Below are 72089 nucleotides of genomic sequence, written 5' to 3' on the forward strand. Positions count from 1 at the left end.
ACAACATTAGCCTTACCCGGATGATATTGGATCTTACAATCGTAATCACTGAGCAATTCTACCCACCGTCTCTGCCTCAAGTTTAACTCTCTCTGACTCAAGATGTGCTGCAGGCTCTTATGATCCGTATAGATCTCACACTTTATCCCATAGAGGTAATGCCTCCACATCTTAAGTGCAAAGATAACAGCTGCCATCTCAAGATCGTGTGTCGGGTACTTCAGCTCGTGCTTCTTCAGCTGTCTAGAAGCATAAGCTATCACTCTGTCATTCTGCATTAACACACAACCTAATCCCACTCGGGATGCATCACAGAACACTGTGAAATCATCATCACTGATCGGCAGAGCTAACACCGGTGCTGAAGTCAACCGTCTCTTTAACTCTTCAAAACTCTCATCACAATCCTCTGCCCATACGAACTTCTGATTCTTCCTGGTCAGTCTGGTCATAGGAGCAGCTATCTTCGAAAAGTCCTGAACGAACCTCCGATAGTAGCCTGCCAAACCCAGAAAACTCTTGATCTCTATCACTATCGTGGGTGTAGGCCAATTGGCTACTGCCTCTACCTTCTTGGGATCTACTGTTATTCCTTCCTCTGATACTACATGTCCCAAAAAGGCAATGCTCCTTAGCCAGAACTCGCACTTGGAGAACTTGGCATACAAGCCATGCTCTCTCAAGGTTTGCAAAACTAGTCTCAGATGCTGGGCATGCTCCTCCGCATTCCTGGAGTACACCAAGATATCATCTATAAAGACGATCACAAAACGATCCAAGTACTCCCTGAAAACCCTGTTCATGAGATCCATGAATGCTGCAGGGGCATTAGTCAACCCGAACGGCATCACTAGAAACTCATAATGCCCATATCTGGTTCGGAAAGCAGTCTTGGATACATCTCCTTCTCTGATCTTCAACTGGTGGTATCCGGATCTCAGATCTATCTTAGAAAAACAACCTGCTCCTGCCAGTTGGTCGAATAGATCATCGATCCTGGGTAAAGGATACTTGTTTTTGATAGTGACTTTATTCAACTGTCTGTAGTCGACACAAAGTCTAAGAGGTCCATCCTTCTTTCTGACAAATAATACTGGAGCACCCCAAGGGGAGGTACTCGGGCGGATGAAACCCTTTGCTACCAAATCCTGTAACTGTTCTTTCAACTCTCTTAACTCTGTTGGCGCCATCCTGTAGGGAGGAATAGAGATCGGTCTGACACCGGGCATCAACTCTATCTCGAACTCTATTTCCCTATCAGGTGGTAGTCCTAGAAGCTCTTCAGGAAACACATCTGGGAATTCTCTAACAACTGGTACTGAGGATGGTTCCCTAACCCGACTGTCTAGCTCTCTCACATAAGCTAGGAACCCCTGACACCCCTTCCTCAACATCCTACGAGCCTGGAGGGCTGATATCAAACCCTTAGGTGTCCCTCTCTTGTCTCCTCTGAAGACACACTCTGACCCATCCTGGTCTCTGAGACTCACTACCTTGTCCCTGCAGTGCAAGGTAGCACTATAGGTAGATAACCAATCCATCCCTAGAATGACATCAAAATCTATCAACTCTAGAACCACAAGGTCAGCTGGAAGGCATCTATCCTCTATAAACACTGGACTGAACTGACAGACTGACTTTGCCAATGACGGGTCACATCTAGGTCCACTGACCCAGAGAGGACACTCTAACTCGGATACAATCAACCCCAATCTCTTTGCGGCTCTAGAAGAAATGAAAGAGTGAGAAGCACCGGGGTCCATCAAAGCATACACCTCTGAACACCCAATGCTGAGAGTACCTGACACCACTGTGTTCGACGTGTCTGCCTCCTGTTGCATCATGGTGAAAATCCGTGCTGGAGCTGACGGACCTGCACCTCGGGAACCCATCCTTGATGAAGAGGCTGCCCCTCTTCCTCTACCTCTGCCACTGCTTGGTGGACGGGCTGAAGCTGCTGACTGGACGACACTACCCGAGGTCATCTGCTGGGATGGTGCAACCAAAGTCGCCTGAGGACATTCCCGTGCATAATGTCCCTCCTGCCCACATCTATAGCAGGCTGTAGATCCCAACAAACAAACTCCTCTGTGCGGTCTCCCACACCGATTGCAAACTGGAAGATCTGTGCCAGAGCTGGAGCCGCTACTCATTCCTAGGCCCGTCTTAATCCTGTTCTAGAACTTGCCTCTCTTTCCTCTGAATTTCTCCCATCTCTTTTTACTCGCACTTGCCGTACTCTGTGAGGAGGAACCTGGTTTAGCACCAGAAGACTGTGCCTTTAATTGCTTGACTACACCCTGACTTATGGCACTGGCCTCCATCTTTCTAGCAGCATCCACAATGGAGTGGAAACTCTCCTTCTCCGCGTGGAGAATCAAGGAGAAATACCTGGGATGAAGCCTCGTGGCATATCTCTTTGCCTTCTTCTGATCCGTATCATACGCCTGTCCCACATATGGTAACAATTCCAGAAACTTATCTGTATACTCATCAACACTCATCTCCTCCATCTGTCTCAACTGTTCAAACTCCACAACCTTTAGCTCCTTGGAACTGTCAGGAAAAGCCCACCCAGCAAATTCATTGGCGAACTCTTCCCATGTCATACTGTCTATTCTGGGGTCCACATAGTTCTTGAACCATTCTCTGGATTTCTTACATTTTAATGTGAACCCTGCCATCTCAATGGCCCTGCTCTCATCTGCTCCCAACTCACTTGTTATCATTCTGACTGCACTGAGATACTCAAAGGGATCATCTCCCGTGTTGAATTTAGGAGCATCCAACTTTAAGTACTCCGTCATCTTCACCTTAGTTCCCCCTGAAGAACTGGGTTGTGCTTCAACAACAGGGGCTGCTGGTTCAGGTGGTGGTGGTGGAGGTACTGTTTCTCTAGCTTCAGGCGATGCTGAACTTGGATAAAAAGGTGGGGGTGGATACATGTGATATGGTGGATAAAAGGAAGGATATGGCATATATGGCATGTAGGGTGGATATGGGGCAAAGCTGGAGTAATCCGACGTGCCTCCCATCGGATACCCGGGGCCCTGTGGAAAGGGTGGATAGCAAAACCCGGAGGCCTGTACGCCTCCCTGGGACTCCCCCATACCTTCTTCTGACCTTCCTACACCCATACTTACATCTCTACTCTGATCCTCCTCCATAGCAACTCTCTCTTCTTCTGAGCTTCCCCCTCTGCCTATTCCTCTTCTGCTCTCGTCAGAAGACCTTCTCGGGTCTCTTGACGTTCCCTCCCTGCTTGACCTGTGGATCCTTGCCCTTGGCAATGCAGGAGGACGACCAGCTGTACCCTCACTTTCAGGTGGGACTCCAGTCAATCTCGCAGATCGATGAGTTCCTCGCATCTTAACTCTCTCTGGAAAACACAACACATAACAGAGCACATAAGCAACACATAGAGGAAAACAACACATGTATCACGGCATTGCACATCATCAGCAGATAGACAGGACTAACATCCTATCCTAGTGGACATGTTTTCCTACTGTGCTTGACCCACTAAACCTCTATGAGCCCAACTCTAGCTATATAGGTCCGACCATGTGAACCTAGGGCTCTGATACCAATCTGTAACAGCTCGGAAACCGAACTGCTACCGGCACTAGGATCCAGATCGACGTAAGGTCGCCGGGACCTGTAGTAAGCCTGCTATACTGTCTGTGTACCTGTGCAATCCCATACATGATCATACATTTTCTATCAAAACATTTAAACTTTTCTTTCCTTCAGGGCTTAACCTATGCATGCACTATTTCTGGTTTATCAATTCATAATGTTAATCCTGGTTTTCTCATATTCATAACAAAAAAAGAAACATACATAAACTGATCATGTGTCTACAACAAAGGATTACAACTCTTAGAAGTCAAGCACAACGCTATACACCATACATTATCTCGTTACATGTACATGTCCACACTAGCTATGACATAACTCTTCTTCTTGCAAACCCTGCTGAACTCCCTCTGGACTCTGAACCTGCAAACCTGGGGGATAGGGGAGAGGGATGAGCTATACAAGCCCAATGAGCAGAACTAGATAAACCATAAGGTGAAAACATGATCTCATGGAATGCACTACAGCACATCATCTCAGGGATAGACATGACCACCAAAAATCCCACTCAAAGGATGCCTGGCCTAGCCAGGTCTTACAACCTCAATCTACCTGGCCCGGCTAGGTCTTACCACTCTGCCTGCCTGGCCCGGCCAGGTCTTACTATCTCTGCTGCCTGATCTAGTCAGGTCTTACCTACAGATGGCTGCCTGGCCCGGCCAGGTCTTATAACAGAGTTTGGGCTATTGGAGTCGCCTTGGTCTATTCACAGCCTCATACACATCGTATTATGCAATGCGTCAACTTCGTGAAACTAATGCAAACACCCTACTATACTCTTATGATGCATGACATATGCTCAAAATAGTTTAGTTCTAAAAAGAGAAGTTCCACTCACCTCTGGCTGACTCTGTACTCACTCTGCAGGTTCTGCAACAGTGCTCACTGCTGCTCTCTGGGGTTCCTCTGGTCCGTACCTACACAGGTGGACTCAAATGAGGGACCAAACTAACTCAAGAACATCTCTAAGAAACTCCCCAAACACCCTCTACAAGATCCCCAAACAATCACATAAAACATGCAAAAGAAAGCTGGATAGGGCACTTTCGGCGGCAGGTTCGGCGGCCGAAACCCCTCTCCAGAGACGAAACTCATGCATGTTCGGCAGCTGAAGGTCTCGTCCAGAGACGAAACTCACACACTTTCGGTGGCCGAACTCCCTCTTTCGGCGGCCGAAAGTCCCTTGCTAAACCGAAGCCTAGCTTTCGGGGGCAAGCTTTGGCAGCCGAAACTGCCTCCACAAGGGGTTCGGCGGCCGAACCTTCCTTCGGCGGCCAAACCTGGTTTTGCCCGTTGGGTAGAACCCTACTCTGTTTCATGCAAACCTTTCCTCCAAACTTACCCAACATGCATATCAACTACTCCAACTAGCACATACCATAAACCATGCATAAAAGGGCCTAAAACTCACTTATCATCCCAAGAAACATACAAACAACACTTAAACATGCTTAAACACAAAATCATGCAAAACCTCAACCAAAACCCTATTCATGCATACTATCCATACAACTCCCATAAAACCTTCAAAAATCAGTAAAAGAGGTTCTGGATCTTGACTTACCTCTTCCAAACAAGAGATCAAGTGATCCTAACGTGGAGATATGAAGAAAACCTCTTCCAAAGCTCCAAACTTCCAAACTTGCTATTTTTGCTCAAAACCTTCAAAACACACCAAAACTCTTAAAACCCTTGAAAGATTTGGTGAAAAACATGAAAAACATGAAAGTCAACTTGGGAGAGGCTGGAACTCACCTCTGGCTGCAAGTGGAGGAGAAATATCCTCCTTCCACCGACCTTTGGCCCTTTTATAGGTGGCTGGCCAGACCACCTTCGGCAGCCGAACGTGAATCCGAAACCATGCAATGTTCGGCGGCCGAAAGTGACCTTCGACGGCCGAACCTTTGCATTTCTCCCTTATTGCTTTTCTTACTTTTCTTTCAAAAATCATTTCCTTTAACACTTGAAAACATTCAAAACTCTTAAACCACACATGAAAACATATTTCTTACCCTTCTCGAGGGTTCCGACACCCGAGATTCCACCAGACGACAGGAATTCCGAGGCCGGACTCGAGCCGGGTATTACAATCTTCTTGACAACATACACCTCGTCAACGGTCTCTCCTAGTCCTCGCAATTTGTTCACAACGGTGGATATTCTGCCAGTGAAATCATCTATAGATTCATTATCCTCCATGCGTAAACCTTCGAGCTCCCATCTGAGTGCCTATGCTCTGACTTCTTTCACTTGGGCTGCACCGAGATTCATGGCTTTCAGCGCATCCCAAGCTTCCTTGGCGGACTTCTTGGCTCCTAATTGCAGTAGTGTCTCCTCACTAATACCTTGGAATATAGCAGCTAGAGCCATTCGATCCATTCGTGGATCAACAGGGCCTTCGAATCCCACAGCATCCCATACACCTTGAGCCTGCATGTATATCTCCATTTTGATTGCCCACACTGAGTAATTCATCTTTGTTAACAGCGGGTACTGCAGAGAGACACCCCCTTCTCTTACGGGAGCTCTCACTACCGTTTCGGCCGTCTGTCCAGTTTCTGTCGTCTGGCCACTATTGCCGCCTATTGCCGCCGTTACCACTACGGACAGCACTGGACGATGAAGATTCGTGCTGTAATACCCGGCTAGACTCCGGTATCGGAATTCCTACCGTCCGGTGGAATCTCGGATGTCGGAGACCTCTAGAAGGGTAGAATCATGTTTTATAAAAATGTTTTCATGTTTTAATGGTTTTGAGTATGAAATTGAATGAGTTTTTGCATGAAAAAGTCTTTGGAGGAAAACCCAGGTTCGGCCGCCGAAAGCCAAGTTCGGCCGCCGAACATGCATGCGTTTTGGAGGCACGTTAGGCCCCCGAAAGCATGAGTGAGGGAAGTCCAGGTTCGGCCGCCGAAAGTCTAGTTCGGCCGCCGAACATTGCATGGATGCGGAGGCACATTCGGCCCCCGAACGTGGTCTGGCCAGCCACTATAAAAGGGTCCCTTAGCCGAAAACGGGCGAGTTTTTCCCCATTTTCGGCCAAGGTGAGCTTTCCGCCGTCTCTCACCCATTTTTGATGTTCTTCCTCTAAACCTTTCAAGATTTTCACTTGTTTTCACTTGGTTTGAAAGATTTAAGCTTTTGAAACGAGTTTTGGAGCTTTGGGAACTCAGGAGCTCATTTTCGTGGATCTCCAAGTTTAGGTCATCTCCCTCTCGATCTTCAAGAGGTAAGGACCGATCTTAAGCTCCTTATGTGCTTTAAGTAAGTTTTATGCAAAATCTATGGGTAGAAATGCATGTTAGGTTATATGTTGAGTTTATGGGTTATATTAATGATTTGAGCAATGTATGTTGTTTTTTTATGTGTTTGAAGTGCTGTAGTTGGGGTATATGACTGTTTGAGACCCCTAGGAACTTGTATGCATGTTTTGGTTGAGATTTATGCATGATTTGAAGTTTTGGGAGGCAAGGGGTTCATGTGAACCAAGTTTCTGCCCTCCTGGCAGAAACCAGGTTCGGCCGCCGAAGGGAGTTTCGGCCGCCGAACCCCCTTTGTAGAGGCAGCATTCGGCTGCCGAAGTAGCCCCCGAAAAGAGACTTTCGTCTCTGTCTGGGACTTTCGGCCGCCGAAGGTGCCGCCGAAAGTGCCTGACTTTCGGATCTGTCCAGGACTTTCGGCCGCCGAAGGTGCCGCCGAAAGTGCCCTGTTCAGCCATTTCATGCATATCTCTATGTGATATTTTCAGGATGTTTTAGGGGGTTTTTGGGGAGTAGTTTAGAGTTATGTTCTAGCATGTTTGGTCCCTCATTTGAGTCCACCTGTGTAGGTTCGGACCCGAGGAACCGAGGACCCCAGCAGTGAGTTCAGCTGCTTTGGTGTTGTCAGAGTCAGCCAGAGGTGAGTAGGACTAAACTTAATCTTTTAAAATTAAATGTTTTATCATGTTTCATGCATCATGATTATGCAATAGGATGATTGCATTAGTTTCACGAATATGTCGCATTGCATCTATTGTTGTTGATGTGGGTGAATGTTGGATGACCCAATTAGTCCATGACAGGAAGACCAGGACCCCATGCTACGGCCTGGCACAGAGTAAGAAAGACCAGGCCCCAGTCTACAGGCCTGGCACAGAGTAAAGCACGGTTATGGGACTCGAAGACCAGGAGCCCAGAGGAGGCCCTGGAAAATGGTAAGTAATGTATGTATGACAGGAAGACCAGGACCCCATGCTACGACCTGGCACAGAGTTAACTTGGACTAATTGGTGACAAGTTCACCCAACCCTTATGTGGATTGTTTGTGTTATGATGCATTCCATTTGAGCATAGTGTTAATGTGTTTTACTAGCTCTACTCACTGGGCTTTTAGCTCACCCCTCTCCCTTTACCCCCAGGCTTGCAGGTACAGTATAGTGCGGGAGTCCGGATAGAGTAAAGAAGTCATGCTTATGTAATAGCTAGCAATGGACATGATCAAATTGTAATGTAAAAGTACAGTATTAGTTATGTAATGAACTTTATGGATGTTAGTGTGTGCTTGACCATAGATTGTTGTATCCCTTTTACGCATGATCTTAGAGATCTTTATGATGTTTATGTAAACCAACTCAACAGATGTATGCTACCCATTGGGGGCACAGATGAGATCCCACAGAGGGATCAAAGTTATGTTATGTTTATGCACAGGTTGAGTTTGGTTGATGTTCATGGAAAGAAAAGTTTCAATTTTTATGCATGTTGTTGATCATGTATGGGATTATACAGGTTCACAGGTTTTATGTCAAGCTTGCTACGGGTCCCGGCGGCCTTAAGTCGACCCGGATCCTAGCGCCGGTAGCGGTCCGATTTTCGGGTCGTTACAGAATGGTATCAGAGCCCTAGGTTCATATGGTCGGACCTAGAGTGTCGGACTCATAGAGGTTATAGAAGGTCAAGCACAATAGGAAAAGATCATGTCCACTAGGATAGGATGTGGAGTCCTGTCTTACATGATGATGTGAAATGCCATGACTTTATGCATGCGCATTAATGATATGCTATGATATGTGATGTATGTGATGAGGGTTCATGTGTGCCCACATGAACCATATGATGCTAATGTTGCTTGTGATGTGCACTGTTTTTCAGAAAACAGGATGAGAGGAACTCGTCGATCAGCAAGATTGACTGGAGTACCACCTGAGGATGAGGGCATGAGCGCCCGTCCTCCAGCATTGCCTAGGGCAATGTCTAGCAGGTCCAACAGGGACAGAGTAGCAAGAGACCCTAGAAGGTCTTTGGATCTGGGTAGAAGCAGATCAGTCAGAGGAACAGTTCAGGGAGGAGCGTCAGAGGATATGGGGGATGATATGGACGTAGAACAGAGGAGGGATGGCAGTTTGGGAGTCAGTATGTCAGAAGAAGGAATGGGAGAGTCCCAAGGAGGCACTCAGGCCTCGGGATTTGTACAGCCACCTCACTACCCACATTTCTCACAACATCCCGGGTATTCGATGGGAGGTACATCGGATTACCCTAGTTTCACCCCTTATCCCACACAGATGCCATACCCACCATACTACCCACCGTACTCTCAGTACCCAATGTATCCACCTCCACCCTACTATCCAAATCCATCAAACCCTACCTCCGAAAATGTTGTACCACCTCCACCACCTGCAGAACCAGCAGCCCCAGTTGCTCAACCTCCTAGACCTAGCTCAGCCAGTGGGAGCAAGGTCAAGATGACAGACTATATGAAGCTGGGTGCTCCCCAGTTTGAAACCGGTAATGATCCGTTCGTGTACTTGGAGCGGGTCAAGGCGATTACAGACGAGATAGGGGCGGATGACAGTAGAGCCATCCAGATGGCTGGGTTCACACTGAAGTGCAAGAAGGCACGGGAGTGGTTCAAGAATTATGTGAACCCGAGAGTGGACAGCATGACTTGGGAAGAGTTTGCGAACGAGTTTGCAGGATGGGCTTTTCCTGATAGTTCAAGGGAATTGAAGATGATAGAATTCGAGCAGTTGAGGCAAACTGATGACATGAGTGTAGACGAATATACTGACAGGTTTATGGAGTTGCTGCCATTTGCAGGGCAAGACCTTAGCACAGACCAGAAGAAGTCGAGGAGGTATATCATGAAGCTCCATCCCAGGTATTCCTCCTTGGTACAGTCAGCAGATAGAGAGAGTTTTCACGCCATAGTAGACATGGCTAGGAGAATGGAGGCTAGTGCCATCATTCAGGGGACAGTTAAGCAGACAGTGGCACCAGCTTCTGGTTCTAAAACTCCGGGTGGGGGAAGGTTAGATCCCTCTACCTTGAGTGCAGCAGCTTCAGGCAGTAAGAGATGGGGTAAGCCCAAGGGTAAGAAGAACAAGTTCTGGAACAAAGTCAAGTCCAGTCTGGGATTTGGAAGTGGCTCAAGCTCTGGTGCGGATAATGCAGTTTGTGCAAGGTGTGGCAAGCCACACAAGGGAGTATGTCGTTTTGGGACGAACGCTTGTTTTAGATGTGGTCAGGAGGGGCATATGGCTCGAGATTGCCCAAGAGCGGCCCCGATGGCTCAGTCCCAGCAGACAGCTTCAGGCAGTGTAGCGCAGCCAGCAGCTCCAGCCATGACTCAAGCCAGTGGCAGAGGCAGAGGGAGAGGAGCAGCCTCTTCTCCAGCGGGTTTCAGAGGTGAAGGTCCATCAGCCCCAGCACGGATCTTCACAATGACACAGCAGGAGGCAGACGCATCCAACACCGTGGTGGCAGGTAATCTCGTCATTGGATGTTCGGATGTATATGCATTGATAGACCCTGGTGCATCTCATTCTTTTATTGCTCCGAGAGCCGTCCAGAGGTTGGGGTTGATGATCTCTGGGTTAGAGTGTCCTCTCTGGGTCAGTGGACCCAAGTGTGATCCATCAGTGGCAGAGTCAGTCTGTCAGTGTAGTCCAGTTTTTGTTGAGGGGAGATGCATGTCCGCCGACCTTGTGGTTCTAGATTTGACAGACTTTGACGTCATTCTAGGGATGGACTGGTTATCTACCCATGGTGCTACCTTGGACTGCAGGGACAAGGTAGTCAGGTTCAGAGGTTAGGATGGATCAGAGGTTGTCTTCAGAGGAGACAAGAGGGGTACACCTAGAGGTATGATCTCAGCTCTTCAGGCTCGTAGGTTGCTTAGGAAGCGATGTCAGGGGTATTTGGCTCATGTGAGAGAGCTAAATAGTCAGGTTAGAGAGCCCGCCTCGGTGCCAGTGGTTAGAGAGTTCTTAGATGTGTTCCCAGACGAACTGCCAGGTTTACCACCTGCTAGGGAGATAGAGTTCGAGATAGAACTGATGCCTGGAACCCGACCGATCTCTATCCCTCCCTACAGGATGGCGCCAGCAGAATTGAAAGAGTTGAAGGAGCAGTTACAGGAGCTGGTAGACAAGGGCTTCATCCGACCGAGTACCTCACCCTGGGGTGCTCCAGTTTTGTTTGTGAGAAAGAAGGATGGATCCCTTAGACTTTGTATCGACTACAGGCAGTTGAACAAAGTCATTACCAAGAACAAGTACCCATTGCCAAGGATCGACGATCTATTCGACCAGCTAGCAGGAGCGGGTTGTTTCTCCAAAATAGATCTGAGGTCCGGATATCATCAGTTGAGGATCAGGGAAGAGGACGTATCAAAGACAGCCTTCAGGACCAGATATGGGCATTTTGAGTTCCTTGTGATGCCGTTCGGGTTAACTAACGCCCCTGCAGCATTCATGGACCTCATGAATAGAGTGTTTAGCCAGTACCTGGATCACTTCGTTATTGTCTTCATAGATGATATCTTGGTGTATTCCAGGAATGCAGAGGAGCATGCCCATCATCTGAGGTTGGTTCTACAGACCTTGAGGGAACATGGCTTGTATGCCAAGTTCTCTGAATGTGAGTTCTGGCTGAGGAGCATTTCGTTCTTGGGGGATGTAGTGTTAGAGAATGGGATTGAGGTAGACCCCAAGAAGACAGAGACTGTGGCTAACTGGCCTAGACCCACTTCAGTGACAGAGATCAGGAGTTTCTTGGGTTTGGCAGGTTACTACAGGAAGTTCGTACAGGACTTCTCAAGGATAGCAGCTCCTCTAACCAGACTAACCAGGAAGAATCAGAAGTTTCTGTGGACCGACCAGTGCGAGGAGAGTTTTGAAGAGCTCAAGAAGAGGTTGACTTCAGCACCAGTTTTAGCTCTGCCATCTAGTGGAGAGGACTTTACAGTCTTTTGTGATGCGTCCCGTGTGGGACTGGGTTGTGTGCTTATGCAAAATGAGAAGGTGATTGCTTATGCTTCTAGGCAGCTAAAGAAGCATGAGTTGAATTACCCCACACATGACCTTGAGATGGCAGCAGTAATCTTTGCACTCAAGATGTGGAGGCATTACCTCTATGGGGTAAAATGTGAGATCTTCACAGATCATAAAAGCCTACAGTACATCCTGAGTCAAAGAGATTTGAATTTGAGACAGAGGAGGTGGGTAGAGCTGCTGAGTGACTATGATTGCAAGATTCAGTATCATCCGGGTAAGGCGAATGTCATGGCAGACGCTCTAAGCCGGAAGTCACTAGGCAGTCTATCCCACATCACGGCAGAGAGGAGACCAGTGGTGAAGGAGTTTTACAAGCTCATTGGTGAAGGTCTACAGTTGGAGTTGTCTGGTACAGGTGCCTTGATCGTTTAGATGAAAGTGACACCCGTGTTTCTGGAGCAGGTGGCTCAGAAACAGCATGAGGACCCAGAGTTAGTAAAGATTGCCAGGACTGTTCAGTCAGGCAAAGACAGCGAGTTCAGATTCGACAACAAGGGGATCCTCCGCTATGGGAGTCGTTTATGTGTACCAGATGACATTGGGCTAAAAGGAGACATTATGAGAGAGGCTCATAATGCAAGATACAACATTCACCCCGGAGCCACCAAAATGTATCAGGATCTGAAGAAAGTTTATTGGTGGCCAGCTATGAAGAGAGAAGTGGCGCAGTTTGTGTCAGCCTGCGAAGTATGTCAGAGGGTGAAGCTGGAACATCAGAAGCCGGCTGGAATGCTTAACCCGCTACCTATTCCAAAATGGAAATGGGAAAATATAGCTATGGACTTCGTAGTGGGGTTACCGGCGGCGTCCAACAGAGTGGACTCCATATGGGTGATTGTGGACAGACTCACCAAATCTGCTCACTTCATCCCTGTCAGGAGTGGCTATTCTGTGGACAAGTTGGCGCAGGTGTATGTAGATGAGATAGTCAGACTGCATGGGGTTCCTATTTCAATAGTGTCAGATAGAGGGCCCCAGTTCACCTCCAGGTTTTGGCGGAGTCTGCAGGATGCCATGGGTACCAGGTTGGATTTCAGTACTGCCTTCCATCCACAGACGGACGAACAGTCAGAGAGGACCATCCAGACCATAGAAGATATGCTCAGAATGTGTGTGCTGGACTTTGGCGGTTCTTGGAGGCAACATATACCTTTGGTGGAGTTTGCCTACAATAACAGCCATCATGCTAGCATCGGGATGGCTCCATATGAAGCTTTATATGGGAGGAAGTGCAGATCACCTGTTTGCTGGGAAGAGGTAGGAGAGAGGTCCTTAGCAGGACCCGAGCTAGTAGAGATCACCAGCAGGGTGGTGCCCATGATCAGAGAAAGAATCAAGACAGCTGCAAGCAGACAGAAGAGTTATGCAGACATCCGCAGAAGGCTAGTAGAGTTTCAGGAGGGGGATCTGGTATTGCTCAAGGTGTCTCCAATGAGAGGAGTGGTTCGGTTCGGGAAGAAAGGTAAGCTAGCTCCGCGGTACATCGGACCCTTTGAAGTCTTGCAAAAGATTGGGAATGTATCGTACAAGCTAGATTTACCTGCTTCGATGGAGAGAATCCATCCGGTTTTCCATGTTTCTATGTTGAGGAAGTTCGTGTCAGATCCGGGCAAGGTTCTTAGTGAGCCTGATGTGGAGATCCAAGGGGATCTCACCTATGTTGAGCAGCCAGTACGGATCCTAGACACCCAGATCAGAAAGCTAAGAAACAAGGAAATCCCGATGGTGAAGGTCCTTTGGAACCACCACAATCTGGAAGAATGCACTTGGGAGACACGGGAGTCCATGCTCCGGCAATATCCTCATCTCTTTTAAGGTTAGTCTCTATGTGTTCTATGTGTTTAGTATGTATGTTACGTTTTATGTTATGCATGTGCTAGTTGAGGAACATTCGGGGACGAATGTTCTTAAGGGGGGAGAATGTAATACCCGGCTAGACTCCGGTATCGGAATTCCTACCGTCCGGTGGAATCTCGGATGTCGGAGACCTCTAGAAGGGTAGAATCATGTTTTATAAAAATGTTTTCATGTTTTAATGGTTTTGAGTATGAAATTGAATGAGTTTTTGCATGAAAAAGTCTTTGGAGGAAAACCCAGGTTCGGCCGCCGAAAGCCAAGTTCGGCCGCCGAACATGCATGCGTTTTGGAGGCACGTTAGGCCCCCGAAAGCATGAGTGAGGGAAGTCCAGGTTCGGCCGCCGAAAGTCTAGTTCAGCCGCCGAACATTGCATGGATGCGGAGGCACATTCGGCCCCCGAACGTGGTCTGGCCAGCCACTATAAAAGGGTCCCTTAGCCGAAAACGGGCGAGTTTTTCCCCATTTTCGGCCAAGGTGAGATTTCCGCCGTCTCTCACCCATTTTTGATGTTCTTCCTCTAAACCTTTCAAGATTTTCACTTGTTTTCACTTGGTTTGAAAGATTTAAGCTTTTGAAACGAGTTTTGGAGCTTTGGGAACTCAGGAGCTCATTTTCGTGGATCTCCAAGTTTAGGTCATCTCCCTCTCGATCTTCAAGAGGTAAGGACCGATCTTAAGCTCCTTATGTGCTTTAAGTAAGTTTTATGCAAAATCTATGGGTAGAAATGCATGTTAGGTTATATGTTGAGTTTATGGGTTATATTAATGATTTGAGCAATGTATGTTGTTTTTTTATGTGTTTGAAGTGTTGTAGTTGGGGTATATGACTGTTTGAGACCCCTAGGAACTTGTATGCATGTTTTGGTTGAGATTTATGCATGATTTGAAGTTTTGGGAGGCAAGGGGTTCATGTGAACCAAGTTTCTGCCCTCCTGGCAGAAACCAGGTTCGGCCGCCGAAGGGAGTTTCGGCCGCCGAACCCCCTTTGTAGAGGCAGCATTCGGCTGCCGAAGTAGCCCCCGAAAAGAGACTTTCGTCTCTGTCTGGGACTTTCGGCCGCCGAAGGTGCCGCCGAAAGTGCCTGACTTTCGGATCTGTTCAGGACTTTCGGCCGCCGAAGGTGCCGCCGAAAGTGCCCTGTTCAGCCATTTCATGCATATCTCTATGTGATATTTTCAGGATGTTTTAGGGGGTTTTTGGGGAGTAGTTTAGAGTTATGTTCTAGCATGTTTGGTCCCTCATTTGAGTCCACCTGTGTAGGTTCGGACCCGAGGAACCGAGGACCCCAGCAGTGAGTTTAGCTGCTTTGGTGTTGTCAGAGTCAGCCAGAGGTGAGTAGGACTAAACTTAATCTTTTAAAATTAAATGTTTTATCATGTTTCATGCATCATGATTATGCAATAGGATGATTGCATTAGTTTCACGAATATGTCGCATTGCATCTATTGTTGTTGATGTGGGTGAATGTTGGATGACCCAATTAGTCCAAGACAGGAAGACCAGGACCCCATGCTACGGCCTGGCACAGAGTAAGAAAGACCAGGCCCCAGTCTACAGGCCTGGCACAGAGTAAAGCACGGTTATGGGACTCGAAGACCAGGAGCCCAGAGGAGGCCCTGGAAAATGGTAAGTAATGTATGTATGACAGGAAGACCAGGACCCCATGCTACGGCCTGGCACAGAGTTAACTTGGACTAATTGGTGACAAGTTCACCCAACCCTTATGTGGATTGTTTGTGTTATGATGCATTCCATTTGAGCATAGTGTTAATGTGTTTTACTAGCTCTACTCACTGGGCTTTTAGCTCACCCCTCTCCCTTTACCCCCAGGCTTGCAGGTACAGTATAGTGCGGGAGTCCGGATAGAGTAAAGAAGTCATGCTTATGTAATAGCTAGCAATGGACATGATCAAATTGTAATGTAAAAGTACAGTATTAGTTATGTAATGAACTTTATGGATGTTAGTGTGTGCTTGACCATAGATTGTTGTATCCCTTTTACGCATGATCTTAGAGATCTTTATGATGTTTATGTAAACCAACTCAACAGATGTATGCTACCCATTGGGGGCACAGATGAGATCCCACAGAGGGATCAAAGTTATGTTATGTTTATGCACAGGTTGAGTTTGGTTGATGTTCATGGAAAGAAAAGTTTCAATTTTTATGCATGTTGTTGATCATGTATGGGATTATACAGGTTCACAGGTTTTATGTCAGGCTTGCTACGGGTCCCGGCGGCCTTAAGTCGACCCGGATCCTAGCGCCGGTAGCGGTCCGATTTTCGGGTCGTTACCCGTGGCATGTATTTGGGCATAAACTAGGTCCCAGGCTCTAATACCAAATGTAAGGCTTTAAATAAAACTCAGAACAGAGCAACTGTATTTGCTGGTATAAAACTCAGAACAGAGCAAAACTGGGTTTGCTGGTTTTTTCTGGGGAGAAGATAAGAAGCAAAGGATGGAGCCCAAAGAGATTCTTCTGATGGAAAAGAACACACTTTATTCAACGTGATACATCTCTTAAATAGACAGATTAGTTTGACTAATTCAAATAAAAATAAAATAAAATAACCTACACTAAGATTGATCCTAATTTCATGCCATGTTCATGCATTTTCAGTTGCTGCAATTTTAGTTGCTGTTGTAACAGAATTTGGGTTGAAGTGGACACGTTCTTGGGCTGATCTTCAGGCGTGATCTCAGCCTCTCTTTGACAAGATTACATGCAACACAGGGTAGCGAATTTAATTGATCATAATATTCTAGATTGGAATCATCAGTGAGTGAAGCGGTTATTTAATTATTAACATGTTAGGGCTATTCTCTCTATTCCGACAGTCCTTGTTGGCACGCTAGATTCTCTTATTTGATATTATGCACGGAATGGTCAATATAGCATTCAGTTCAGCTATAGGTAATCATGTTCAGTTCATACGCTCAACAAGTGATAGCTACACCCTCCTTTTCCTCTAGTATACGTCTAGGTATCTAGAAGTAAATATCGTCTCTTTAGGTCCCTTTAAGATTGTAAATTTTTCTTTGGCAATTTTGTCATAATGCATTATCAGTTTCTGTTAATTTAGTTCGGCATGATATCTTGCATGATCCTAGGTGCTCCATTTGCCAGTTTTCGTCCAAAACCTTGGGACATGTCTTTTTTTGGTGCCCACATGCTTGTGCAGTTTGGCTCATTGGTCCTTGTGCTTATAAACATGATCCTCTAGACTTTCTGAGTTTCATAATATGGTAGGAAAAATTACTGTAAAAGTTTCAAATGGACACAAAGTTGTCTGTTACACTTATCTTAAGTCATATTTAGAAGGAAAGAAATAAATGTATTTTTGAGTTTGTACGGTTTGATCTAGTCACAACGTCACATCGTATCTCTATTGATTTAACTTATTCCAGTAGATTGGTGTTTTTACTGATTCTTCCTTTCAGTCATATCGGTCTTGTTTAGTTGCTTTTTGGTGTCCTCCCCTATGGAGTGTATTAAACTTAATTGTGATGTGGCATAGATGGATCCGTTTTCCCCTGTTGCAATTGTTATGGTAGTTAAAGATAGTGCAGAAAAGATTGTACATGATATTAGTATGCGTAGAAAAGATTGTACATGATATTACTATGCGGGTATGGTATTCCTCTATCGAGGCTAGAGAGGTACATGATGTATTAGCAGCGATTAGATTAGCACATTTTGTGGGCTTTCATTCTATTGAATATGAAACTGATTCTACTATTGTGTATGATGCTCTTTGTAATATGTCATCTGTAATACCATAGGAAATTAGAGTTTTAATAGTGGTTATTTTCAATTTTCTCTCTAGTATTCCACATATTTCTTTTCGGAGGGTTACTTGTCCAATAAATATTGTTGCAGATATAATAATTAAACGTTGTTTGGAAAATTTATTATCGCAAAATTGATAGCAATATCAATTGTCAAATTTATTTTTCTTGTTATAACGAAGTTTTGCTGCGAGTAGCGGCCGTCCAAATATTAATTTGCATATTAAAAATAAAATGAGTACATGCTAGATACTAAACTATAAGTAGATGGCTATAATTATTGTTTCTCTAGGTGACTTTATACAATTATTGAGTGCAAGTCAACCCTTTTATATAATATAATTGGTCAATCTTTGTCTCTGTAATTCTCTCTCTATATATATATATATGTATATATGTATATATATTTATTTATATTCATAAAAGATTAATTAATTGATAAACTTTTTTCTTCGCTCTATTCTCTTGTCTTTCTAGTTTACATTTTTTAAAATTATAATCATACCTATATTTGTTTGAATATGTTTTTAATTCTAATTATTTTGTTCTATTTAAGAGTATGCACTAATTAATTTTAATCGAAGAAACGAATCGATTTAATTTAATTAATCAGATTGATTTCTTTTGGTTAGTATAGAAAAATATTTTAAACATATGTAATTATAGAAAAATATAAAATTTCATTACAAGAAAATTGCTATTTAATAATGAAAATATTTGTTACTGAATACTGAATATTGAAAATCCATTAGTAAATGACTTCACTAATGGATTTGTGATGGACTAAATCCGTTGTAGAAATTCTCATTGGTAAATTCAGTACTAATGGCTCAAAAATTCATTATAAATTGAAACGAAACAGTAATGAAAAGGTTCTTTGTAGTTCCTAACGTGTAACGACCCGAAAATCGGACCGCTACCGGCGCTAGGATCCGGGTCAACTTAAGGCCGCTGGGACCCGTAGCAAGCCTAACATACATCCTGTGAACCTGCTTAATCCCATACATGATCAACAACATATATAAAAATTAAAACTTTTCTTTCATACATTCTATCATACGCCAAACTCAACCTCTGCATGCACTGAACATATACATAATCATATCTTGATCCCTCTGTGGGATCTCATCAATGCCCCCAATGGGTGGCATAACATGTGTTGAGTTGGCTAAACATAGTCATCAATAAACCTCTAGGATCATGTAATAAAAAGGGATTACAACATTCATAGGGTCAAGCACAACTTCTAATCCTCAATATCATTATACATAACATAACTACTTAACTTTACATCATTACACAATTTACCATGTCCACTATCTATCTATTACAAACATAAGACTTCAAGACTCTCGCTGACCTCCTGGTCTACCCTGTACCTGCAAGCCTAGGGGTTAAGGGAGAGGGGTGAGCTACTAGAGCCCAGTGAGCAGAATAGTAAAGCATTTAAAACATATGATAACATGAAATGCATCACATCACAGCAAATCACATCAAGGATGAATTTGTCACCAATAGTCCTCTACATGGTCCAACTGTGCCAGGGGCGTAGAATGGGCCTCACTGGTCTTTCTCTTTCATATCATAACATAACATTCCATAATGCCAGGGGAGTAGAATGGGCCTCACTGGTCTTCCGTACCGTATCATCATCATATCATAACATACGAGGACTAAAGGATCATTCAACATTCATCCACATCATCAACATATTATGCAATGCAACATATTCGTGAGTTCTAATGCAAGCACCCTATTATATCTCATGGCATTCATGATGCGTGAATCATGCTCAAACGTGTTTATTTATTTAAAAACATAAGAGTTATTCCACTCACCTCTGGGTAGCTCCGACTATACTGGAGCAGCTGAACTCACTGCTGGGGTCCTCGGTTCCTCAGGTCCGAACCTACACAGGTGGACTCAAATGAGGGACCAAACAACTAGAACATAACTCTAAAAACATCCCCCCAAAACCCCCTGAAACATCTCAAAACATCCATGCAAAACATGCAAGAAAAGGCTGGACAGGGCACTTTCGACGGCAGGTTCGGCGGCACCTTCGGCGGCCGAAACTCCCAGACAGAGGCGAAACTCATGCATGTTCGGCGGCACTTTCGGCGGCCGAAACTCCCAGACAGAGACGAAAGTCTCCTTTCGGGGGCAAGCTTCGGCAGCCGAAGGCTGCCTCCACAAGAGGGTTCGGCGGCCGAAAGTCCCTTCGGCTGCCGAACCTGGTTTCTCCCAAAGGGCAGAAACTTGGTTCAAACATGCACAAATGCCTCCAACTCATACCATCATGCATTTAGCTCAACCAAAACATGCACACAAGCTCCTAGGGGTCTCAAACTAACTTAAACCCCAACTACAACACACATACACAAGCATTTGCAAGCCACATTGTTCATGAATATACATTTATACCCATAAACATAACTAAAATCTAAACAGGCATTCTACCCCCATGAACTTCATAAAACTTGCTTAAAACATAATATAAGCTAGAGATCGACTCTTACCTCTTGAAGATCGAGAGTAGAAGCGACCAAACTTGGGGTTGGGAGAGATTTGAGTTCTTGAACCTCAAAGCTCCAAAACTTTGCTCAAAAGCTCAAATCTTCAAAACAAAGTTAAAACAAGTGAAAAACTTGAAGGATCTAGAGGAAAAGCATCAAAGATCGGTGAGGGGCGGCGGAGAGCTCACCTTGGCCGAAAATGGGAAAAAACTCGCCCGTTTTCGGCTAAGGGACCCTTTTATAGTGGCTGGCCAGGCCACGTTCGGGGGCCAAATGTGCCTCCGCATGCATGCCATGTTCGGCGGCCGAACTTGAGGTTCGGCGGCCGAACCTGGTCTTCCCTCACTTATGCTTTCGGGGGCCTAAAGCACACCCGCAACGCATGCATGTTCGGCGGCCGAACCTGAGCTTTCCTCCAAGGTTGTTTTTATTCAAAAACTCATTTCCTTTTTACTTAAAATCATCAAAAACATTAAAACATTTCATGAAAACATGATTTTACCCTTCTAGAGGTCTCCGACATCCGAGATTCCACTGGACGGTAGGAATTCCGATACCGGAGTCTAGCCGGGTATTACATTCTCCCCCCCTTAAGAACATTCGTCCCCGAATGTTCCTCAACTAACACATAGCATAGCATACACATAACATACAAGAACTAACCTTAGAAAAGATAAGGGTATTGCTGAAGCATGGACTCCCGTGTCTCCCAAGTGCACTCTTCCATATTATGGTGGTTCCATAGGACTTTCACCATCGGGATTTCCTTGTTTCTTAGCTTTCTGATCTGGGTGTCTATGATCCGCACTGGCTGCTCAACATAGGTGAGATCCTCTTGGATCTCCACATCAGGCTCACTAAGAACCTTGCTCGGATCTGACATAAATTTTCTTAACATGGAAACATGGAAAACCGGATGGATTCTTTCCATTGAAGCAGGCAAATCTAGCTTGTACGACACATTCCCAATCTTTTGCAAGATTTCAAAGGGTCCAATGTATCGTGGGGCTAGTTTACCTTTCTTCCCAAAGCGAACCACTCCTTTCATTGGAGACACCTTGAGCAATACCAGATCCCCCTCCTGAAACTCTACCTGTCTTCTGCGGATGTATGCATAACTCTTCTGTCTGCTTACAGCAGTCTTGATTCTCTCTCTGATTATGGGTACTACCCTGCTGGTAATCTCTACTAACTCAGGCCCTGCTAAGGCCTTCTCTCCAACTTTCTCCCAGCAAACAGGTGATCTGCACTTCCTTCCATATAAAGCTTCATATGGAGCCATCCCGATGCTAGCATGATGGCTGTTATTGTAGGCAAACTCCACCAAAGGTAGATGCTGCCTCCAAGAACCGCCAAAGTCCAGCACACACATTCTAAGCATATCCTCGATAGTCTGGATGGTCCTTTCTGACTGTCCGTCAGTCTGGGGGTGGAAGGCAGTGCTGAAATCCAACCTAGTACCCATGGCATTCTGCAGACTCCGCCAAAACTTGGAGGTGAACTGGGGCCCTCTATCTGACACTATCGAAACAGGAACCCCATGCAGCCTGACGATCTCATCAACATATACCTGCGCCAACTTGTCCACAGAATAGCCACTCCTGACAGGGATGAAGTGAGCAGATTTGGTGAGTCTGTCCACAATCACCCATATGGAGTCCAATCTGTTGGACGTCGCCGGTAACCCCACTACGAAGTCCATAGCTATATTCTCCCATTTCCATTCTGGAATAGGTAGCGGGTTAAGCATTCCAGCCGGCTTCTGATGTTCCAGCTTCACCCTCTGACACACTTCGCAGGCTGACACAAACTGTGCCACTTCTTTCTTCATAGCCGGCCACCAATAAACCTTCTTTAGGTCTTGATACATCTTGGTGGCTCCGGGGTGAACGCTGTATCTTGCATTATGAGCCTCCCTCATAATGTCTCCTTTTAGCCCTATGTCATCTGGTACACACAATCGACTCCCATAGCGGAGGATCCCCTTACTGTCAAATCTGAACTCACTGTCCTTGCCTGACTGAACAGTCCTGGCAATCTTCACTAACTCTGGGTCCTCATGCTATTTCTAAGCCACCTGCTCCAGAAACACGGGTGTCACTTTCATCTGAGCAACCAAGGCACCTGTACCAGACAACTCCAACTGTAGGCCTTCATCAATGAGCTTGTAAAACTCCTTCACCACTAGTCTCCTCTCTGCCGTGATGTGGGATAGACTGCCTAGTGACTTCCGGCTTAGGGCGTCTGCCACGACATTCGCCTTACCCGGATGATACTGAATCTTGCAATCGTAGTCACTCAGCAGCTCTACCCATCTCCTCTGTCTCAAGTTCAAATCTCTTTGACTCAAGATGTACTGCAGGCTCTTATGATCTGTAAAGATCTCACATTTTACCCCATAGAGGTAATGCCTCCACATCTTGAGCGCAAAGATTACTGCTGCCATCTCAAGGTCATGTGTGGGGTAATTTAACTCGTGCTTCTTCAGCTGCCTAGAAGCATAAGCAATCACCCTCTCATTCTGCATTAGCACACAACCCAGTCCCACACGGGACGCATCACAAAAGACTGTAAAGTCCTCATCACTAGATGGCAAAGCTAAAACTGGTGCTGAAGTCAACCTCTTCTTAAGCTCTTCAAAACTCTCTTCGCACTGGTCGGTCCACAGAAACTTCTGATTCTTCCTGGTTAGTCTGGTCAGAGGAGCTGCTATTTTCGAGAAGTCCTGAACGAACCTCCTGTAGTAACCTGCCAAACCCAGGAAACTCCTGATCTCCGTCACTGAAGTGGGTTTAGGCCAGTTAGCCACAGTTTCTGTCTTCTTGGGGTCCACCTCTATCCCATTCTCTGACACTACATGCCCCAAGAACGAAATGCTCCTCAGCCAGAACTCACACTTAGAGAACTTGGCATACAAGTCATGTTCCCTCAAGGTCTGCAGAACCAACCTCAGATGATGGGCATGCTCCTCTGCATTCCTGGAATACACTAAGATATCATCTATGAAGACAATAACAAAGTGATCCAGGTATTGGCTAAATACTCTGTTCATAAGATCCATGAATGCTGCAGGGGCATTGGTTAACCCAAACGGCATTACAAGGAACTCAAAATGCCCATATCTGGTCCTGAAAGCTGTCTTTGGCACATCCTCATCTCTAATCCTCAGCTGATGGTACCCAGATCTCAGATCTATTTTGGAGAAACAACCCGCTCCTGCTAGCTGGTCGAATAGATCATCGATCCTTAGCAAAGGGTACTTATTCTTGGTAGTGACTTTGTTCAACTGCCTGTAGTCGATACAAAGTCTAAGGGATCCATCCTTCTTTCTCACGAACAAAATTGGTGCACCCCAAGGTGAAGTGCTCGGTCGGATGAAGCCCTTTTCTACCAACTCTTGCAACTGTTCCTTCAACTCTTTCAATTCTACTGGCGCCATCCTGTAGGGAGGGATAGAGATCGGTCGGGTTCCAGGCATCAGTTCTATCTCGAACTCTATCTCCCTAGCAGGTGGTAAACCTGGCAACTCGTCTGGGAAGACGTCTAGAAACTCTCTAACCACTGGCACCGAGGCGGGCTCTCTGACCTGACTGCTAAGCTCTCTCACATGAGCCAAATACCCCTGGCATCCCTTCCTAAGCAACCTACGAGCCTGAAGAGCTGATATCAGACCTCTAGGTGTACCCCTCCTATCTCCCCTGAAGACAACCTCTGACCCATCCTGACCTCTGAACTTAACTACCTTGTCCCTGCAGTCCAAGGTAGCACCATGGGTAGATAACCAGTCCATCCCTAGAATGACATCAAAATCTGTCAAATCTAGAACCACAAGGTCGGCGGAAAGGCATCTTCCCTCAACAAAGACTGGACTGCACTGGCAGACTGACTCTGCCACTGATGGATCACACTTGGGTCCACTGACCCAGAGAGGACACTCTAACTCAGAGATCATCAACCCTAACCTCTGGACGGCTCTCGGTGCAACAAAAGAATGAGATGCACCAGGGTCCATCAAGGCATACACATCTGAACAACCAATGACTAAGTTACCTGCCACCACGGTGTTAGATGCATCTGCCTCCTGTTGAGTCATTGTGAAGATCCGTGCTGGAGCTGATGGACCTTCACCTCTGAAACCCGCTGAAGAAGAGGCTGCTTCTCTCCCTCTACCTCTGCCACTGGCCTGAGTCATGGCTGGAGCTACTGGCTGAGCCACACTACCAGAAGCTGTCTGCTGAGACTGTGCTCCAAAAACTGCCCTAGGACACTCCCGAGCCATGTGTCCCTCCTGCCCACATCTGAAGCAGGCTGTCGTCCCAACCAAACATACTCCCTTGTGCGGTCTCCCACACTTCTTGCATACTGCATTATCTGCACCAGAACTCGCGCCACTCCCTAGTCCCAGACTGGACTTGACCTTGTTCCAAAACTTGTTCTTCTTCAACTTCTTGGTGGTACTGCTCCACCTCTTGCTGCCTGAAGCTGCTGCACTAAATGAAGAAGAGCCTGGGGTCTTAGAACCAGAAGGCTGTGCCACTGACTGCTTGACTGTCCCTTGAACTATGGCACTGGCCTCCATTTTCCGGGCCATATCCACTATGGCATGGAAGCTCTCCCTATCTGCTGACTGGATCAAGGAGGAATATCTGGAGTGGAGTTTCATGATATACCTCCTTGACCTTTTCTGATCCGAGTCAAGATTTTGCCCTGCAAATGGCAATAGCTCCAAGAATCTGTCTGTGAACTCCTCTATACTTATCTCATCAGTCTGTCTCAACTGCTCGAACTCTATCATCTTTAGCTCCCTTAAACTATCTGGAAAAGCCCATCCTGCAAACTCGTTTGCAAACTCTTCCCAAGACATGCTGTCCACTCTCGGGTTCACATAATTCTTGAACCACTCTCGTGCCTTCTTGCACTTGAGTGTGAACCCAGCCATCTGAATGGCTCTACTGTCATCAGCCCCAATCTCATCTGTGATCACCTTGACCCTCTCAAGATACACAAATGGGTCATCCCCTTTTTCATACTGGGGAGCACCCAACTTCATGTAGTCTGTCATCTTGACCTTGCTCCCACTGGCTGAGCTAGGTCTAGGAGTTTGAGTAGCTGGGGCTGCTGGTTCTGTAGGTGGTGGAGGTGGAGCAACATTTTCTGAAGTAGGGTTTGGATAGTAAGGTGGGGGTGGATACATTGGGTATTGTGAATACGGTGGGTAGTAGGGTGGGTATGGCATCTGTGTGGGATAAGGGGTGAAGCTAGGGTAATCCGATGTACCTCCCATCGAATACCCGGGATTTTGTGAGAAGTGTGGGTAGTGGGGTGGCTGAACAAATCCTGAGGCCTGAGTGCCTCCTTGGGACTCTCCCATTCCCTCTTCTGACATACTAACTCCCAAACTGCCATCCCTTCTCTGCTCTACATCCATATCATCCCCCATGTCCTCTGACACTCCTCCCTGAACTGTTCCTCTGACTGATCTGCTTCTACCCAGATCCAAAGACCTTCTAGGGTCTCTTACTGTTCTGTCCCTGTTGGACCTGCTTGACATTGCCCTAGGCAATATAGGAGGACGGGCGCTCATGCCCTCATCCTCAGGTGGTACTCCAGTCAATCTTGCTGATCGACGAGTTCCTCTCATCCTGTTTTCTGGAAAACAGTACACATCACATAAACATTAGCATCATATGGTTCATGTGGGCACACATGAACCCTCATCACATACATCACATATCATTAATGCACATGCATGTAATCATGGCATTTCACATCATCATGCAAGACAGGACTCCACATCCTCTCCTAGTGGACATGATCTTCCTATTGTGCTTGACCTCCTATAACATCTATGAGTCCGACACTCTAGGTCCGACCATATGAACCTAGGGCTTTGATACCATTCTGTAACGACCCGAAAATCGGACCACTACCGGCGCTAGGATTCGGGTCGACTTAAGGCCGCCGGGACCCGTAGCAAGCCTAACATACATCCTGTGAACCTGCTTAATCCCATACATGATCAACAACATATATAAAAATTAAAACTTTTCTTTCATACATTCTATCATACGCCAAACTCAACCTCTGCATGCACTGAACATATACATAATCATATCTTGATCCCTCTGTGGGATCTCATCAATGCCCCCAATGGGTGGCATAACATGTAACGACCCGGAAACCGATACCCCTCTGTAACGGCCCGAACCGCCACCGGCGCTAGGATCCAGATCGGCTTAAGGCCGCCGGGACCCGTAGCAAGCCAAACATACCTCCTATCACCTGGTCAAATCCCATACATGAACAAAACTTTAACATAAAAACTGAAACATATGATGTAAATACCGAGCCTGACCTGTATGCGACATAACTGAAAACATAAAGGAACCCCCTACTAGAGCCCTCATCACAACTCTAGCTGGGTCAACATAACATACATCAAACTGGTATTACATCCAAGAACTAGAACCTAACCTGTGCATGCCTCAAACCACAAACATCAGACCTCCTCTAGGGTCCTCATCCATTACATAACGTGGTAAACAACACATGCCACAAGATTAGTTCAAACATAACTCATCATTTAGCATAACATACATCATGTATTAAACGGGGACTAACCAAGTCTCAGGGCCAAGCACAGTACTAATCCAATGAACATAACTCTACTATACTTTACATTACATTTCTCTTACAAATCCATATATCAATTTCAATACATGTCCACACTAAAAGTACTAAGCTGGAACAAAAACATAAACTATTACATAAAACACACGTCACTTTATCTTTACCCTGCTGACTTCTGAGCTCTGACTTAAACCTGCAACACTGGGGTTAGGGGAGAGGGGTGAGCTAAAAAGCCCAGTGAGTAGAAACATAGAAAACAGTTCATTAATTACATGCTTTCATGAAATGCATCATAACACAGAGAAATCACATAATCTTGTCCGCCTCGGGGCTTACGCAATATTTATTCCCCACGGACCCTGGTTTCTGAGAGTCTGTCTTTTTGCATGCATCTTTCCTCTCAGAGGATGGACATGACATCAAAAATCCCTCTGTCGGTGCCCGGCTCCCCCATAGGAGCTCACAAAGGCCTGTAACATACATGACCTGGTGTCTGGTCCACAGAGAGCTCACATGGACTTTCCTACATGTACTTGTCCGGCTCTCAAAGGACTAAGACAAGACTCGTGACAGATATGGGCTATTGAAGTCGCCTCGGTCCACCCTTCCTCCATCAACATCAAATAATGCAATGCGTCATATTCGTGAAACTAGTGCAATCAACCTACTACATATAATCATGATGCATGAACATGCTTTAGGCATTAGATTTTGTGCATAAAAGATTAAGTTTAGTTCTACTCACCTCCTAGCAGACGCTGACTGACTCTGCCACTGCTAACACTGATGGCCTCCTCGGTCTCTCGGGTCCGATCCTACACAGATGGACTCGAATGAGGTGCCAAACACATTCTAACAACTCATAAACAACTCCCCAAAAAACCCCTCTAAACATCACTTAAACATGCATGGAAAACACCCAAGAAACGGCTGGACAGGGCACTTTCGGCGGCACCTTCGGCGGCCGAAAGTCCCTTCCAGAGACGAAACTCGGGTAGGTTCGGCGGCAAGTTCGGCGGCTGAAACCCTAGGACAGAAACGAAAGTCCCTCCTTCGGGGGCACATTCGGCAGCCTAAAGACTGCCTCCCATGCAGGTTCGGCGGCCGAAACTCCTTTCGGCGGCCGAACCTGGTCCCCTCTGGACGACAGGCCCGATTCTGCCAAGCCAAAAACCAAACTCCAATATACCCAAATCCTCACATACTCTCTCCCAATCATGCATACTCACTCCCACAAGCATAAAGGAGCATAAACTAACATAAACTCCTCAACACAAACATCACATAACATACATTGGGTATAAAACCCACATAAACCTAAACATGCATATCTACCCATACTCAACCATAAAAAACTTCATAAAACTTCATGAAAACACTAGGGAAGCAAGGATCTACACTTACCTCTTGAAGATCGAGGGTGGTGTGACCCCTAACTCGGAGGTGTGGAGAATCCAAGCTCCAAAAGCTCCAAGCTCCCAAAACTCCTTTTAAGCTTTAAATCTTCAAACACAAGGGTAGAAATCATGAAAAACTTGAGAGATGGGTAGAGGAAACACGAAAACGACCAAAAGAGCACAAGAACTCACCTGAGCTCGAGAATGGGGAGGAAACTCACCCATTTCCGATTTGAGGGCCCTTTATAGGTGGCCTGGTCGAAGACCTTCGGCAGCCTAACGTGCCCCCTAAACTCATGCATGTTCGGCGGCCGAACTTGACTTTCGGCGGCCGAACCTTGGCTCGTTTAAACAAGACTTTCGGAGGCCAAAGGCGCTCCCGAAGTCTTTCCATGTTCGGCGGCCGAACTTCACTTTCGGCGGCCGAACCTGGCACTTGCCTCCTTGGTCTTTTCCTTTTCAAAACTCAATTCATTTCCATTTAAAACCATGAAATCAGTAAAGACATTTGAGAAAACACATTTTACCCCTTCTAGAGAGATCCAACACCCTAGATTCTACCGGAAGGCAGGAATCCCGATGCCGGATTCTAGCCGGGTATTACATAACATGTGTTGAGTTGGCTGAACATAGTCATCAATAAACCTCTAGGATCATGTAATAAAAAGGGATTACAACATTCATAGGGTCAAGCACAACTTCTAATCCTCAATATCATTATACATAACATAACTACTTAACTTTACATCATTACACAATTTACCATGTCCACTATCTATCTATTACAAACATAAGACTTCAAGTCTCTCGCTAACCTCCTGGTCTACCCTATACTTGCAAGCCTGGGGGTTAAGGGAGACTGGTGAGCTACTAGAGCCCAGTGAGCAGAATAGTAAAGCATTTAAAACATATGATAACATGACATGCATCACATCACAGCAAATCACATCAAGGATGAATTTGTCACCAATAGTCCTTTACATGGTCCAACTGTGCCAGGGGCATAGAATGGGCCTCACTGGTCTTTCTCTTTCATATCATAACATAACATTCCATAATGCCAGGGGCGTAGAATGGGCCTCACTGGTCTTCCGTACCGTATCATCATCATATCATAACATACGAGGACTAAAGGATCATTCAACATTCATCCACATCATCAACATATTATGCAATGCAACATATTCGTGAGTTCTAATGCAAGCACCCTATTATATCTCATGGCATTCATGATGCGTGAATCATGCTCAAACGTGTTTATTTATTTAAAAACATAAGAGTTATTCCACTCACCTCTGGGTAGCTCCGACTATACTGGAGCAGCTGAACTCACTGCTGGGGTCCTCGGTTCCTCAGGTCCGAACCTACACAGGTGGACTCAAATGAGGGACCAAACAACTAGAACATAACTCTAAAAACATCCCCCCAAAACCCCCTGAAACATCTCAAAACATCCATGCAAAACATGCAAGAAAAGGCTGGACAGGGCACTTTCGGCGGCAGGTTCGGCGGCACCTTCGGCGGCCGAAACTCCCAGACAGAGGCGAAACTCATGCATGTTCGGCGGCACTTTCGGCGGCCGAAACTCCCAGACAGAGACGAAAGTCTCCTTTCGGGGGCAAGCTTCGGCAGCCGAAGGCTGCCTCCACAAGAGGGTTCGGCGGCCGAAAGTCCCTTCGGCTGCCGAACCTGGTTTCTCCCAAAGGGCAGAAACTTGGTTCAAACATGCACAAATGCCTCCAACTCATACCATCATGCATTTAGCTCAACCAAAACATGCACACAAGCTCCTAGGGGTCTCAAACTAACTTAAACCCCAACTACAACACACATACATAAGCATTTGCAAGCCACATTGTTCATGAATATACATTTATACCTATAAACATAACTAAAATCTAAACATGCATTCTACCCCCATGAACTTCATAAAACTTGCTTAAAACATAATATAAGCTAGAGATCGACTCTTACCTCTTGAAGATCGAGAGTAGAGGCGACCAAACTTGGGGTTGGGAGAGATTTGAGTTCTTGAACCTCAAAGCTCCAAAACTTTGCTCAAAAGCTCAAATCTTCAAAACAAAGTTAAAACAAGTGAAAAACTTGAAGGATCTAGAGGAAAAGCATCAAAGATCGGTGAGGGGCGGCGGAGAGCTCACCTTGGCCGAAAATGGGGAAAAACTCGCCCGTTTTCGGCTAAGGGACCCTTTTATAGTGGCTGGCCAGGCCACGTTCGGGGGCCGAATGTGCCTCCGCATGCATGCCATGTTCGGCGGCCGAACTTGAGGTTCAGCGGCCGAACCTGGACTTCCCTCACTTATGCTTTCGGGGGCCTAAAGCACACCCGCAACGTATGCATGTTCGGCGGCCGAACTTGAGGTTCGGCGGCCGAACCTGAGCTTTCCTCCAAGGTTGTTTTTATTCAAAAGCTCATTTCCTTTTTACTTAAAATCATCAAAAACATTAAAACATTTCATGAAAACATGATTTTACCCTTCTAGAGGTCTCCGACATCCGAGATTCCACCGGACGGTAGGAATTCCGATACCGGAGTATAGCCGGGTATTACATAACGAACTCAAGGTTCGTTGACGAATTTAATCTTTTACTAATAGGTTAATCCGTAAGCGATCCGTTACTGACATAAAACACAATTTGTTTTCTATAGAAATCATATTCTTCTGTTAGCAATTGAGCTCTATAACTCATTGGAAAAAGAACAACTAAACGACAAGTACTGTACAGTCTCCTCCTAGCAATGACAGAAATTATAGATGATATTACCGACCAATCCTTACTAGTCTAGCTTTCATAGCAAGCTTATTCATTGAAGTTATCCATGTAATAAAATTATGTCTAAAAATAAAATACTCCTCTTCTTCCTCCACTATTCTCTACCTTCTAATCTCCTCCTATGTAGATTCTACAAAATTGACCATAGGATCAAATAGCCTCCAAACCCCATCTCTCCTACAATACTTGATTGTTGCATGCTTGGGGATGCTTGCATTAGTGATACTCAAGGAGGGATATTTGTCAATAACAACTATAGCCTCTAACTAAGGATCATGCTAGAAAGATATACCATCTTTTCCCAATTTGTAAGTGAAGAACTGTGTAAAAGTATCCCTTAGTTTTTACCAAATGCCTCCAGGCCTAGCTAACATCCAGAGGTTTGGTGATACCCTAGAAATCAATTGGTTGAGCTTGTTTCTAGCAACTTAGACAGCCTATAATTTCGAATTGACAAAATCCCATGTTTGCTTACCACAATAACTTTATTCTAAGAAACTATATTCTTAATGCTCAAACTTCCTTCATTCTTAAGCCTTTAAACCTTCTCCTAAGTCACAACTATTCTCCTTTGGCTTTTAATAACCCTTTTCATAAGAAACTCATGCATCTTCTGTCAATCTCTTTTACCATTGCTTTTGGCAAATTAAATCATTAACCAATTGAACTCTACGTGCATAAGATAAATTCTTTCCTTAGGTCAACCTTCATAGTACACCTAGGAGGTCCAACATCCATATGATGATTTCTAATCAACTCATGGGCTAAGAAGATATTGTCAATAATTCTTCTACCAAGCAAACTAAGGCTCTATTTGTTTGTGAAAAATAATTCTATGGAAAATATTTTCCAACGAGGTGTATTTTCCATTGCTTAAATTTAATGTTTTCTAAATACCTCAAACATCAGAAAATATGAAAAATATTTGTTTGAAAAATATTTTTCATCAAATAAACGAAGCCTAGGTTCAATTAAAAATCCTTTTAAGAACATTCACGGCCCATTTTGTTTGTCAATATTTTAGTAACGATCTTGTGAATGAAATTGTAATAAGTAATGTGTATATAATAGACACTTCAACAGCCTTCTAGCTCAAAAAACTTCCTAAAAACTGCAATGACTTTTATCTTCATAATATCCCATGTTTTTCTAAAGAAGAAGCTATTGAAAATATCAATTCTTGGGGCTTTATCACATCTTATTGACTACAAAGCCATCTTCATTTCCTTATTAGTTAGTAGTTACAGTCTTCTAGGGTCCTAAAGTTTCTTCTGCACTAACAACAATATTAGTTCTAATAATATCAACATGAACATAACTACCTTAGCTACTTGCACTCGTCAAATTCTAGTAAAACTCAATTATAACTTGTTTAATACTTCTTTGATCAATCACTATTGCCTTAATAGGGAGTGCCAAGATAGTAAACTTATTCCTGACCCTTCTAATTTTCATAGTTTTGTGAAAATATTTTGTATTAACACATTCTAGATATTTTTTTTTTATTTTACTTTTGAAAACAAAAATATGAACCCATAACGATAATAGAAGGCATTTAGTCTTTACATTTTTAGAAACTAACTATTTATATCTTGTAATGTTGAAAAATCAACAAATTGATCTGTGTACAATAAATTTATTTTATTTTATTTACAATTTAGTCTTTTTTTTGCATTATAATAATTTAGTTTTTTTAATTCAAATATATAATTTTTTAAAGACAATATGAGAATGATGATTTAGATATTTGAAAATTATAAAAATTAAATAATTCACTTTTAAAAATAAACTAATGTGTATGTTATTAAACTATAAGAATTAAATTGTAATTAATTTAAAAAAATTAGAAAAAGGATTTTGTACATTTTCAAACAAATAAAAAAGAAATATGACGTTAAAACAATAATCTTTAAATTAATTTAAGCTGATTTAACTTAGTGGTTGATTTACTTTATAGATTTAAAAGGAAAAAAACTTAAATAATTTAATTTCTTATTACACCCAACAGCAGGTCCCACCGGGAGTCGAACCCAGGTCGCTGGATTCAAAGTCCAGAGTGCTAACCACTACACCATGGAACCAGAAACCCTTGGCTGACCTTTCCCTCCACAATTTAATTTAATAACATAAATTTATTTAAAAAAATAAAAATTACCAATTAAATTATCAAAAAATAGTAGTTAAAATAAATTATGTACTATTTACTAATTATTTAAAATAATAATAATAAAATTATTAATTATCTATCGATAAAAAAATCATAATTATATTTTTCTTTTTTGTAGTGGTATTTTTCCATTAGAAATTAAAAATGGTTTACCAAATCATATATAAAAAAATAATTTACAGATCTATAGTTAACAGTGAAACCTTAAAATAATCTTTTTATTAGAGAAGTTGAAATACTTTATATATGATTCAATATTATTAAATTAATTAAAAAGCTAAAATTATACTAATAATCGCCCTAATCATCCACTTGCTTACTTGAATATAAAATAAATATCATTTCAAAAAGACTTTATTAATCTTAATTCATTTTATAATTCAATTTATGCATTTTTCTAATAAACTATATACAATAATTTAATATAAATTTAATTAATACCTATAACTTAAAAAGAAAAAAAAAAATTCTACTGAGTGACTCAATACCTCTTAATATGCAATTTATTAGTCAATAATATTAGTTAATTTAATTGTTATTAGCTAATAAGGATTGGGAGAGTAATTTAATTGTTATTAGCTAATAAGAATTGGGAAATAGAATCTAAAATCTCTCACTTACCACTAGACTAAGTCTGTAAGTGCATTTAAATTAATATTTAAAAATTTATTAACTTTGATGATAAATTAGAAACATCTTTTTATAAAAATATTAAATTATTTGAAAAAAAAAATTATTTTGATTGATGTTTATTTATGTTGCAAATATTAAATCTATTAAGAAATTTATATGGAAAACATATTAATTGTTGTTATGATTAAATTTATATTTTTATAGAAAATATAAGAGTTATAATTTGTATTTTAACAAAAAGAATTTTATAGCAATATTTTATTTCATTTTTCTATTTTCATATATGTGTAATTATTTATTTAATTAAGGGTTATTAATAGCTTCTCATTTTGCTTTGTTAGAATTAATAAATTTCTTATTTTCTTTGAAAGTAACTATTTAGTTCCTATTTATAAATCAATCAAAATATTCATATATTTTATAAAATTAAAATTTTAATTTTTTTAATAAAAGAAAATATTAGTCATCAATTAAAATTTTTAATTATAACAATTAAATACTAAAAGTAATAGCTACTACAAAATTAAAAACAAAAATGAAATTTAATAAAAACACATAAAAATTAAAATGATAAATATGTACAATACGTTTTTAACTTTCATATACACATTTTTAAAAAAAAAAATGAAGATGACCTAGTTTGTCTCGTCAACTATTCTTAAAATTTTATACTGATAATCATTCCTCCATTCAAATATATAAAATTTTCTCTTGGATTTACTGTAGCTATCATTAATTAGCTCAAAAATTAAAATCTATAGAGTAAATTTGTTAAGTTCTTAATTTATATAAAAAATTAAAAATCTTAATTTCTTAATTTTTTAGGTTAAAATTCTTTGTTACTTGAATTAGGTCAGAACTTAAGAAGCTCAACTTGGGCTAAATTGAGATTACATCAAAATGTATGGATTGATTTGAACAGAAAGTTAAAAATAAGATAATCTAATAGGAATAAAATTCAAAATTAAACTGTTTAATTTTTCAAATATAAATTAAAAAAAAAAGGAAATATATAAAGGTTGACCAAGGTTAAATGCAATAATAAAATATGTTAGGTATAAAGATAATTCACAGACATGCCAAGAATTCCGCTTGTTTTGGATCTTGGGAATCAATTTATTATTAGTTATTTCTTTTATTTTCTATTATTTTTTATTTAATAAATCAAATACATTACTATAATCTCACTAGATAACTGATTTATTATTATTATTATTATTATTATTATTATTATTATTATTATTATTATTATCCATACCGTTATCATTATTTTAATATATAAAAGATTTGGAGGTAGATTCCGACTAAATTCCTTGTTACAAGTTCTTTTTATTAAAAAATAAATAAATATTACATTTATGTTTTAGTCAAAATTTAAGTTGATTAGGTAACTTTGTAATTATAGATATGTGTTGAACAAGCTCATTAAATGGGCAAGTTATTCTATAATTTTAAAAGTAAAGTACCTAAAGTTTCGGTTTGAAATCACTTATTAAAATATTACGGTCACTTGTTGATGACCGCTGGATCACTGGTATTCATGCAGTAGTTGAGCTCTTGTATAACGTTCATACTCAAAATCCACTAAAATCTACCGTGTAAAATGATCTGTTAGCGTGCAGTCCTATTCCCAATCGAACAGGTCAGGCTGATTGGGGTTCAGGTTTCCTCAGAAAAGGACCCAGCTCCTCTGACGTGGTAAGGAAGTAGGAGAACAGGAGCAATTATGCTACGGACCTAGCAATACGAGCGCTGAAAGAGAATTAAATGATTGTCTGACAATAGTGAGAAGGCAAATATGTCCTTACGTAGAGCTCTGCTTGACAATGACAGGTGGTACTGTAGCAGGGTGACGGTTATGCGTCTTTAGAAGATAAGGGAAAAATGAATAAAAGAAGAAGACGTGAACCATTCAGACTGAGTTTTTCCATACACACAGAAATTTTATTTCTCTCTAGATCTCAATCATCAAGTATCATCTATTTTACTTTTTTTTTTCTTTTTTTGTCATCAAAAGATAAAATTATAACATAATCCAAATGATTTCTAAACATGGCCCATCTAAAGTATAGTACATGAAAGTTCAAGTCTAAAAACAAGAAGTAAAGCTCCAAAAGGTCCAATAGAGAAGCACTTTGGTGTATACTAAACCCTAGGTCATTAGGTTAGACTTGATCTTTTGGCATCATAAGAAGAATGAACAGAAGTATCACCGGTATAAAAACTCCATTCTCCATAAGCCAATCTAAAAGTAAGGCCAAGAGAAAAAAGCTTCTCCTACAAAGAAGGAGCAACCTAAGGAGCATAAGTTCAAGCTTCCAAACAACCATGAAGCTCAAACACACACATGGTAAGGCAAAAGCTCAAAAAAAAAAAGTTTAAAGTTAACCATGGAGCAACAGATACATGCGATGGTAGGTAAAACTTGTGAGAGACCAGATCAACATGAATATAGGTGTCATGAGCATCCTTGAGATAAAGCCACCACAAACTAAAAGCTTGACACAATTGTTGAGAAAAGACTTCTAAAAGGCATAAAGCATATCTGTAATAGAAAAAAAAAAGAAAAAAAAAAAGATAAATGCAGATCTAAATTGAAAACTCCTTACTTTTTTAGCATCGATATGCTTTAGAAGAATCAAAATTAAAAGAAATATATACATCCCACCCTATGATTTCACTAGATAGTTAACGTATTACCATTACTATTACTATTACTATTACTATTACTATTACTATTATTATTATTATTATTATTATTATTATTATTATATATAAAAGATGTGGAAAATCTCTTGTTGTGAGTTATTTTTATTAGAAAAATAAGTTTTATATTTATTTTTTTAAGTCAAAATTTGAGTTGATTATTTAACTTTATAATTTGGATAATCAGGAGACCATTGAAATGACTACTTTGGATACATGTTGGATAGGCTCATTAAGTAGCAAAAGCTGGTTTTACAAATATTAAAAATCACATACCTAAAGTATCAATTTGTAACCACTAATTAAAAAAGAAGAGTCTCATGCCATGACATCTTTTTTTTTTTTTTAATCAAAGATAGACTTTAATTAAAAGATAAAATTATAGCCAAATTCAAAAGGCTTCTAAACATAGCCCTATCTAAAGTCTAATACATGAAAGTTCAAGCCCAAAGACAATAAGAGTGCAGACTAAACCCTAGACCATTGAGTAAGACCCAATCCTAGGATATATAATAGCCTAGTATTATAAGGAGGATGAACAGAAGCGTTGCCGGTAGAAAAACTCCACTCATCATAAGCAAATCCAAAAGCAAGGTCAGGAAAAGAACTTCTTCTATAGAGAAGAAGCAACCCTAGGAGCATAAGCTTGAGCTTCCAAATAACTTCTCCATAAAGATAAGAAAGAAAACTATAATCTAGAAGCTTAGAAGATTCAGCCATAAACCATGAAGCCCAAAAACATGGTAAGACAAAAGCTCAAAAAAGCAAAGTTTAGAGTTAACCATGGAGCCACAGATGCATGCAGTGATAGGTAGAACTCGTGAAGGATCATATCAACCCATGGATGGATGTCATGAGCATCCCACCGATAGAGCCACCACTAGCTAGAAGCTAGGCAGAACCACTAATAAATGACTTTTGATAGCCATATGAAATATCTGCAACAATATGCAAACAACAAATTAAGCCTACCACAACAAGAGAAAAGATAAAGGCAGACTTAACAAAAAAATCCTCGCTCTTTTAGCATCGATATGTTTCAAAAGAACCAAAACCAACTGGAGAATATGTATGTTTCATCCAATGATGGGGAGAGGAAGAACTCATTATTGAGTGGGAGAAGCAATTCTTAGCAGGAAAGCCGTCTATCTATGATATTAAAGAGGGACGAATTTTGTCTGGCTTCTTTTTAATAAATCAAATTCAAAATATTTGCACTCATTTACTAAATTTAAACTTATTATTATTTAATTAGTGCATACTTACATGTTTATAAATTCAATAAATTAAGAATATTTTTTTTATAATAATATTACATTTTAAAATTTAGATAATAATATTTTAACAATGAATATAAAATTATTATCTTAATTTTTTTAGATATCAATTTAATTACAATTTAACATTATTGCAGATAACATTTAACTTTTATTATATAAAATAATATATTTTTAATAAATTACTTATTATATGCTTAATAAAATTATAATTTTAATTGTGATTTTAATCCGTTAAGAAAATATAATTAAATTATTATTTTATATTAGGGGAATGAAAATAAATCTAGCGATATTTGAAATGTTATCATTGTTATGAATGTAATTTAAGTATATATTATAACAATTTACAATTATTACTTTAAATTTATTATGTAGCAGTGTAAAAATTAGTTTTGATTTATATTTTTATTGAATATTGGGTATTATTCAATCCTAGGAATTTAACATGTTCATTATTAAAAATTGTGAACAAAACTCTTATTACAGGCGGGTCCATCTATAATGGTTAAATCAATTTTATTTATATTTTTATTTATTCGATGGCTATTCTTCAATTTTTCAAGTAGTTTTCAATAAAATTAAATAGTCTGTTATTAAATTTTTGGTAGGGTGATAATGAAAAATTAGAAAATTATACTGGGTGCTTGGGTTAGATAAGTTCAGATTGTCTAGTCCTGTAACTTGTTCAGTTGGCATTAATAGGGTAGCAGATTTAATTGATATAATATGCTAGATTGAAATCATCAGCGAGTGAAGCAGTTATTCAATTATTAACAAGCTAGGGCTATTCTCTCTATCCCGATAGCCCTAGAATGCCAGATTCTCTTATTTGATATTATGTACAAAATGGCCAATATAGTATTCAGTCCATTCGTAGGTAACTCATGTTCAGTTTATATGCTCAATAGGTGATAGCTACACCCTTCTTTTCTTTTAGCATACGTCCAAGCATATGGAAGAAAATGTGATCACTTTAGCTCCCTATAAAATTGTGAATTCTTCTTTGGCGACCTTTTCATAATGTATTATAAACTTTTGTTAATTTGGTTCGGCGAGGTGTCTTGCATGATCCTAGGTGCTCCATTTGCCAGTTTTCGTCTAAAACCTTGGAACATATATATTTTTTTGGTGCTCACATGCTCATGCAGTTTAACTCATTGGTCTTTCTGATTATAAACATGATACTATGGACTTTTTGAGTTTCATAAAATAGTGGGAAAAATTACTGTAAAGGTTTGAAATGGACACAAAGCGGCTTCCATTACTAACTCTGGTTACACTTATCCTATACCATATTTAGAATGAAAGAAATAAAGGTTTTTTTGAGTTTGTACATCTCGATCTAGTCGCAACATCATGTCGTATCTCTATTGATCTTAACCTATTCTAGTAGAGTGGTGTTTTTACTGATTCTCCCTTTCAGTCATATTCATTTTGTTTAGTTGCTTCTTAGTGTCCTCCCCTTATGGAGTGTGATGATCTGAGATCCAGAAAATAGGGTTTTACAATGGGTTCTGTAAAAACTGGAAAAAGCTTAGACATAGAGGAGAGTATTTCTCCTTTTATATGTTTCCTTTTGTCCGCTAGTGACGTGCTAATAGAACGTATATCATTGGTCCACCTGTCCCTGCTACGTTGATACGGATGTACGAGGGAATAAGATCTCTGCTCCATGTGTAACGGCCTTTGATTCTCCCTGTGCATGTGTAGATGGGCCCACAAGGCAGATGGATGAATCTTCCTCCTGGTTCCGGGCTGGGCCGGAAGATAGGAACAAAGCTGGGCCCAAAGGGGGTCAGCCCGAGGAGCAGTGAAGGCTGGGCCGACCTGGTTGAGAAATTCAGAGGGGGCTTAGTATCGAGGATCGAATGGGCCTGACCTATCAGTGTAGAGGATGTATGGGCTTTCGGATGTATGGGCTTTCGGATGATGAACCATTACCGCGGGCTTAGCCCTTGACCGGGATAGAGAAACCCAGCGGTCATCAATTGCCCCTTTACCTTCTCGGCAGTTATTGCCCCAACTGTCGAGGGGGTAAACACCAAAAATCATTATGACCGCGCCTGTTTGAATTCAGCTTGCTCCATAATGCCCTTTCATCTTATTGTCACCTGTAGCTTTAAATCTTCTCTGTCGTTTTTCTATTTCTAGCTTTCCTCTGCTCTTTGTGCACACTGCTATCTTCACTTTCCTGCCTTTATCTTTCCGATACGCTTTCTTTCCTCTCTTGTGAATAGCCTTTAAGGATTCTGATGCCGCTAGCCTAGAGTATAATGTCGCCCTGTCTTACATTGAAATCTCAGCCTTTGGCTATATATTAATAACACCTCCTTCTCATCCTTGGGCTCCTTGTCGGGACAACGGGATCTCTCTCTCCGATCCTCCTTCCTCTAGTTCAATCGATCTCCCGAAAGATGCAAGTTTAGTTTTCTTTGTCATGCGAAAGAGGTACGGTTTACCCTTCACTTATCTCCTTCTTTCAACGGGGTTTTTCTACATTTCGGGATGGTTTCTCGAACGCTGGCCCCTGGTTTCACTCTCCTTATGTTTTCTTTCGAATCTGCTCTGTCTCTCATGGGTCTGTTTTAACCTTGCTTTTGTGATTTTTGCAGCCTTTGGGATGAAGATGAAGCGGATTAAGCCCCCTAAGATTCTTACGCTGCCCATGGGGAGCTTGAACGTTGCTTCGGACGTCCTCCTAGTGGGGCGATCGGCGGAGGAGGTTACTCGACAAGTTACCAAAATCATATCTTCCAGGTCGTCCGGATGGCCTCCTTCCCCTATTCCTGCCCGAGCTCCAATGTCGAGCTCTCAAGGTTCCGAATTTTCAAGGTCGTATAGCAAAGGCAAGTCGGTCTTGGCTGCTCGAACTGTTCGAGCTTTCGGGTCCTCTCGGACTTCGAGATCAATCGGGCACTGCAGATCGACGGGAGCGAAGCTTGCCCTGCCTTCTGGCGATGCTTTTCAACATGTGCTTCGTGATATTGAAAGTTTAGCTTACAAGTATATAAGTAAGGACAATTCATCCAGGTCTTCGTTTAAATCAGGAAGCAGGGGTAATCTGCTAAAATTAGTCCAACATAGTATGTGTGTAGGTTTGCAACATTCACTTGTTCCATTGCTCTTCAGAATGCCTCGTCGGTTTTCCTCGGCTTGCTCGAGTGTATCGTGCATCACACTTGGGCGGCAGGAAGCCTGCCTATGACGGAACAGTGAGAGATGCTTATGGGGATCAACTTGTTCAGTTCCCCTATAATAACGAGACAGAGCTCAGCCGGCCTGCGAAGCTCATCTTCCGAACTATGAGAGTTCTTCTGAATCGAAAGCTAAGACGGTGGGGTAGGTGATAGTGATGTAAACGTAGATGATGATGTATCCGGACATGTAAATCCTTTAGGGATAGCTTTTTATCCTGTAATGTAGGTATTTGTAACATGCTGTAATGTATTTTTCTTTTAATGAAATTTTTGTTTTTTGTTCATACTCAAGCTGTTCTTTCCTTATCATGAGTGAAGTATTTAGACTGCGTGCTTCGTAATTTTTCCTGAGGAATCCGCTGTATCATTTTTTCCTCCTCGCCTCCTAGCCAATCAGAACTAGAGTTCATTTAGCCAACTGAGCTTTTGGTTTACTCTTTCCGAGCTGGACTAACCGTACCCGTGAGCTCCATTTTTAACCAGTGAACTGAGGTCTTGACCCATAGGTTTGTATGATTCCACGACGTCCTCCTCACTTCGTTATTACCACTTCGGGCTTGTAGCCTTTGCTTAACAATGATAAGTCAGATCATGTACCTTTTTAGGTGATGAGCAGGTCTGGTCTTTATCATGCTTCCATCTGCTTGCGTCCTTAGATCTTTCCACGATGTGCCCTTTTGCCTCTTCAGTATTTATCGTATGAGTGGTGATGAGGTAGATCTTACTTGTCGAGTCGTCCTGGGTGAGAGATCCAGGTGGAGCCCGGTCTTAAGGTCTGGACGAGTTGGGTTTGTTTTATGCAGATAGAGTGTGGGCCTTTGGATGATGGGCTATTGCCGTGGGCTTGACCTTTGACAGGGGTGGGGAAGTCTAGCGGTCCTCAATTGCCCCTTTACCTTCTCGGCAGTTATTGCCCAACTGATGAGGGGGTAAACTTCGAGAGTAATAATGACCGCGCCGCTCCAAGACAAAACTGTCTAGAGTAACTCTTCATCTCATTATTGCCTTTCATTGCGAATTCTCTCTGCCTTCTAAGGAAACTTGTTCTCTTCTGCTCTGTGTTTTCCTTCGATTTCTTCTGCTTTTTCAACCTCATTGCGTTTCAGGTACGCTCTCTTATTCCTTCATGGAGGGTTCTAAGCTTCCCGATGTTGCTAACCTCGAGTCGCACATTACTCCTTCTTCCATAACTAAGTATATTTCTCGGGGGTATTTAGACACTCCGCTTTACCTTATTCGAGCTCCTCTCCAAAATGAAAGGATAGTTCTTCCAAACCCTTCCCCTTCTGGTTTGATAGATCCCCAAAGGGGTCGTTGCATATTCTTCTTCCTTAAGCAGAGGGACTTCGGTCTGACTTTCCCTTTTACCCCTTTCTTCATCGAGGTTTTCCAATACTTTGGGATAACCCCCCGGATGTTGTCCCCAAATTCCATTTTGTTCATGTGTTGTTTTGAATCTATCTGTTTGAGTTGGGGTTTTACACCCACGGCGTGTCTATTCGCCACTTTCTTCTGCCTCGTTAGATCGGTTCAGAATTTTTACTATTTTTTTCCCCGTAGTGGATTGTCTCTTTTCACGGGCTACAAGGACTCAATAAAGGGATGGGTAGAGAGTTTCCTTGTGGCAGAGCTGAGAAAAGAGACTGACTTATCGTGGGGAGTGAGGTTAGGCTGGGAGGATGTCCCCCTGGGTTGCAACGACCTGCCCCAACTAAGCCTTACCGAGCAGGTGGGGTATCTTCGACTGACTTCTGTTGACAAGAAGTATGACGTCGAGAAGTGTATGTTCGTGTCTAACCTTAGGGATATCCGAGACACGGGTATAGTGCCTTGTTTAACAATTTTGCTTTTTCCTTGTAAGTGATATTAGAAAGTACACTAATCTTTTCTGGTTGTGTGTTTTTTGGCAGCTTTCGACGTTAAGATGGACCAGGTCAAGCCCCCAAAAAACTTAGTTCTGTCTCGGGAAAGCATGAACGCTGCCCTAGATGCCCTTCGGGCTGGGCGTCGCGTGTCTGAGGTCACTGAAGAGGTGGCTCAGATTGTGTCTTCTAGGAAGATTAGCCGACCTCTTGCCAGAGCTTCCTTTAGAGCTCTTAAGCCGAGCTCCCATGGTGCCAGATCCTCACGGTCGTCTGGCCGTGGCAGGTCGGCCTCTACTCTGAAACCTGTTCAGGAGTCTAAGTCTGATCAGGGTTCTACAGAGGACGCGCAGGAAACTTCTCTAGTTGTTGTGAAGCAGGCAGGGGACATTGAACAGACGAAGTCGGATCCTGCTCTTCCTTTTGAAGAGGCGCCACGGGGAAGACTTGAGTCCCCCATTATTGAAGATGAGGCTCCTGGGATGGGAATGGAGGTCATTCTTGTTGAGGACAGTGTCCCGGAGGCTCCTACCAGAGATGCCCCTGCCCCAGTGGGGATTGGATCTGGGTCTGGGGGCGCCATAGCGAAGACCGGGGATAAGCGTCTCTCCTCTCCTGGAACATTTGCCCCAGCTCCTGCTCGGAAGAAGCACAGGGCTTCCAAAGGATCATCTCCAGCCTTCCCTCCTATTGGGAAAGAAAAAGATGTTCCCGTTGTACCTCTGTTGTCTGCTCCTGACAACGACATTCTGAACGCAGAAGACATCACCCATCAGTCTCCGACTAGTGTAGTCGCCGAAATCCTTAGAGAACGGATGTTTGGTGGAATTATGGAGGCCTCAGATCAACGCCTGCTTGCTCTCACTGGTCTTCTAGCCAGTTCTACTAGGGAACAAGCGTCGTTCCGATCTCGATCTCGAGAGGAGCTCGGGGATATAATTAAGGAGATGCTTCTGATGGTAAATTGTCTTTCTGTTTCTCTTTTGGTTCTCTTTATTTCTTTCTTTTGATGGTTGTTCTTTTGTACTAGGTGACAGGCCTCTTCATGGAGGTAGATGCTCGCGACCATTCTCTCCGGGAGTCTGTGAATCGCCAGATTGAAGAGGCACGCCTGGAAGAGAACTTATCTGCTACCGGCGACGTTAGAGGCAATCTCACAGCTGCTCGAGAGCACTCCGAGTCTCTCCAACTCGAGTTACATACAGCCTTGAAGGCTCTCAAAAGGGCTGATGTGAGAACAGCCGAGGCGCATGAACATGCTAAATCCCTGGAAGCTGAGTTGTCTCACACCCGGGAAATTTTAAAGGAATTAGATGAGAGGGCAGCTGCTGCTGAGGTCCGCTGCGAGGGGGTTTTGAAGCAGCTGTCCTCCATGGTGGGGGTCCTTCATGAGAGGGATGAGGCTATAAGCCGGAAAGATGAGGTCCAGCGCCAGTATGAGGCCCTAAAGGTTGATTCAGAAAGACTTCAAGTTCACCTGGATAAGGTGGATATCCAAAAAGAGATGGCCTTAGCTCGGGTGGAGGTCCTTGAGCAGGAGCTGAGCACGAGTTCTGAACGTATCAGAAATCTAGCTTCATCGGCGGAGGAGTCCAAACTTCGTAATCAACAGCTTAGCCATGAGGTCAGGACTTTAGAACGTAAATGTTCGACCCTGTTCGAGGTAGCCAGACATGCTGAGGGCAAGATTCAGCTGGAGTGCGAGAAGCGTCTGGTGGAGTATCAGGAGTCGGATGAGCTAAAAAGAAAGATTGAGCAGGCCTGTGAAGCTCACCTCCAAGACTATAAGGATTCCCCTGAGCTGAAGGCAGTTATAGCTGAGGCCTGTGAGTCACGACTTGAGGAGTATAAAGCCTTTGCAGAGATGAAGATTGCTATTTGGCAGAAAGCCTTCCGCATGTTCCGGACTGGCTACAATCGGGGTTTAAGAGAAGCCAGACATGCTCCTAATACTCCTCTGGCAGAACTTCGAGTTGCCGAAGTGGATTCTGATGGCGACAATGTGCTATATGGGGAAGATGATTTCCCCTTGCCTAGAGGAACCTCTCGCACTGCAGCTGGGTCTTCTGAGGAAGAATCCGAGCTGGACGGGGAAGATATGGAGGACCTCGGAACTGAAGGAGACGACCCCGAGCCTGAAGGGGGTGACCCCGGCCCAGGGCTGGAGAATGCGCCTGTTGTTGGCATTGGGAGATCTGAATTGGAGGGTGCCAGATCTCCTTCAGATGCAAATGTAAATAAAGATAGTGTAGGCGATGACATTCTTAGAAATGTAAGTCCCTTAAGGACTATTTTTCCTTCGACCTCATCAGATAAATAGGTTGTAATATCTTTTTTCTCTAATGAAATTTTAATTTCTTTTACTTGGACTACTCTTTCTGTTAAACAGTCTAACTTGTCTAAATTTTAAAGTTTTGACAAGAAAGACTTACGCTGTGCTTAATAAACTTTGTAAGGAATTGTCTACATCATTTTTCATTCCTTTTCTCTCAGCTAAGCAAGGCTGAAAATTTTAACCAGGGACTTAGTCTCTGACTTATAAACTTTTCTAATCTCACCAGGCATTCTCATCCGTAAGCTCTTTCTGAGCTGGGCTAGCTGCACTCGTGAGTTCTGTCTTGTTACTTTATTAATGTGAGCTCGGGCACACAACCTTTGCTGAGTAATAGTGATGTAAGCACGACCAACAACACCAAAAATGATGAGCTAGCATTGCCTCAAGGACCAATTACAAGGCTGAGATCCAAGAGGTTGAAGGAAGCACTTCAAGGATTCATGAAGGAATATGTTGAAGCTTTGCAAGTTCATTTTGAAGTTGAAGAACAATCTGGTCATTTCAAGTCAATTAGGCCAAATGTGTCCTTATTGACAATTCAAATTTTGTATTTATAGTGGGTAATCATTTAGTAGTTGGTAGTTAACCAGTAGTGGGTAGTTATTTGGTAGTGGGTAGTTATCTAGTAGTGGATAATGGCATAGATCATGGGTCCATGCATAGTTGTGGGAAGTGGCAAAGATCATGGGTCCATGTATAGTAGTGGGAAGTGGCAAAGATTATGGGTCTCAATTTAGGCTATATAAAGCATCTCTTTTTCTGTTGTAGACACAGATTATCAATTATTCAATACAATTGCTTTATGCGGTTCTTCTTTGAGAGCTTAAGAGAGATCTTGGTTCTTGACATTGCATCACGAATAAGGTTTGATACTAACTTGTATGTTTCTTATTCTTGCTGCTCTTGAAATCAATCCATTATAAGTGTTCTTAATTGCATGTTAATTAAGGGTGCTTTAGATTGGGGAATTATTTTCTGAATTAAGTTCTTTTTACTAGGGTATGTGTCATTTCAGTCTCTAATAGGCTGGGGTTCCGCATCAATTGGTATCAGAGCTAGGCTTAGTAATAATTTCTTAACTATCCTTTGCGTCTTTGCATTCAAATTTGTCCATTATTGGCTGAATATATCACTTTGGAAATCTGGTTTGGGATACCTATTAGAGTCTAATACATTGTTTGGTTGCTGTTCAAATCAAAATTTACCCTAAATTCTTGTTTAGGCGCAATTACTATCTTTAGTGATTTGGTTTATGCTTTCTGCCCTAATTCATATGCTGTTATTCTAATACTCTTAGAATAGTATTTCCAGTGTTTTACTTCTGTCCATATAAAAAAAAATCAAAACAAGAAGAAAAAAAAAAGGAAAAAAAAAAAGAATTTCTGCCACTTTGGTTCATTTGTTCAAACTTCATTCTGATTGATATATACTGATATAAATCATATTTCATATACCTTAAACATATTTCTGGGCTTGAAATTCGAAATACATGTTTGGGGTAGGTTTAGGACAAATTTGGGTAGTATTTTCACAAAACAGTTGTACTTAATACTTGCTGTTTTAAGTGTCTATTTTGTTTGCTTGCTTTGAATTATTTTTTGTTGAGTCAATATTAATATCAGTTAACCTAGGATTGCATGCTTAGGGAAAACTTCGTGTTAAGCATGTCCGTCTTGTCAATTTTTGATTCTTAGTTTGTCAATTTGGTGTCTTTCTGTCTGTTGGTTCCTTACATTTAGTTTGACAAATTGCACATTGTTGAACATCTAATTACACTTAGTACACGAAATTTAACTTTTGTGTGCTAAATCAATCTATTTGTTCATTTTGGTCAGTTTGCATCTAGTGTTGTTTCCTATCTTTTCTTCCTAGGTCTTTCCTTGCTTTCCTTATTATTTGAATCATACAAGCTTGGCTTATTGAGTCTTTATTCTGAAGTGCACTTTTGAGATACCAAGTGAGTGCTTGAAAATTAAACACGTGAGTTGAGAGAATTGTGAATTTTTTTTCTATAATGTCTGGGCATAATACTGGTGATACTTCTGACCCTACATTTGATCTTAAAGATATATATAAAGCTTTCATGGATAGCTTTCAGAAGCTAAATTCGAGAATGGATAACCTTGAGGACAACCTTAGATCTTCAAAGGGCAAGTCCATTCAGAGGGATGATGATACACACGATCCATCCTATGAAGAGGAAAATGAGGCACAATCAGCCCCTGTCCGAGCCAGAAGGTTCAATGATCGTGTACCATATGTAGATAACAGTATGAACTCCATAAAGATGAAGATTCCAAGCTTCAATGGTAAGGCTGATGTTGATGCCTATTTAGAGTGGGAGCGTAAAGTGGAGATGGTTTTTAACTGTCAAAACTATTCCGATGATAAAAAGGTAAAACTTGCTGCCCTTGAGTTTTCAGATTATGCACTAATATGGTGGGATGAGCTTGTAAAATCTAGGAGAAGGAATGGAGAGTTACCCATTGCTAGTTGGGATGAGATGAAGCGAATAATGAGGAAGAAATATGTGCCTACTTATTACCATAGAGATCTCCATCATCAGTTGCAAAGGCTAATCCAAGGATAAAAATCTGTTGATGAGTATCATAAGGAGATGGAGTTGCTCCTGATCAAAGCAAACATAGTGGAGGAGGAAGACCAGACTATGGCTCGTTTCTTTGGTGGTCTTAACAAGGAGATTGCTGATGTGGTTGATTTGCAACCATATGTTGATTTGGAAGACTTGGTGAACATTGCAATTAAGGTGGAAAGACAAAGAGGTCGAAATAGATGGGGGAGCAACAGGGCTGCTCAAAACTCCAACAGCAAATGGGATTCCAAATGGAACACCAAGCCTGATCCTAAAAGGTTTGAAAAGTCTTCAACTCAAAAAGGCATGTTACCTTCCAAAGAAACATCCAACTCTCATGGTAAAAATGAATCAGCCCCTAAATCAAATAGAACTAGAGATATTCAGTGCTTTAAATGTAAAGGACGTGGGCATTATGCCAATGAGTGTGCTAATAAACGTGCTATGATAGTGAGGGGAGATGAGATAGTCTCCGAAAGTGATTCTGATTCTGATGAAGTACCACCTTTAGAAGATTGTTCTGATGTAGAGATAGAAGAGTATCCTGTTCAAGGAGAGTCCTTAGTGATATTGCGTACTTTAAATGTTTCTATTAAAGAAGAGGGACTTGAACAGCGTGAAAACATCTTTCACACTCGTTGTTTGGTTGGTGGTAAAGTCTGTAGCATGATAATAGATTCGGGTAGTCAAGTTAATTGTGCTAGTACTATTTTAGTTGATAAATTAGGACTAGAAACTATTAAACACCCTAATCCTTACAGACTTCAGTGGTTGAATGATATCGGCGAGGCAAAGGTAACCAAGCAATGTAAAGTGTCATTTTCTATTGGCAAATATATAGATGAGGTTACTTGTGATATTGTACCCATGCAGGCTGGACATATTTTGTTAGGTAGACCATGGCAATTTGATAGGCGTGTCATTCATGATGGGTATAGTAATAGGTTTTCTTTTACGTTCCTCGGTGTAAAACATATACTTGTACCATTATCTCCTAAAGATGTATATGCAGATCAAGTGAAATTACAATAATCTGCGAAATTGGGTAAGGGAGGTGAGACAAGTAAAAAGAATGAGGGAAAAGAGGCCAGCAGTAAAATGAAAGTTTCGAATGGCCCAAAGGAGAGTGACTGCACGGGAAAGGATAAAAATGAGAGATGTACAGGAGAGAAAACGTTAGTGAGTGTGGAGGTAAAAGGAGAACTGAGTGAGAAGAGTGAAGAATTCAACAAGTCTTCCTTTTATTGTAAAGAGAGAGAGCTGAAGAAAGCATACTTAGGGAAGAGAGCTTTGATTATATTGCGTTTTAGTTCCAATTTTATGATTGAGACTAACCCTACTGTTGAATTGCCTAGTTCTTTTTCTAAGTTATTGCAGGAGTTTGCGGATGTATTTCCTGAGGAGGTGCCATCTGGGTTGCCACCCATTAGGGGAATAGAACATCAAATCGATTTTGTTCCTGGAACTCAGATTCCAAACCGTCCAGCTTACCGTAGCAATCCTGAGGAGACGAAGGAATTGCAAAAGCAAGTTGATGAGTTGCTAGCTAAGGGACATATCAGGAAGAGCCTTAGTCCATGCGCAGTACCTGTTTTGTTGGTTCCAAAAAAAGATGGAACAATGCGCATGTGTGTTGATTGTTGTGCGATCAACAAAATCACTGTAAAGTATCGCCATCCTATTCCTAGATTAGATGATATGCTTGAAGAATTATGTGGTGCTATTTTCTTTACAAAAATTGATTTGAAAAGCGGTTATCATCAAATTAGGATGAAGTTAGGTGATGAGTGGAAAACTACCTTTAAGACAAAATATGGTTTATATGAATGGTTAGTCATGCCTTTTGGCTTAACTAATGCACCTAGCACATTTATGAGATTGATGAACCATGTCTTGCGTGATTACCTAGGTAAGTTTGTGGTTGTGTATTTTGATGATATATTGATTTATAGCCGAAACATGGATGACCACATTAGGCATGTTGAACTTGTTTTACAGAAGTTGCGTGAACATGAACTGTATGCTAATCTTAAGAAATGCACATTTTGTACTGATAGTGTCATATTCCTAGGATTTATTATTAGTTCACGTGGAGTTGAGGTAGATACTGAAAAGGTTAAGGCTATCCAAGAATAGCCTACACCTAAGAATGCTAATGAGGTGAGATCCTTTCATGGATTAGCAAGCTTCTATAGGAGGTTTGTTAGAGATTTCAGCACTATTGCTGCACCTCTAAATGAGATTATTAAAAAGGCTGTTGGGTTTAAGTGGGGTAAAGAACAGGAACTTGCATTTAACACATTGAAAGAAAAACTTACTACCGCTCCTGTTTTAAGGTTACCTGATTTTTCTAAAACCTTTGAAATTGAATGTGATGCTTCTGGGATTGGTATTGGTGCTGTTCTTATGCAGGAAGGCCGACCCATAGCATATTTTAGTGAGAAGTTAGGTGGCGCACAATTGAACTATTCCACCTATGACAAAGAGTTCTATGCACTGATTAGGGCTCTTGAAGTTTGGGAACACTACTTGCTGCCTAATGAGTTTGTGATTCATACCGACCATCAGTCTCTCAAACACTTGAAGGGACAAGGGAAGTTGAACAAGCGGCATGGTAAGTGGGTTGAATATCTCGAAATCTTTCCTTATGTGATTAAATACAAGCAAGGTAAAGAGAATGTGATTGCCGATGCATTATCTAGACGTTATGCATTGACTTCCATGCTTAGTTCTAAGTTGTTAGGATTTGAGCATTTGAAAGATATGTATGAGAATGATATTGATTTTTCTGATGTATTTAAGGCATGTGAACATGGGGCATTTAAAAAGTTTTATTTGCATGATGGGTTTCTTTTTAGGGGGAATCAAATATGCATACCTAATTGTTCAGTGCGTGAGTTGCTTGTTAGAGAATCACATTCAGGAGGATTAATGGGACATTTTGGTGTGCAAAAGACTTTAGACATGTTGAATGAACACTTTTATTGGCCTAACATGCGAAAATATGTAGAGAAAATTTGTGCTCAATGCTTTGCATGTAAACAGGCTAAATCTAAGTCCTTGCCACATGGGTTGTATACTCCTTTGCCTGTACCTACTGAACCTTGGACTGATATATCTATGGATTTTGTGATAGGTTTACCTAGGACAAAAAGAGGTAGAGATTCAGTGTTTGTTGTTGTAGATCGCTTTAGCAAGATGGCACATTTTATTTCATGTCATAAAACTGATGATGCAACGAACATAGCTGATTTGTTTTTCAGGGAAGTAGTCCGTTTGCATGGTATACCTAGGACTATTGTTTCTGATAGAGATTCTAAGTTCCTTAGTCATTTCTGGCGTGTTTTGTGGGGGAAATTGGGTACTAAACTTTTATTTTCTACTACTTGTCATCCACAAACAGATGGCCAAACTGAAGTTGTTAATAGGACTTTAGGAACTATGCTTCGTGCTATTGTGGGTAGGAACTTGAAAACTTGGGAAGAATGTTTGCCATATGTTGAATTTGCTTATAATCGAGCAGTCCATTCTTCTACTGGTTATTCACCTTTTGAGGTTGTGTATGGTTTTAATCCATTAACTGTACTAGATTTAATGCCTTTACCTTTGAACGAGTTGTCTAATTTAGATGGAAAAGCGAAGGCTGAAATGGTTAAATCAATACACGTGAAAGCGCGTGAGCATATTGAGAAGCGTAACAGCATATATGAGAAAAAGGCCAATAAGGGTCGCAAGAAAGTTGTATTCAAACCAGGTGATTGGGTTTGGATCCATATGCGAAAGAAAAGGTTTCCAACTCAAAGGAAATCAAAACTCGATGCACGAGGGGATGGACCATATCAAGTGCTGAAACGGATCAATGACAATGCATACATAATTGATCTGCCAGGTGAGTTTGGTGTAAGTGCTACCTTTAATGTTTCTGATTTGTCTCCTTTTGATTTTGGTACAGATTCGAGGATGAATCCTTTTCAAGAGGGAGGGGATGATGTAAGCACGACCAACAACACCAAAAATGATGAGCTAGCATTGCCTCAAGGACCAATTACAAGGCTGAGATCCAAGAGGTTGAAGGAAGCACTTCAAGGATTCATGAAGGAAGCACTTCAAGGATTCATGAAGGAATATGTTGAAGCTTTGCAAGTTCATTTTGAAGTTGAAGAACAATCTGGTCATTCCAAGTCAATTAGGCCAAATGTGTCCTTATTGACAATTCAAATTTTTTATTTATAGTGGTTGGTAGTTAACCAGTAGTGGGTAGTTATTTGGTAGTGGGTAGTTATCTAGTAGTGGATAGTGGCATAGATCATGGGTCCATGCATAGTTGTGGGAAGTGACAAAGATCATGGGTCCATGTATAGTAGTGGGAAGTGGCAAAGATCATGGGTCTCAATTTAGGCTATATAAAGCATCTCTTTTTCTATTGTAGACACAGATTATCAATTATTCAATACAATTGCTTTATGCGATTCTTCTTTGAGAGCTTAAGAGAGATCTTGGTTCTTAACATTGCATCACGAATAAGGTTTGATACTAACTTGTATGTTTCTTATTCTTGCTGCTCTTGAAATCAATCCATTATAAGTGTTCTTAATTGCATGTTAATTAAGGGTGCTTTAGATTGGGGAATTATTTTCTGAATTAAGTTCTTTTTACTAGGGTATGTGTCGTTTCAGTCTCTAATAGGCTGGGGTTCCGCATCAAATAGTAAATCAGATCATGTACCTGTCTCGATGATGAGCAGGACTCGTCCTTCTGCCTTTAGTTCTGTCTTGACAGAGACTGGAGCTGAGGTTTTATCTGCTTCGTGTCATTAGATTTTCCTCGGATTGCCCCTTTACTTCCTCAGTATTTATTACATGAATAGTGAGGGAGTAAATCCCTGTACTTTATTTGTACTTGCACGGCTTCCTTTTAGGCGATTTTACTTTGCTTTTCTGGTTGTGAGCTCGGTTGTCTAGTCCTCCTCGAGGTGACCTTTCGTCAGGCGGTCAACTTAATCTGCGTGCTCCACTGGGATGGGGAGGTCGGCCTTTGTCGTTTTCCTTCTTCTTGGATTATTTTTGCTAAATGTTTGTTCATGGCAAACTGACTCGAGCTGTGAGCACAGTCCTTTGCCCTCGTTTATCCTCCTATATGTTCTTGCATTTATGGGCCTTTTTCATAGAGGGAGCTCGGTTCTATGTTATTTACTCTATACTTGGCTTCATTCTACCTGAGTGCTGCATGTTGCGAGTCTATCCGAGCTGGGAGCTCGGTTCTTTACTCTTTGCTTAGGCTTTTATGCCTACAGTCTGTAACGCTTCTTGTAACCCCAGTGGACGCGTTTTAAGCAAAACCGTGTGGCCTTGAGCCAAAGCGGACAATATTCACTGGTGTGGACCCAGGACCCAGATGACTCAACGTCATCAGAGTGTATCAAGCTTAATTGTGATATGGCATAGATGGATCAGTTTTTCCGTGCTGCAATTTTTTTGGTAGCTAAAGACAGTGCAGGAAAGATTATGCATAGTATTGCTATGTAGATATGGTGTTCCTCTGTCGAGGTTAGAGATTGACACATTTTGTGGGCTTTCTTTCAATCAAATATGAGACTGTTTCTGCTATTATGTATGATGCTCTTTGCAGTATGTCGTTTATAACACCGTGTGAAATTAGAGCTTCAATAGTGGTTACTTTCAATTTTTGCTCTGATATTCCACATGTTTCTTTTCAAAAAATTACTCTTCAGGAAATATTATTACAGATAAAATAATTAAACTTTTTTTAAGGAATTTATTACTAGAAAATTGATAATTGATAGCAGTATCAGTCGTTAGATTTATTTTTCTTGTTATAATGAAGTTTTCCTGCGAAGTAGTGGCCATGCAAATATTAATTTGCATATTAAAAAAAAAACATGTCTAGATACTAAGCTATAAGTAGATGGCTATAATTATTATTCCTCTAGGTGAATTTAGAATTATTGAGTGCAAGTTGCCGTTTTATACAATATAATTGGTAAATCTCTTTGTTCCGTGTATATGTATATATACATAAAAGATTAATTAAATGGTAAACTTTTTTCTTCTCTCCATTTTCTTGTTTTCTAGTTTACATTTTTTAAAATTATAATCATATTTATATTTGTTTGAATATGTTTTTGGAGCTAATTATTTTATCCTATTTAGGAGTATGCACTAATTAATTTTAATCAATGAAACGAATTGATTTAATTTAATTATTCAATTTGATTTCTTTTAGTTAGTATAGGAAAATATTTTAAACATTTGTAATTATAGAAAAATATAAAATTTCATTATAAAAAAATTACTACTCAATAATGGAAAAATCTGTTATTGAATATTGAAAATCCATTAGTAAATGACTTCACTAACAGATTTATGACAGACTAAATTCATTGTAGAAATCCTCATTGATAAATATAGTACCAACGACTCCAAAATCCGTTATAAACTATAACGGAACATCAATGGAAAGGTCATTTGTAGTTCTTAACGGACTCAAGGTCCGTTAGTGAATGGATTGATCCGTTAGTGATAGAAAAATTAATTTGTTTGCTAGAGAAACTGAATTCTTCTATTTTTTCGTTGGTAATCTTTTCGTGATTATATTACTAAATTAGAGATTATCGCTATATATTATTCATATAGATCCATCATCCATGTATATTATTTATATATATCCATCATTTCTATATATGTGATGATGCTGAGAGTATATTGATAAAGTGGCCGGAGTGGAACTGTACTATGATTAGCTAAAACCTGCAAGAGAGGAAATATGAGGCGGTGGTGGGTGCCCACGGCAGCCACTCTAACGCTCAAGTTAGTATCTCGAAAGATAGAGAAAATACAATGGGTGAATTAGAGCTTGAGTAGTATTAGAGATAGCGTACCCTTACCTCTGTGATCGTTCCCTTTTTATACTATGAGAATATGGTGATAAATGTAGCATTTTCTGATGATTCAGGGATGATGTGGTCGGCTACTCGACAAGGAACATTGCTAGCTAATAGGTCGGTGATCCTGCAATTACAAGCGAAATGGTAATATGCTGGATTAAGCCTAATAATGATAACTCTGTGCCAAGACTCATCCTATCAGGGGAGGGCGAGCCTTGATGATAAACTAGGTGTTAAAGTATCTGCATCTCCCTTTCATTAGGCAGGACCATATTTTTCACTTATAAGATCTTTGTCACGTGGCCCTGTTTTCTAATGACAACTCATAGCTTACTTTGGGCATATGTTATGTAACATCAAAGGTCCCCCTACTATTCTTTATTTCTTCATATTCAAAGGAGACATATTTTATGGGGGTGCGGGATACGTGGCCCCCTCGAGATTGGTTTTTTGCTACTCATGTTGTTTTGCATACTGATCTTTTTGATGACTACTGCAATGTTTCTCATGATGTATTTAAAGCCCGCCATCGAAACCATCTTTATAAAGTTCCATCGTCCTTTCCAAGGATCACTTTTGTGTTCTTCTGCGGCTTCATTTTTTAGAGGAATTCACTTTATGACTCCCTTCTCGTTTCTGTTAGAGTCTTTACTTGTCTCATGATAACTTTGTTGTCCTTTTTTAATATGGATAGGAACACCTCTTCCTCCCCTAGCAGGGTCTCTATTTCTAGCTCCTCCTTTGATGGTCCCATTCGAGCGCTAGCTCTATTGTTCCATTGAAGGAGGCCCCAAGAACAAAGGTGGCTCTTTTAGTGATATCCCTTCCATCTTCTCAAATAGTAATGTGGATCGTTTATATGATACCTATCACATTACTCGAAATTCTTTCCAAATTTTTGCTCCTCCTTGCGTTCATGCTAATGACTTGATACCCGTCGGCGCCACTATCATCGTCTTCAAGGAGCAATTGAAGGCAAGTCTCTGCTTCCCTTTAGAACCCTTCTTCATGGAGGTCCTCCTATTTCACAAGCTTTCAGTTACCCAGCTTCATCCAAACGATTAGAGAATCTTAGTGGCCTTTTTGTTCATATGTTTTAACAATCACATTAAACCAAGTGTAGCGCTTTTCTCCCAGCTATACCAATTGAGTATCAGTAAAAATGAGGAGTTCTGGTATTTTAGCAGTCGAAAGTACTTAAACATTTTTCATCGGATGCCTTCTTCTTTGAAATGATGGAAAAATAAGTTTTTGTCCTTCGTCATCGTACGCCGGGGGGGTTTTGGGTGCTTTCAAACCAGCTGGCACTATTGGGTAGAGTTGAAGAAAGATGGGATCCATCCGAGGAGAGAGGAAGATGAGGCTTTAGCTTTTCTTATGGCAATGGCTAAAGCCTTAAGGAAGATTGATATTACTCAGGCAGTGAGAAATGCCATTTTGTCTTGGCAGAGTTATCTGCCAGTAAGCTAGTCCCACACTCCTCAATTGCCCATCCTTCCTAAAAGCACACCCTAGTCTCGGGATCATGGTACTTCTCTTTTCATCCTTCTTATTTTTCGAACTAAGTTTCTTACTTACTTTTCCTTTTGTTTGCAGATATAGCCAGATCAAACAGATTCATCGAGGTGGTACGTGCTGCTCGAAAGGGCAAGGCTATTGCTACTGGGTTACTAGTCACCTTGCTAAATGTGCTCGCCCTTCAGAGGCGGTGATTGTACTTGCTCCTCCCCCTCCCTAGCCTATGACTGAGAAGCTAGCACCCTTTAGTCTAAATCTTCGACCTCGGGTCCTTTTGCTCCGGCCTCAACTCCTGAGCTCTCTGTTGATGCCCCTTCTTCCTCCGTTCCTGCGAGCACGAAGTTGAGTCTTTTTGGCCTGCAGGCATTCAACGCTTAGCCTTGATGCTAAACTAGGAGCCTTCATTTCTTAATGATCCTTTTCTGGGTCTCCTTCTAATCAAGAGTGCCCTGAGGCCCACAGATTGCCGCCACTTGAATGAGGTTGAGACGGACGAACTATTTGTTAATGCCATTCATTTTGCACTAGAGGGTGCCCTATGTGCCTATGTGGCCAAGGAGCATTTTAGAGCCTTGAGGTGAGAATTTGGTGAAAATGAGACGCACAGGGAGCTCTTGGCCAAGAATGTTTAAGCTTAAAGACCCAAGTTACCAAAGTTAATGGTACGATGAAGGAGACTCTGGAGTCAGCGGACAAGCTTTAGGCTAATCTTAACGCGACCCTTGCTTTTAACCTAGGCCTTGAGGGTTGGGCTAAATCTGCCGAGGATCAAGTGGCCCTGTTGCAGTGCGAGGTCTTAAAGCTGCAGGCTCAAGCTGAGGAGGCCCGGGCTACCTCTATCAGGGTTGCCGAGCTCGAGGCGAAACTCAAGGAGATAGTGGCCAAGGCTGGGGAGATGTTTGTTCGAGGCTAGGATTCCATGAAGAAGGAGCCGATGAAGCGTTTTCCTTACGAGGATTTCTCTTGTATAGATGGCATCCTCCTCGAGGAAGAAAACGAGGGTGAAGAGGAGTGTAACGACCCGAAAATCGGACCGCTACCGGCGCTAGGATCCAGGTCGGCTTAAGGCCACCGGGACCCGTAGCAAGCCTGACATGTAACCTGTAAACCTGTTTAATCCCATACATGATCAACAACATACATAAAAATTAAAACTTTTCTTTCATTCATTCTATCATACACCAAACTCAACCTGTGCATGCAATGGACATATACATAATCATAAACTTGACCCCTCTGTGGGATCTCATCAATGCCCCCAATGGGTGGCATAACATGTGTTGAGTTGGCTAAACATAGTCATCAATAAACATTAAGATCATGTATCAAAAAGAGATTACAATATACTATGGTCAAGCACACTTCTAACCTCAATATCGTTACATTACATATCTATACATCATTATACAATTTGTCATGTCCACATTCTAACTATTACATACATAAGACTTCATTACTCTTCTTGACTTCTCTGTCTAGCCCGTACCTGCAATCCTGGGGGATTAGGGAAAAGGGGTGAGCTACTAGAGCCCAGTGAGCAGAATCATAGAAAACAACATTTAAATCTCATGCCATCATATAATGCAACACATCACAACAAATCATATCTCGGATGATATTGTCACCAATAGTCCTCTACATTCCAAAGTGCCGGGACGTAGAATGGGTACAACCGGTCTTTCTCTTATCATAACATATCATAACATTCCAATGTGCCAGGGACGTAGAATGGGTACAACCTGGACTTTCTCTTACATAGTGCCAGGGACGTAGAATGGGTACAACCTGGACTTCCATACCATATCATGCCGTAACATCATCATACCATATGAGGACCAAAGGATCACCCAATAACCAATCCACATCAACATCATAAATGCAATGCAACATATTCGTGAATTCTAATGCAAACAACCTAATTCATCACATGGCATTCATGATGCATGAACATGCTGAAAATTTTATAATTTATTTGCTTTAAATCGTAAAGGTTTATTCTACTCACCTCTTGGCTAGCTCTGACAAAGACTGAAGCAGCTAACTCACTGCTGGGGTCCTCGGTTCCTCGGGTCCGAACCTACACAGGTGGACTCAAATGAGGGACCAAACAACTAGAACATAACTCTAAAAACATCCCCCAAAAACCCCCTAGAACACCTCAAAACATCCATGCAAAACATGCAAAGGAAGGCTGGACAGGGCACTTTCGGCGACAGGTTCGGCGGCCGAAAGTCCCTCCAGAGCCGAAAGTCAGGCAGGTTCGGCGGCACCTTCGGCGACTGAAACTCCCAGACAGAGGCGAAACTCATGCATGTTCGGCGGCACTTTCGGCGGCCGAAACTCCCAGACAGAGACGAAAGTCTCCTTTCGGGGGCAAGCTTCGGCAGCCGAAGGCTGCTTCCACAAGAGGGTTCGGCAGCCAAAAGCCCTTTCGGCTGCCGAACCTGGTTTCTCCCAAAGGGCAGAAACTTGGTTCAAACATGCACAAATGCTTCCAACTCATACCATCATGCATTTAGCTCAACCAAAACATGCATACAAGCTCCTAGGGGTCTCAAACTACCTTAAACCCCATCTACAACACATCAAGCAACACAAATCCAACATACATTGTCCATAAATCAACATAAACCCATAAACTCATAAAACCCTACATATGCATTCTTCCCCATAGATCTTACATAAAACTTACTTAAAACATGAAATGAGCTTAAGATCGGCTCTTACCTCTTGAAGATCGAGAGAGAGACGACCTAAACTCGGAGATAGGAGAGATTTGAGTTCTTGAACCTCAAAGCTCCAAAACTCGCTCAAAACTTGAAAATCTTCAAAACAAGATGAAAACTTGTGAAAATCGTGAAAGATTTGAAGGAAAGAACTCAAAGTTGGTGAGGAACGGCGGAAGGGCTCACCTTGGCCGAAAATGGGGAGAAAGCTCGCCCATTTCGGCTAAGGGGCTCTTTTATAGTGGCTGGCCAGGCCACATTCGGGAGCCGAACGTGCCTCCGCATGCATGCCATGTTCGGCGACCGAACTTGAGGTTCGGCGGCCAAACCTGGGCTTCCCTCACTTATGCCTTCGGGGGCCTAAGGCTCACCCGAAATGCATGCATGTTCGGCGGCCGAACTTTGAGTTTCGGCGGCCGAACCTGAGTTTCCTCCAAGGGTGTTTTTCATGCAAAAACTCATTTCTTACTTGATTAAAACCATAAAACTCATTAAAACATTTTATGAAAATAAGATTTTACCCTTCTAGAGGTCTCCGACACTCGAGATTCCACCGGACGGTAGGAATTCTGATACCGGAGTCTAGCCGGGTATTACATTCTCCCCCCCTTAAGAACATTCGTCCCCGAATGTTCCTCAACTAGCACATGCAAGGCATACAACATATCATACACATAAAACACATGAAACAAATAAGAAACTAACCTCAGAAAAGATAAGGGTATTGATGGAGCATGGACTCCCGTGTCTCCCAAGTGCACTCTTCTATATTGTGGTGGTTCCACAGGACTTTCACCATCGGGATTTCCTTGTTTCTTAGCTTCCTGATCTGGGTGTCTATGATCCGTACTGGCTGCTCAACATAGGTGAGATCTTCTTGGATCTCCATATCAGTCTCACTAAGAACCTTGCCCGGATCTGACACAAACTTCCTCAACATTGAAACATGGAAAACCGGATGGATTCTTGCCATTGAAGCAGGCAAATCTAGCTTGTACGACACATTCCCAATCTTCTGCAAGATTTCAAAGGGTCCGATGTATCATGGGGCTAGTTTACCTTTCTTCCCAAAGCGAACCACTCCTTTCATCGGAGACACCTTGAGCAATACCAGATCCCCCTCCTGAAACTCTACTTGTCGTTTGCGGATGTCTGCATAACTCTTCTGTCTGCTTGCAGCAGTCTTGATTCTTTCTCTGATTATGGGTACCACCCTGCTGGTAATCTCTACTAGCTCAGGCCCTGCCAAGGCCTTCTCTCCAACTTCTTCCCAGCAAACAGGTGATCTGCACTTCCTCCCATACAAAACTTTATATGGAGCCATCCCGATGCTAGCATGATGGCTGTTATTGTAGGCAAACTCCACCAAGGGTAGATGCTGCCTCCAAGAACCGCCAAAGTCCAGCACGCACATTCTAAGCATATCCTCTATCGTCTAGATGGTCCTTTCCGATTGTCCGTCCGTCTGTGGATGGAAAGCAGTGCTAAAATCCAACCTGGTACCCATGGCATTCTGCAGACTCCGCCAAAATCTGGAGGTGAACTGGGGCCCTCTATCCGACACTATCGAAACAGGAACCCCATGCAGCCTGACGATCTCATCGACATATACCTGCGCCAACTTGTCCACAGAATAGCCACTCCTGACAGGGATGAAGTGAGCAGATTTTGTAAGTCTGTCCACAATCACCCATATGGAGTCCAATCTGTTGGACGCCGCCGGTAACCCCACTACGAAGTCCATAGCTATATTCTCCCATTTCCACTCTGGAATAGGTAGCGGGTTAAGCATTCCAGCCGGCTTCTGATGTTCCAGCTTCACCCTCTGACACACTTCGCAGGCTGACACAAACTGTGCCACTTCTTTCTTCATAGCTGGCCACCAATAAACCTTCTTCAGATCTTGATACATCTTGGTGGCTCCGGGGTGAACGCTGTATCTTGCATTATGAGCCTCTCTCATAATGTCTCCTTTTAGCCCTATGTCATATGGTACACACAATCGACTCCCATAGCGGAGGATCCCCTTACTGTCAAATCTGAACTCACTGTCCTTGCCTGACTGAACAGTCCTGGCAATCTTCACTAATTCCGGGTCCTCATGCTGTTTCTGAGCCACTTGCTCCAGAAACACAGGTGTCACTCTCATCTGGGCCACTAAAGCATCTGTACCAGACAACTCCAACTGTAGACCTTCATCAATGAGCTTGTAAAACTCCTTCACCACTAATCTCCTCTCTGCCGTGATGTGGGATAGACTGTCTAGTGACTTCCGGCTTAGGGCGTTTGCCACAACATTCGCCTTACCCGGATGATACTGAATCTTGCAATCGTAGTCACTCAGCAGTTCTACCCATCTCCTCTGTCTCAAATTCAAATCTCTTTACTCAAGATGTACTGTAGGCTCTTATGATCTATAAAGATCTCACATTTTACCCCATAGAGGTAGTGCCTCCACATCTTGAGTGCAAAGATTACTGCTGCCATCTCAAGGTCATGTGTGGGGTAATTCAACTCATGCTTTTTTAGCTGCCTAGAAGCATAAGCGATCACCCTCTCATTCTGCATTAGTACACAACCCAGTCCCACACGGGACGCATCACAAAAGACTGTAAAGTCTTCATCACTAGATGGCAGAGCTAACACTGGTGCTGCAGTCAACCTCTTCTTAAGCTCTTCAAAACTCTCTTCGCACTGGTCGGTCCACACAAACTTCTCATTCTTCCTGGTCAACCTGGTCAGAGGAGCTGCTATTTTCGAGAAGTCCTGAACGAACCTCCTGTAGTAACCTGCCAAACCCAAGAAACTTCTGATCTCTGTCACTGAAGTGGGTCTAGGCCAGTTAGCCACAGCTTCTACCTTCTTGGGGTCCACCTCTATCCCATTCTCTGACACTACACGCCCCAAGAACGAAATGCTCCTCAGCCATAACTCACACTTAGAGAACTTGGCATACAAGCCATGTTCCCTCAAAGTCTGCAGAACCAACCTCAGATGATGGGCATGCTCCTCTGCATTCCTGGAATACACTAAGATATCATCTATGAAGACAATAACAAAGTGATCCAGGTATTGGCTAAACACTCTGTTCATGAGATCCATGAATGCTGCAGGGGCGTTGGTTAACCCGAACGGCATTACAAGGAACTCAAAATGCCCATATCTGGTCCTGAAGGCTGTCTTCGGCACATCTTCCTCCCTTATCCTTAGCTGATGGTACCCCGATCTCAGATCTATTTTGGAGAAACAACCTGCTCCGGCTAGCTGGTCGAATAGATCGTCGATCTTAGGCAACGGGTACTTATTCTTGGTAGTGACTTTGTTCAACTGCCTGTAGTCGATACAAAGCCTAAGGGATCCATCCTTGTTTCTCACAAACAAAACTGGTGCACCCCAAGGTGAGGTGCTTGGTCGGATGAAGCCCTTTTCTACCAGCTCTTGCAACTGTTCCTTCAATTCCTTCAACTCAGCTAGAGCCATCCTGTAGGGAGGGATAGAGATCGGTCGGGTTCCAGGCATCAGTTCTATCTCGAACTCTATCTCCCTAGCAAGTGGTAAACCTGGCAGCTCGTCTGGGAAGACGACTAAAAACTCTCTAACCACTGGCATCGAGGCGGGCTCTCTAACCTGACTGTTAAGCTCTCTCACATGAGCCAAATACCCCTGACATCCCTTCCTAAGCAACCTACGAGCCTGAAGAGCTTATATCAGACCTCTAGGTGTGCCCCTCCTGTCTCCCCTGAAGACAACCTCTGACCCATCCTGACCTCTGAACCTGTCTGCCTTGTCCCTGCAGACCAAGGTAGCACCATGGGTAGATAACCAGTCCATCCCTAGAATGACGTCAAAATCTGTCAAGTCTAGAACCACAAGGTCGGCGGAAAGGCATCTCCCCTCAACAAAGACTGGACTGCACTGGCAGACTGACTCTGCCACTGATGGATCACACTTGGGTCCACTGACCCAGAGAGGACACTCTAACTTAGAGATCATCAACCCTAACCTCTGGACGGCTCTCGGAGCAATAAAAGAATGAGATGCACCAGGGTCCATCAAGGCATACACATCTGAACAACCAATGACTAAGTTACCTGCCACCACGGTGTTAGATGCATCTGCCTCCTGTTGAGTCATCGTGAAGATCCGTGCTGGAGCTGATGGACCTTCACCTTTGAAACCCGTTGAAGAAGAGGCTGCCCCTCTCCCTCTGCCTCTGCCACTAGCCTGAGTCAAGGCTGGAGCTGCTGGCTGAGCCACACTACCAGAAGCTGTCTGCTGAGACTGTGCTCCAAAAGCTGCCCTAGGACACTCCCGAGCCATGTGTCCCTCTTGCCCGCATCTGAAACAGGCTGCTGTCCCAGCCCAGCAAACTCCCCTGTGTGGCCTACTACACTTTGCACAAACTGCTTTATCCGCACCAGAGCTCGAGCCACTCCCTAGTCCCAGACTGGACTTGACCTTGTTCCAAAACTTGTTCTTCTTGGGCTTCCTAGTGGTGTTACTCCACTTTTTGCTACCTGAAGCTGCTGCACTCAGAGAAGAAGAGCCTGGGGTCTTGGAACCAGAAGCCTGTGCCACTGACTGCTTAACTGTCCCCTGAACGATGGCACTGGCCTCCATTTTCCGGGCCATATCCACTATGGCATGGAAGCTCTCCCTATCTGCTGACTGGATCAAGGAGGAATATCTGGAGTGGAGTTTCATGATATACCTCCTTGACCTTTTCTGGTCTGTGTCAAGATTTTGCCCTGCAAAAGGCAACAGCTTCAAGAATCTGTCTGTGAACTCCTCTACACTCATCTCATCAGTCTGCCTCAACTGCTCAAACTCTATCATCTTCAGCTCCCTTGAACTATCTGGGAAAGCCCATCCTGCAAACTCGTTTGCAAACTCCTCCCAAGACATGCTGTCTACTCTGGGGTTCACATAATTCTTGAACCACTCTCGTGCCTTCTTGCACTTAAGCGTGAACCCAGCCATTTGAATGGCTCTACTGTCATCAGCCCCAATCTCATCTGTGATCACCTTAACCCTTTCAAGATACACAAATGGGTCATCCCCTTTTTCATACTAAGGAGCACCCAGTTTCATGTAGTCGGTCATCTTGACCTTGCTCCCACTGGCTGAGCTAAGTCTAGGAGGTTGAGTAACTGGGGCTGCTGGTTCTGTAGGTGGTGGAGGTGGTGCAACATTTTCTGAGGTAGGGTTTGCTGGATTTGGATAGTAAGGTGGAGGTGGATACATTGGATACTGTGGGTATGGTGGATAATAAGGTGGGTATGGCATCTGGGTGGGATAAGGGCTAAAGCTATGGTAATCCGATGTGCCTCCCATCGAATACCCAGGGTTTTGTGAGAAGGGTGGGTAGTGGGGTGGCTGAACAAATCCCGAGGCCTGAGTGCCTCCTTGGGACTCTCCCATTCCCTCTTCTGACATGCTAACTCCCAAACTGCCATCCCTCCTCTGCGCTACATCCATATCATCCCCTATGTCTTCTGACATTCCTCCCTGAACTATTCCCCTCACTGATCTGCTCCTACCCAGATCCAGAGACCTTCTAGGGTCTCTTACTGCTCTTTCTCTGTTAGACCTACTAGACATTGCCCTAGGCAATGTAGGAGGACGGGCGCTCATGCCCTCATCCTTAGGTGGCACTCCAGTCAATCGTGCAGATCGACGAGTTCCTCTCATCCTGTTTTCTGAAGAGCAGCACATAACAAGCAAACATTAGCATCATATGGTTCATGTGGGCACACATGAACCCTCATCACATACATCACATATCATTAATGCACATGCATATAATCATGGCATTTCACATCATCATGCAAGACAGGACTCCACATCCTATCCTAGTGGACATGATCTTCCTATTGTGCTTGACCTTCTATAACATCTATGAGCCCGACACTCTAGGTCCGACCATATGAACCTAGGGCTCTGATACCATTCTGTAACGACCCGAAAATCGGACCGCTACCGGCGCTAGGATCCAGGTCGGCTTAAGGCCGCCGGGACCCGTAGCAAGCCTGACATGTAACCTGTAAACCTGTTTAATCCCATACATGATCAACAACATACATAAAAATTAAAACTTTTCTTTCATTCATTCTATAATACACCAAACTCAACCTGCGCATGCAATGGACATATACATAATCATAAACTTGACCCCTCTGTGGGATCTCATCAATGCCCCCAATGGGTGGCATAACATGTGTTGAGTTGGCTAAACATAGTCATCAATAAACATTAAGATCATGTATCAAAAAGGGATTACAATATACTATGGTCAAGCACACTTCTAACCTCAATATCGTTACATTACATATCTATACATCATTATACAATTTGTCATGTCCACATTCTAATTATTACATACATAAGACTTCATTACTCTTCTTGACTTCTCTGTCTAGCCCGTACCTGCAATCCTGGGCGATTAGGGAAAAGGGGTGAGCTACTAGAGCCCAGTGAGCAGAATCATAGAAAACAACATTTAAATCTCATGCCATCATGTAATGCAACACATCACAACAAATCACATCTCGGATGGTATTGTCACCAATAGTCCTCTACATTCCAAAGTGCCGGGACGTAGAATGGGTACAACCGGTCTTTCTCTTATCATAACATATCATAACATTCCAATGTGCTAGGGACGTAGAATGGGTACAACCTGGACTTTCTCTTACATAGTGCCAGGGACGTAGAATGGGTACAACCTGAACTTCCATACCATATCATGCCGTAACATCATCATACCATATGAGGACCAAAGGATCACCCAATAACCAATCCACATCAACATCATAAATGCAATGCAACATATTCGTGAATTCTAATGCAAACAACCTAATTCATCACATGGCATTCATGATGCATGAACATGCTGAAAACTTTATAATTTATTTGCTTTAAATCGTAAAGGTTTATTCTACTCACCTCTTGGCTAGCTCTGACAAAGACTGAAGCAGCTAACTCACTGCTGGGGTCCTCGGTTCCTTGGGTCCGAACCTACACAGGTGGACTCAAATGAGGGACCAAACAACTAGAACATAACTCTAAAAACATCCCCCAAAAACCCCCTAGAACACCTCAAAACATCCATGCAAAACATGCAAAGGAAGGCTGGACAGGGCACTTTCGGCGGCAGGTTCGGCGGCCGAAAGTCCCTCCAGAGCCGAATGTCAGGCAGGTTCAGCGGCACCTTCGGCGGCCGAAACTCCCAGACAGAGGCGAAACTCATGCATGTTTGGCGGCACTTTCGGCGGCCGAAACTCCCAGACAGAGACGAAAGTCTCCTTTCGGGGGCAAGCTTCGGCAGCCGAAGGCTGCTTCCACAAGAGGGTTCGGCAGTCGAAAGCCTTTTCGGCTGCCGAACCTGGTTTCTCCCAAAGGGCAGAAACTTGGTTCAAACATGCACAAATGCCTCCAACTCATACCATCATGCATTTAGCTCAACCAAAACATGCATACAAGCTCCCAGGGGTCTCAAACTACCTTAAACCCCATCTACAACACATCAAGCAACACAAATCCAACATACCAATCCATAAATCAACATAAACCCATAAACTCATAAAACCCTACACATGCATTCTTCCCCATAGATCTTACATAAAACTTACTTAAAACATGAAATGAGCTTAAGATCGGCTCTTACCTCTTGAAGATCGAGAGAGAGACGACCTAAACTCGGAGATGGGAGAGATTTGAGTTCTTGAACCTCAAAGCTCCAAAACTCGCTCAAAACTTGAAAATCTTCAAAACAAGATGAAAACTTGTGAAAATCGTGAAAGATTTGAAGGAAAGAACTCAAAGTTGGTGAGGAACGGCGGAAGGGCTCACCTTGGCCGAAAATGGGGAGAAAGCTCGCCCATTTCGGCTAAGAGGCTCTTTTATAGTGGCTGGCCAGGCCACATTCGGGAGCGGAACTTGAGGTTCGGCGGCCGAACCTGGGCTTCCCTCACTTATGCCTTCGGGGGCCTAAGGCTCACCCGAAATGCATGCATGTTCGGCGGCCGAACTTTGAGTTTCGGCGGCCGAACCTGAGTTTCCTCCAAGGGTGTTTTTCATGCAAAAACTCATTTCTTACTTGATTAAAACCATAAAACTCATTAAAACATTTTATGAAAACAAGGTTTTACCCTTCTAGAGGTCTCCGACACTCGAGATTCCACCGGACGGTAGGAATTCCGATACCGGAGTCTAGCCGGGTATTACAAGGAGCGTGCTGAAGATACTCCTGTCAAAGAGGAGCAGATGAAGATGTACCCTCTGACCAAATTTCTCCTGTAATAGATGTTGAAAATATCAATGTAATGGAGACCCGGGTGGATGGGCCTGATGACCCTGCCTTATTGTAACTTTTCATACTTTCTAATAAAAATGTTGCCTTTATTTCCGTTAAGCGTTTATATATTCTGCATATAATATTTTTTCAAGTGGGGAAAATTTGCTCAAGGGGCTAACACCCGTTCATGATGCCTAGTCATTGAACTGTCTTATGGCCATGATATAATAGACTTAATGAATTTTCAAAATGGGACTAACGCCCAAACATAAGATATGGTGGGTGCCCGCCTTGTAGCTTTAATTCGTGGGACCGGTGCTTGAGCAGTTTTACAAAAACCACCTTGTGACCTAGCCTAGAAAAAAATTGCCTTATGACCTTGATTCATAGGAAAAACGCTCAAGTGTTCTAGCGAAAATCGCCTTGTGACTTGGCCTAGTGAAAACTGCCTTGTGGCTCTGATTTGTGGGACCAATGCCGAACGGTTTAGAGAAAATCGCCTTGTGACCTGGCCTGGCAAAAACAACCTTGTAGCCTTGATTCGTGGGACTAAGGCCCGAGTGGTCTGGCGACAACCGCCTTCTGATCTGGCCTAGCGAAAATTGCCTTATAGCCTTGATTCGTGGGACTAAGACCCGAGTGGTCTGGTATTCCTTTTCATTAAAGAACATGACATATGAAAATACTTCGTTAGCTTTATTATTAAAAGAATATCCTTCATTTACATATGACGGTGGAACTAAATGGCTATCAAAATATGAACGATGCCAGAACTCTCATGAGATTTTTGGCGGACGACGCCCATGGGCGAGTGTTTCCCAAGATTTGCAAAAGTTCCCCACCTTTTTAAAAATTATGTTTCTAATTTGCTTACTTTCCCAATACCTCACCATATCCTTTTGTTATGACATGTATGACTCCTACGGGTTCTCTATCAGGAGTTGTCTCAAGGGTTATTTCTTGAGACTCAGATCTTTTTTCTTATTTTTCTTTTCTTGTGAATTCTTGGAGGGTGCCATCCCTCATAAGCCTTTCGATCTCGTCCTTTAATTGTCAATGTTCTTCTGTTATATGGCCATGATCTTGATGGAAGCAACAATATTTGGTCTTGTCTCGTTTTTTTGCCTTTTTAGATTGAGCTTGGGCGGTCACCTGATTTCTTTATCATTTTTTCTGATCCATATCAAGATACGAGTTTGAGTCGCTTAGTGGAGTGTAATTCTTATATTACTCTGTTTGTCCTTCTTTTGTGAGATGGGATAGCTCCTGTGATCCCCTTTATGGGCTTATCTCTTGGGCTTTTGACTTTTTTTTGATTTGCCCTCTTGTCTTCTTTTAGTGCCTGGACCTTATCATCCAACCTGATATACTTCTGGGCCTTGTTTATCCATTGTTGGTACGTCGTGGCTGAATTTTTAATTAAGGAATCCATGAATTTGACGTTGCGAGTGTAATAACCGGCTAGACTCCGGTATCGGAATTCCTACCGTCCGATGGAATCTCGGATGTCGGAAACCTCTAGAAGGGTAAAATCATATTTTTATAAAATGTTTTAAGGTATTTTATGGTTTTAAGCAAGAAAGAAATTAAGTTTTGAATGAAAATAGTCTTGAGAGGAAGACTCAGGTTCGGCCGCCGAACCTCAAGTTCGGCTGCCGAACGTCAAGTTCGACTGCCGAACCTCAAGTTTGGCTGCCGAACATGCATGCGCTTCGGGAGCGCTTTAGGCCCCCGAAGGCATAAGTGAGGGAAGTCCAGGTTCGGCCGCCGAACCTTAAGTTCAGCCACCGAACATGGCATGCATGCGGAGGCACGTTAGGCCCCCGAAAGTGGCCTGGCCAGCCACCTATAAAGGGGTCCCTTGTCTGAAACGGGCGAGCTTTTCTCTCCATTTTCGGCCAAGGTGAGCTCTCCGCCGTCCCTCGTCGATTTTGAGCTTCTTCCTTCGAATCTTCATGATTTTCTTATGATTTTTCACTTGGCTTGAAGATATTTGAGCAAAAGAGCAAGTTTTGAAGCTTGGAGACCAAAGAGTTGATTTCTCCCCATCTCCAAGCTAGGATCGTCTTTCCTCTCGATCTTCAAGAGGTAAGCTTAGATCCACCCTTCCTTGTATGTTTTAAACAAGTTTTATAAAGATCTTTGGGGTAGAAATGCATGTGTAGGTTTATGTTGATATATTGTGCAATGTGGGTTGTTTACGTGTGTTTGATGTGTTGTAGTTGGGGTTTAGGATAGTTTGAAGTCCCTAGGAGCTATTGTATGTGTTTATGCATGTTTTGGTTGAGTTGTGAAGTTTGGGAGGCATTTGTGCATGAGTTGAGGCTGAGTTCTGCCTTTGGAAGAACTCAGGTTCGGCAGCCGAAGGGACTTTCGGCCGCCGAACCTGCCTGTGGAGGCTAGCCTTTGGCTGCCGAACCCTGCCCCCAAAAGTGGACTTTGGGCTCTGGAAGGGAGTTTCGGCCACCGAAGGTGCCGCCGAACATGCATGAGTTTCGTCTCTGGAGGGAACCTTCGGCCGCCGAAAGTGCCGCCGAAGGTGCATGACTTTCGGCTCTGGAGGGACTTTCGGCCGCCGAACCTGCCGCCGAAAGTGCCCTGTTCAGCCCTCCTTTGCATGATTTCTATGATTGTTTTAAGGTGTTTTAGGGGGTCTTTGGGGAGTATTTTAGAGTCATGTTAATGTATGTTAGGTCCTTCATTTGAGTCCACCTGTGTAGGTTCGGACCCGAGGAACCGAGGACCCCAGCAGTGAGTTCAGCTGCTTCAGAGTCTGGTCAGAGCTAGCCAGAGGTGAGTGGAATAACTCTTTATGTTTCAAAACAAATAATGAAAGTTTTAGCATGATTCACGCATCATGAATGCCATTAGATATATTAGGGTGCTTGCATTAGAATTCACGAATATGTGCATTGCATATTGTGTTGTTGATGTGGATGAATATTGAATGATCCATTAGCCCTCATATGTTATGATATGATGATAGGATATGGAAGTCCAGGCGTGCCTGCTCTACGCCCCTGGCACTATGTAAGAGAAAGTCCGGGCGTGCCTGCACTATGCCCCCGGCACTATTGGATATGTATGTTATGATATGGAAGTCCAGACGTGCCTGCTCTACGCCCCTGGCATGATTAGACTGTATAGAGGGCTAAATGGTGACAAGTTCATCCGTGATGTGAATTGTTTGTGCGGTGATGCATTCCATGATATCACATGTTTTAAATACAATGTTTTATTATTCTGCTCACTGGGCTCTAGTAGCTCACCCCACTCCCTAAATTCCCCAGGTTTGCAGGTACGGGCTAGTCCAGGAAGTCAGCAGGATTAGAAGTCATGTTTTATGTAATACCTAGTTGTGGACATGAAAATGATGTAATGTAAAGTATAATCCAGTAATGTAATGTAATGATGTTATTGAGGATTAGAGTTGTGCTTGACCCTAGTATGTTGTTAATCCCTTTTTGGTTGCATGATCTTTTAATGAAATGTTTTATGATGTTATGTAAACCAAACTTAAAATATGTTATGGTACCCCATTGGAGCAATTGATGAGGACTCTAGTGTGGGGTTGAGGATTATGTATATGATTAGTGCATGCACAGGTTGAGTTTGGTGAATGAATGAAAAGAAAAGTTCAAAATTGTTATGTATGTGTTTATCATGTATGGGATTAAACAGGTATACAGGATGAATGTTTGGCTTGCTACGGGTCCCGACGGCCTTAAGCCGATCTGGATCCTAGCGCCGGTAGCGGTCCGATCTTCGGGTCATTACAGATTGGTATCAGAGCCCTAGGTTCACATGGTCGGACCTAGAATGTCGGGCTCATAGATGTTCTAGAAGGTCTAGCACAATAGGAAAATCATGTCCACTAGGATAGGATGTAGAGTCCTGTCTTGAATGATGATGTGAAATGCCATGATTATATGCATGTGCATTAATGATATGCTATGTATGTGATGTATGTGATGCGGGTTCATGTGTTTGCACATGAACCATTTGATGCTAATGTTTATGTGATGGGTGTTGTTTTCAGTAAGCAAGATGAGAGGAACTCGTCGATCTGCACGATTGACTGGAGTGCCACCCCAGGACGAGGGCACGGATGCCCGTCCTCCTGCATTGCCTAGGGCAATGTCAAGTAGGTCCAGCAGAGAAAGAGCAGTAAGAAACCCTAGAAGGTCTTTGGATCTGGGTAGAAGCAGATCAGTGAGGGGAACAGTTCAGGGAGGAATGTCAGAGGATGTGGGGGATGATATGGATGTAGATCAGAGGAGGGATGGCAGTCTTGGAGTGAGTATGTCGGAAGAGGATGTGGGAGAGTCCCAAGGAGGCACTCAGGCCTCGGGATATGTTCAGCCACCCCAGTGCCCACCCTTTTCACATAATCTCGAGTATTCGATGGGAGGCACATCGGATTACCCCAGTTTTAACCCTTACCACTCTCAGATGCCATACCCACCTTACTACCCACCATACCCACAGTACCCTATGTACCCACCCCTATCTTTCTACCCAGGTACAGCAAACCCTAACCCAGGGGATGCTGCACCTCCTCCACCACCAGCAAAACCAGTAACCCAAGTGCCTAAGCCTAGCTCATCTGGAGGGAGCAAGGTCAAGATGATCGATTATATGAAGCTGGGTGCTCCCCAGTTTGAAACAGGTGATGACCCATTTGCGTACCTTGAGAGGGTCAAGATGATTACAGATGAGATAGGAGCTGATGACAGTAGAGCCATTCAGATGGCAGGGTTCACACTAAAATGCAAGAAGGCCCGAGAGTGGTTTAAAAACTATGTGAACCCGAGGTTGGACAGCCTATCATGGGAGGAGTTTGCAAATGAGTTTGCAGGATGGGCTTTCCCTGACAGTTCAAGGGAGTTGAAGATGATTGAATTTGAGCAGTTGAGGCAATTAGATGAG

General features: G+C 42.7%; 1 non-coding gene and 1 pseudogene across 1 annotated transcript; one reads left to right on the plus strand and one right to left on the minus strand.

The window, feature by feature from the left end:
• Positions 1-32952: 32952 nt before the first annotated feature.
• On the minus strand, positions 32953-33024 carry TRNAQ-UUG. The gene has a single exon. It is a non-coding gene; the product is annotated as a tRNA-Gln (tRNA).
• Positions 33025-39456: 6432 nt separating this feature from the next.
• On the plus strand, positions 39457-51835 carry LOC122721953 (annotated as a pseudogene).
• Positions 51836-72089: the final 20254 nt, after the last annotated feature.

This window comes from Manihot esculenta, chromosome 15, assembly GCF_001659605.2.
Source record: "Manihot esculenta cultivar AM560-2 chromosome 15, M.esculenta_v8, whole genome shotgun sequence".
Lineage (NCBI taxonomy): Eukaryota > Viridiplantae > Streptophyta > Magnoliopsida > Malpighiales > Euphorbiaceae > Manihot > Manihot esculenta.